Source organism: Chanodichthys erythropterus, chromosome 9 (assembly GCF_024489055.1).
Source record: "Chanodichthys erythropterus isolate Z2021 chromosome 9, ASM2448905v1, whole genome shotgun sequence".
In the NCBI taxonomy this organism is placed as follows: Eukaryota; Metazoa; Chordata; class Actinopteri; order Cypriniformes; family Xenocyprididae; genus Chanodichthys; species Chanodichthys erythropterus.
The window spans coordinates 34,857,842-34,929,930 of record NC_090229.1 but is presented as its reverse complement, the minus strand read 5'-3'; the positions used below and the strand labels follow the sequence as shown (position 1 = coordinate 34,929,930).

The 72,089-nt window shown below is 38.6% G+C and overlaps 2 protein-coding genes across 2 annotated transcripts in view; both read right to left on the bottom strand.

Moving 5' to 3' along the window:
- Positions 1-13,562, bottom strand: part of acsl2 (acyl-CoA synthetase long chain family member 2) — a 39,528-nt gene extending 25,966 nt beyond the window's left edge. Inside the window, exon 1 of the mRNA XM_067394061.1 lies at positions 13,523-13,562. The gene's annotated coding sequence lies outside the window, so the exon portion shown is untranslated. The remainder of the gene's footprint in view (positions 1-13,522) is intronic.
- Positions 13,563-15,515: 1,953 nt separating this feature from the next.
- On the bottom strand, positions 15,516-71,219 carry prkg1l (protein kinase cGMP-dependent 1, like). The gene is made up of 19 exons (XM_067394060.1): positions 71,036-71,219; positions 60,286-60,403; positions 60,027-60,193; positions 54,269-54,382; positions 37,200-37,305; positions 34,512-34,575; positions 34,197-34,274; positions 34,007-34,101; positions 33,607-33,672; positions 33,409-33,477; positions 33,195-33,291; positions 32,886-33,025; positions 31,460-31,549; positions 23,657-23,798; positions 23,353-23,516; positions 17,437-17,559; positions 16,014-16,073; positions 15,749-15,815; positions 15,516-15,614 (listed from the first exon to the last, which is right to left on the bottom strand). Exons 1-19 carry the CDS (start codon positions 71,217-71,219, stop codon positions 15,516-15,518), a joined length of 2,043 nt encoding a protein of 680 aa, XP_067250161.1.
- Positions 71,220-72,089: the final 870 nt, after the last annotated feature.

Genomic DNA, 72,089 nt, shown 5'->3' with positions numbered 1-72,089 from the left:
GCATGTTATTTTATTTAGTACTGTCCTGAGTAAGATATTTTAGTCCACAAGACAAAAAATTGCTGAATTTATGAAAATAACCCCGTTCAAAAGTTTATAAACCCTTGATTCTTAATACTGTGTGTGGTTACCTGATGATCCACGACTGTTTGTTTGTTTTGTGATGGTTGTTCATGAGTCTCTTGTTTGTCCTGAGCAGTTAAACTGAGAAACTCAGGTTCTTCAGAAAAATCCTCCAGGTCCTGCAGATTCATCAGTTTTCAAGCATTTTTGCATATTTGAACCCTTTCCAGCAGTTACTGGATGATTTTGACTTTTCACACTGAGGACAATTGAGGGACTCAAACTCAACTATTAAAAAAGGTTCAAACATTCACTGATGCTCCAGAAGGAAACACGACACATTAAGAGTCAGGGGGTGAAAACTTTTGAACAGGATGAAGATGTCACAAATGTTCTTATTTTGTTTAAATACCATTTTTTTTTTGTTATGTTTGTTTGTTTTTTCTTCATTTAGTACTGTCCTTCGGAAGCAACAGAAGATACCTGCTTCCCTGTTTCCCGGATGAAAAATTATGTGCAATTTACCTTGATCTTCAAAAAAATTCAAAAAGTTTTCACCCCCCGACTCTTAATGCATAGTGTTTCCTCCTGGAGCGTCAGTGAACTGGTTGTGTTTGAGTCCCTCAATCATCCTCAGTGTGATAAAATGGATCTCAAAATCATACAGTCGCTGCTGGAAAGGGTTCAAATATGCAAAAGATGCTGGAAAACTAAAGAATCAGCAGGAGGATTTTTCTGAAGAACAGAGCTCAGTTTAAATGCTCAGAACAAACAAGAGACTCATGAACAACCATCACAAAACAAACACACACAGTATTGAGAACCAAGGGTATGTAAACAAAAAAAAAACAAAAAAAAAAATTTGTCATGTGAATTATAAACAAACATCTTTTATGTAAACTATTTTATTTAGGACAGTGCTAAAAAAAAATGGCATGCATTTTGTATGATCTCTCTTATTTTGTTAAAATTATTCACATTTTCACAGATTCTGCAAGGGGTTCACAAACTTTCGCAGACCACTGTATATATACACATTACAACTTTATAATGACTATTGAGACCAAATGTATACCGATATTACTATTATTTGCAGTAGTTTAATAATATAGACTCAAAATTCATTAAAAACAGACAATGTCTAGACCACAAAAACTCCAATATCTTTGTACTCATTATATAAATCAATATTTTACCCCATAACCATTATTAATAAAGTATTTATATAAAAGTGCCACAGATTATTACCCTAATTATCCTATGCCATCATATTCAAAGAGTAAGTGCTTAATTTGACCTTTAATATTAAATTCATGTGCAGTCACACATGCGTGTAAATCAACTATTTTACAATGATTCAGGAAAATTTATACTATATATAAATATAAATATTTTATATATAATTAATCATGATTAATAATTTGACAGCTCTAATTTAAATATTTAATTTATACAATTTTAATGATGAAAGTACTCTTTAAATGAATTTAAATAAATAATACATTTCAAACAGTATGGAATATACTGAATTCCAATTCATAAATCTCATAAATATAAAAAAAAATATTTCATATCCATAAATATGATGTGATACATATACAATACAGTTTATTTTATACAATACCAGATTTTTTTGTTGTTGTTTGTTTTATTTGATCAAATATACAGTAATAGTGATATTGTGAATTAGTATTATTTTTATTTTTAAATTACTATTAAAATAACTATTTTTAAAATATTTTAAGATGTCATTTTATTATTTAATATATTTTAGTGTCACATGATCCTTAAGAAATGATTCTAATATGCTGATTTGCTGCTCAAGAAACATTTATTATTATCAATGTTGTAAACAGTTGCGCTGCTTCATATTTTTTTGTGGAAACTGTGATTTTTTTTGTTCAGGCAAGTTAAAATAACAGCATGCATTTGCCGTTCCACACCCTGAAGTCCTTTGTTCATCTTCAGAACACAAATTAAGATATTTTTGATGAAATCTGATGACTCTATGGTACTAAAAACATATTTAAAACAGTTCATGTGAGTATGGTGGTTCTACCTTAATATTATAAAGCGACGAGAATACATTTTGTGTGGCAAAAAAACAAAATAAAGATTTTTCAGCAATATCTTGTGATGGCCAATTTCAAAACACTGCTTCGAAGCTTTACGAATCGAATCAGTGATTTGGATCTCCTATCAAACGGCTAAACTGCTGAAATCACGTGACTTTGCCGCTGTTTATGTTTTTAGTAGCTTTATGGATCTTGAGATTTACAAAGGCATTGCTGTCTATAGAGGCCTCACTGAGCCATCGGATTTTATCAAAAATATCTTAAGTTGTGTTCTGAAGATGAACGAAGGACTTACGGGTGTGAAACGACATGAGGGTGAGTAATAAATTACATTATTTTCATTTTTGGGTGTACTTACCCTTTAATGCATCATTGCTGAATAAAACTAGAGATTTAAACAGTAGTGTATATCATGTTAAACATGAGATTCAATGGATTATTAACATGCAAATTTATTTATGTGACCTTACAACCTTACAAGAAAGAAAGAAAGAAAGAAAGAAAGAAAGAAAGAAAGAAAGAAAGAAAGAAAGAAAGAAAGAAAGAAAGAAAGAAAGAAAGAAAGAAAGAAAGAAAGAAAGAAAGAAAGAAAGAAAGAAAGAAAGAAAGAAAGAAAGAAAGCACTTTCTATATTCCAATAGACTTTGAAGACCCTACATGTGGTCACTTTAGAAGTGAGAGTTAAAGCAATGCAACTCCAAACAGCAACATCCCTTTTCATGTGACCATCTCTGCACATGCCTCTCTCTGTCAAAGGTCCACAAAAGCTGGAGATAAATGGATTTTGCAGAGATGACATCTGAAAATAATTACGCGTCACAGATGAGGACAGACCACTCTCTTTCTCTCCTTCCCTCCCTCATCCATAAGGGCCATTGTCAGAGGTAGACAGGCACTATTGTGTGTTTCTGGCACTCACTTGGGAACTTAAACAGAACAAAGAGGGGAGAGAGCGACAGAGGCTATTACTCAAACTGGTGCTAAATGAACTAAAGCGCAATTTCAAAGAAGGCCCTACAGATTTACAACCTGAGGAAAACTCAAGCTTTCAGACATCCACACGGTGATATCAACAACTCACAAAGAGCAGAGATGGGGAGACAAATGTGGTATTTTAAATAAGATGCAATGTTTTGGGTTCATCTAAACATAAAAATTACTTTGACTTGTCCCCCAGTTAGTGTAAAAAAAAACAAAAACCACATGTTCAGTAATGTACTTTCGATGGAAGTCTATGGGGCAAGGCATTCTGGAGTTCAAAAGCATATTAATATGAAAACGAGACTGTGAGAAGTTCAACATGTAATATTCTGCAGTGAACCTGGATGTCAATCATTCATCTGAAAGAATATTGAAAATATATCTTTGCAAAAAATGCTTTGGATCAGGGGCATAGCTAGAACTTTTTTTCAGGAGTGGTCACGTAAAACCCAGAGATTTCATTGGGGTGGCAAAATAATAAATACAATTTAAAAATCCCTGCTTTTAATCTAGAGAATATCACTGTGTGTGGAATACCTACACTCTAAAAAATGCTGGGTTAAAAACAACCCAAGTTGGGTTGAAAATGGACAAACCCAACGATTGGGTTGTTTTAACCCAACTGTTGGGTTAAATGTTTGCCCAACCTGCTGGGTTGTTTTATTTAACCCAACTATTGTTTGAAAAGGACTATATGGCTGACTTAAAATGAATCTAAAATTAAATTAAAATGTTTATTTATTAAACATATTAATAAATGTTAATTTCCAAGATATTTTGGATTCATTTTAAGTAAGCAATACTTTAATGTTTAAACAATAGTTGAGTTAAGTAAAACTACCCAGCAGGTTGGGCAAACATTTAACCCAACTGCTGGGTTAAAACAACCAATCGCTGGGTTTGTCCATTTTCAACCCAACTTGGGTTGTTTTTAACCCAGCATTTTTTAGAGTGTACAGTAAATGAAAATGGGGAAATAAAAAAGAAGAAAAAAAAGTGTTTTAATTTTGATTAGTTTTAATCATGATTTTCGTCAACAACAATAACCTTGGTACACATTACAATTTCAGGAGTGAAATCCTTTATGGTCGGTCTGTTTGCGTACAGAACAAGTATCTTCCAAAACTGTGTTGATTGCACTAATGAATTAATAGAGATCAGCGGTTGATTGTTAAGCCCTGGGTGTACTTTGTTTTTTTACACGCAGCTTTGCAAAGTATACTTCATATGACTCGTACGCGTAGACGGGTGTTCGACGCAAGCACAGTTTTGAGGAATTTCTCGCCACAAGTTACAACCCATGTAAACATATTTGTATTCTTTCATGCTAGAGTTGAACAAATGAGGGTAACCTCTTCGAACAATCTCTTGTCTATATAGGCATCCATCTTCTCTGTAGCTTGCATGCGTTCCGGTCTGTTCTGTTTATGCAGTTTTTCTTTGACTACCTTGTGAATCGACACCCCCAGGGCAAGGTTGCCACCTTGTGGATAAACTAATTACTGCAAGAAAAATTAAATGCGTATACGCATTAAATCTCTGAATGGGCTGGCACCAAAATACCTGGAGACTGTAGTGAACCGATACTCCTCTGTTAGGCCCCTGAGGTCTTTTGACCAGCTTCTTTTACTGGTCCCCAGATCTAAACTAAAACTACGAGGAGATCGGGATTTCTCAGTAGCTGCTCCAAAGTTATGGAACACACTGCCCATTTCTATTAGGTCTGCTCAGACAATTTCTAGCATTAAATCCTGGCTAAAAGCTCATCTACTTACTATGTGTTTTATGTTTTGCATGCTTTATATTAATTGGGCCTTGTATTTTGTATATTTTAATGTACAACACTTTGGACAACTTTGGTTGTATTGAAATGGGCTTTTTAAATAATAAATACAAATACAAATGACCTTGAGACAGTACTGAACACACAGCTTTCAGTCAAATCCATAGGTGGAGGAAGAACCAACTCCAGGGTAAGGCTAAGGCTAGACACTCTTCCCCTTTTAAAAAAATGCAAATAGATTTCCTTGAAATAGTTTCAAGCTATATGTCATCGCACAACCTACACATCCCAGCATAAACACTCCCGATAAATAATTTGTCATTAAAGCATCTACGTTCATAAACCACTGTTAATTTTAACAGAAAAGCAAGCATACTGTATGTGGGATCTGGCATTGCTGAAAGAGCGCTGCCTTTATAATTACTAAAAAGCTGTCACTCATCTTAGTTCATTTCATTCGAAATCTCACAAAGTTCTGTTATGATCAATGAAACTGACTGCACAATGAATCTCTTATTTACAGAATGTCTACACTTTGTTATAATGAGAGGATTTGCGAGCGTGCAGAACTCCGAATCCACTTCATTGCTTACTGAAACACCTCTGATTGGCCACTGTGTTCAAGAAATCAACAGATATGTTTGTGATTGGCTACACTGCTCAATACTGCAAAAACACATTGTAAATAGAAACCTCCCGGATACGCATTGGATTCTTACGGAGAAAACTGACCCTAGACCAGCAGTAATGAGCAGCTTTTCCCTCTAAAAGCAATCAGAAGCAGCAGCAGGCAGACTACTCAAATCCGTGGATGGGAAGGTTAGCCTTGACCATCCTACACACGCTCCGCCTATGGTCGAGTCAAATTATATAAAGTGTCTACCCTGACTAAGGTCCATTAAGACCATTATTAGTGTTGTTGCGGGGTCTTCACATGTAGCAACAGGAAGCAAATGTTTTGTGGTTGTGATGCCAGGATGGGGTTGTTTCCTGTGCGGAACACTTAAACCACATTTTAGTTTAAGGTCGTAAAATGGTACCCATTAAAAAGTGTCATAAAACATTATAGGCTGTAGTTCAGAGGAGAAACCTCAGGCAGTAGGATGTTAGTGTGCTTCTGTGCAAGTAGTTGGTCTTTCATCAAGGTTCATTTTACAGCACAATGTTGTGGAAATGTTGTGACGGGAGAAACGCCTTGAGCACATTTTGCGCTGCTGACATGAATGATACCTCAGATCATGTGTTCTATCACTGAGAGGCGTCATATTACTTTTCTAAGCGTTTTTTTGCCCGGTGGATAAAATAATTGAAAACAATCCAATAAACTTACACTAAAGAAGGAAATCGAGCCATATCTGAATTGGGGTTGGCCTCTTTTAACTAGCAGCCAACCAGAACACCCTGCATAGCATAATTCATAGCTAATTTTTGCCTAAATATTTCTTAAGAGAAAAGATCGAAAAACAATTGTATTTTGTGTACTGGACAATATATTGTGATCTCCATTTGTCAGCATCTTGTTTCACTTCAACAGATCAACAGATAATTTTTAATTCAATCGTATACGCCTGGATTGAGTTCCTCAGTATGTGGTGAAAATCCAGTTTTTAATGTTGTTTATATGTCTACGTGGTGTTTTTAATATGCTTTAACACAAAACGTGCAAATTCATAAGTCAACACTAATGCTGAGTGTTTTCTCTTTAAAACTGCAGTGATCTAAAAACTTGGTTTGAAATCACTGGTGTTTGTGACATCACAAACTACCTTGTCATTAACTATGACAGCTCTGAAGAAGGCAGCTGTAACGGGAACACGGTTTGTGTAACATTAGCAACACATTATTAGCAGTTTGATAATAGAGTCAAGTCAAAGGCTAATCATATCAAGTACCGTTATGTGTCAGACATTGTAGAAGGTGACACGGGAGTGGATTTTCAAACCTCTCCCATCCCACTCCCACAACAAATCCTGTCCCATTCCAGTCCCACAAGAATGACTCCCATTCCCTCCCACTCCCATGTTGTATTTTTTGGCCGGAATCTGTCAGTTACAGTAAAAAATACAGTACAGATCATAGCATGCCAACCTTGGTTGAATTACTAAGCGGTACGGTTCGGTTCAGTACAGTTCGGTACGATTTGGAACGGTACACCCTGATCAGGCTTGCATTTCCACGGCCAACAATACCCTTACTTGATAGGCATGGCGCAGCCGGAAAGTAGTGATCGACGTCATTCTCGCGCGAAGAAGAAAACGACACAGTAAACAACAATGGAGGACATACAGCAGATCTTGTTCTTGCTTGTCAGCTTGAGGCTGTCTGTCGCAAGAAGACAAGCTTTGCTTGCTGCGCACCAACATTCGGCGTTTCAGAATACCAAGTACACAAAGTTCAGACGTCCATGCCGCAGCACCTACCAGCAAGCGTCAATAGTGGAGAAGCGGAGGAGAAAACCTGTGTAATTTAAAAACTACTTTAATGTGTCATGAAATGTAGTTTTAAAAGTTTTTCAGGCGAGAATGTAGTTGTTTAAAGCTCAAATCTGTGGTTTATTTATAAAGATAGTGCCTATTTGAAAAATTGGGGCGCTCAGTGCTAATGTACCCAGCCAAGAGCAAATGTACCTCGGCTAGTCCTCGGATTTTATCAAAAATATCTTAATTTGTGTTCTGAAGATGAACGAAGGTCTTACGGGTGTGGAACGACATGAGGGTGAGTAATTAATGACAGAATTTTCCTTTTTGGGTGAACTAACCCTTAAAACAATGCACAGTGTGGATTGCACACACATTAAATTTCATGCAAATCATCCATGCAAACACACACACACACACTTTACAATCACTGGCACCTTACACTTCATAAATGAAGAAATTGCCGGTTGCCTTGAGCGGGCTGCTTTGAATGTGTGACGCTGAAGGCCACTCGTGTCTGAGTGAGAATGGTATTTGATAACGTGTCTACATGTCTTGCAGCAGGCGTATGGCATTTTCACGCCATCTTTCTCAACTCGCAAAAATGTTTTGATTACTTCAGACTGCCCAGAAATGTCGGTGAGCACAACTGAGGTATCATTTTCCAACAGTAGTCATTGCAGCGTAGCTTTCATGTCTGACTCCATTTTGATTATGATTTTTGTGGCTACAAAGTGCATGAGGAAGCCTTCTTCTTCTCTTATATTATTAGTGGTTGGCATTGGCATACAAACTTGGTGCATTACCGCCACCAACTGTTACAGGTGTGAAGCATGTCCTTCATTTAACCAGCTACACCAACTCCAAACAGGAACAGGAGAGTATAAAGTGACAGGGCAACTAGAATTAAGTTCAAAATTAAAATATATAGTTTATTTATATAAACGGTATATTTGTGTATAAAGTTAGGTATCATAGTGTTATTATGATTCCCGGTCCCGCCTGCTCCCGCTGACATTTTTCCTGTCCCGTACCAATCACGTGATTAATAGTGATTTAGTTTCCCATCCCACTGGATTCCTGTTACCTGCGGGATTCCAGAAAAAAATGTGTGGTGCTTACCTCAGTAAGTTGACCGAGTAGATCTCTGAGCTTGTGCTAGTGAGTGGAGGCGGGTCTACTTAGCATATTCGTAGATATGCATATAATAAATGAAGCAAGGGTGTAGAGTTACATTTAAAGTCCCCCTAAAAACAAAATGTAATTTTTTTTTTAGTTTTTAGTATGAATATGTTAGCCTTAAAGGGTTAGTTCACCCAAAAATGAAAATTCTGTCATTTATTACTCACCCTCATGCCGTTCCACAACCGTAAGACCTTCGTTAATCTTCAGAACACAAATTAAGATATTTTAGTTGAAATCCAATGGCTCAGTGAGGCCTCCATAGGGAGCAATGACATTTTCTCTCTCAAGATTCATTAATGTACTAAAAACATATTTAAATCAGTTCATGTGAGTACAGTGGTTCAATATTAATATTATAAAGTGACGCGAATATTTTTGGAGAGCCAAAAAAAATAAATAAATAACGACTTATATAGTGATGGCCAATTTCAAAACACTGCTTCATGAAGCTTCAGAGCACAATGAATCAGTGTATTGAATCATGAATCAGATCGCGTGCCAAACGGCTGAAATCATGTGACTTTGGTGCTCTGAACAGCTGATTCGACACACTGATTCATAACGCTCTGATGCTTCCTGAAGCAGTGTTTTGAAATCGGCCATCACTATATAATTCGTTATTTTGTTTAAAAAAATATTCTAGTCACTTTATAATATTAATATTGTACCACTGTACTCACATGAACCGATTTAAATATGTTTTAGTACCTTTAGGGATCTTGAGAGAGGAAATATCATTGCTCCCTATGCAGGCCTCATGGAGCCATCGGATTTCATCATAAATATCTTAATTTGTGTTCTGAAGATTAACGAAGGTCTTACGCTTTCCTTTGATGCGAATGAAGTTTGTTTTCGCGTTAGTGTCACGTGAACCGCCACAGCATGAGCACAGTCTGCTCCGGTCCAGAGACACAAGAGCACAGAACGGATCATACACGGCACAGACTATAAAACGTTCGGACACATTTGAATTCTACAAACAATGCTAAATTTGAAAGAAATATGGAGGAGAAACGGTTAGAGATTATGAGGGGGAAAAATGGTTTCAAGAGCTCAACAGCTCTGGCAAAACGCTATTGGCTATTTTGAAAAAAGGGGAGGGGCTTCTACATATATCCCGCCCTGTCTTCCTGTTTCATTTGAAATTACTTCAACACAGTAAATAAAGCTGCATGCTCCAAGGCACTTCAGTTGGCCTTTAATCTATTTTAAGGCATGAAAAAAAATTTCACAGGAAAAAAAGCATTTAATTATTTCATTTTGGTGATCAAAGATGAGTTTTAAGGAATACAATTATGCCTTTAAGCTTGATTTTGTGACCAAACTGCCCCAAGTCTATGTTTACACTGCAAGCCTTAGTGCCCAATTCTGATTTATTGCTCAAATCCCATTTTTTGTAAAGCTGTTCACACTTGTTTTAAAGGTGCCATTGAACAGAAAATTTAATTTACCTCGGCATAGTTCAATAACAAGAGTTCAGTACATGGAAATGACATACAGTGAGTCTCAAACACTATTGTTTCCTCCTTCTTATATAAATCTCATTTGACCTCCGAAGAACAGGCGAATCTCAACATAACACCAACTGTTACATAACAGTCGGGATCATTAATATGTACGCCCCCAATATTTGCATATGCCAGCCCATGCTCAAGGCATTAGACAAGGGCAGCCAGTAATAACATCTGGATCTGTGCACAGCTGAATCATCAGACTAGGTAAGCAAGCAAGGACAATAGTGAAAAATGGCAGATGGAGCGATAATAACTGACATGATCCATGATATCATGATATTTTTAGTGATAGTTGTCTATTAAAAATATTTGACTTTTTTAGTGATATTAGCATGTTGCTAATGTACTGTTAAATGTGGTTAAAGTTACCATCGTTTATTACTGTATTCACGGAGACAAGAGAGCTGTCGCTATTATCATTTTTAAACACTTGCAGTCTGTATAATGCATAAACACAACTTCTCTCCAACAGTGTAGCATTAGCCGTTAGCCACAGAGCAACAGCCTCAAACTCATTCAGAATCAAATGTAAACATCCAAATAAATACTATACTTACATGATCCAATGTATGCATGCAGCATGCATGACGAACATTTTGTAAAGATCCATTTTGAGGGTAATATTAGCTGTGTGAACTTTGTTTATGCTGTTCAAGGCAGTCACGAGCTCCGTGGGCGGGGAGCGCGAGATTTAAAGGGGCCACACACTGAATCGGTGCATTTATAATTATGGCCCAAAATAGGCAGTTAAAAAAATGTATTAATAAAAATCTATGGGGTATTTTGAGCTGAAACTTCACGGACACATTCAGGGGACACCTTAGACTTATATTACATCTTGTGAAAACCCATTCTATGGCACCTTTAAATTTGGCCAATATCAAATTTCAGTGTGAACAGATCATGGTCTTGAACTGACATGCATGTACAAAAGAACATTAAAGTAAGCGATTGTGCATTTATTTATAGTGTGGTCTGCCGTGGAAGCCAGCGAATTTACGCACAGGCCATATAAAAATATAAAGACTTGGATGTGGAAAAAGAGAGCAGAGTTTTTAGACATTTATGATACAAGACTTGTGTTTTGTTGTATATACAGCTGTCTCTGTAATACTTCTGACACATCACTGTCCTTCATTTCGCAACTGTCTTGATAACTTTGTCTATCTTTGAAGTAACCATGAGTGCAGAATCGTGACAAATGTTGCTCTAGAGTGATGTAAAAGTCGCATGAATACCGATATGACTGTTCAGACTGAGGTCGAACTGCAAAACATCTGATCTGTATCGGATTTAGCATCTCAAATCAAAACTGAAAAGATCAGATTCCATGTGATTTGTACCATTCACACTGTCATGACCAAAACAGATCTGAGTCATTTAGGCCACATTTACCTGAAGTCTGAACGTAGCCAAATCACACACATAACATGGCTGAACCTCTTACAATGTCAACAAAACCTCAGGAACAACAGGCACATTGTTAGACTAAAGTCATTCAGCATCCATGACGAACATCAGTTCCCAAGTGTGTAAGGTAAAACCTCACCAGTAAAGAGTAGGAATGTGTGAGTGAAAAGTGATGTTCACTTTTGGAGAATGGATGGACAATGGAGAATGGCAAAAACTGAAAGAGGCCATTGGAAAGAAAACTTTAATGAGATCTCCTTAACCTATTAATTGTTTCTCTTTGACAGCAATGACAGATTTTGCATGCACCTCAAATGCACGATTTTTAATTGTTTCGGTTTACAATAACATCACTGGACTGAAAACTTCTCAATTAGGTCTCGGCAAATGAGCAACCTTTGGACAATAACATGTACTTCTGGCAGTGAATGAAATGAGGGATGTGAAATGGCAGGTTCACAGGAGTATATGATGTCATATGAAGTGGGTTCTGGAAGTGGAATTCCTGAGTATTTGAAAGGGAATATGACGAGGAGGCAGGGAATGAGAGGGCTCAGGAGATCCGAGCGCCTGCCCAATGGTTAATGAATGAAGGAGGGGGTGAATGAGAGAATGGCCCGGGTGTTCTCTGGCTGTGATTCCCAAATGAAGCATGAAGAACACAGAATCACACTGAAAAGATTTGGAGAGGAGAGGGAAGAGGGAACGGGGAGGGTGTTGCATCACAGCGGACAAATTAACTGTCTGGGAGCGGAAGAGAAATGTGGAAAAGCAGTGATGTGTCCTCATGTCTGATGTAATATATAGTGAATTGTAACTGTGTCAACCCGTATATTGGAAGTAGGTTATGTTTTTACACAATATTGCTATGGTGAAAACTCGGAATCATATCCTGAAGGGACGGATCACAACGTGTCTCATCCTACAGGTTGCTTTTGCTTTCATGGCTTTGTGGCTATGAGTCATTTTAAAGCATTTTCCATACCAACACCAGCCGTACTGCAAAACAAACCAATGAATTCTGAATTGTGAGAGTGTGTTACACCAGCACAACCTTATTCAGCATGACTAGACATGCCACACACATGCACAACATCTACAGTGCTTCAACAGTCTTCTACATGGCGGGTAAAACTGGCTCTTGTTCTAAAACAGAGCATTTAAACCACACTATTTAGCTGGCAGCATTTTACAGTTTTTATTTCCTTGACATGCATCAAGCACACCCTTACTTCTGTATAATACTGATCAAATCACACCCAATTGACCCGGCACAACATGAAGACAGAGCACTGAATCAAGACACAAAAACAGAAACTACATAAAGTTTATTCAAAGTAGCCTATCTAACCAAAAATTGCACTATGGTAGGCTACACTGATTGTATCTAATGGTACTTTGAGATATACCACAGTAAATTCATGTACCACAGTATTCACAAGGTACCACTACCATGGTACATATCCAAAAAACAATGGTAACCATGGTACTTTTTGGTTATTTTAGTGGATGTGACATCAGTTGCCCTCACAGAGAGATGTCATAGCAGAATAAACACAAGTGTTGACGTTTGACAACCAAAAAGTTTCAGAATATCTTATTTAAAAGATGGACATCGTATGTAAATGCGTGCTTGTGTTTTCAATGAGGCTTTAAGAACATGAATTGCAAGGAAATAATATCTTAAAGTGTTACTACTTGAAAGTGTTTGAGTATTAAAGTGTTTAAAAGTATTTATAAGTAACTTAGACATTTGTCACAGAGCGCTTGTTTACAAAATACGTGCACGTGTCACGCGATGACGCCGAACTACAAAAGAGATAGGAAGAAATAATTTTATATAAAATCATATTACTAACTCAACAGACGATGTTTGAACATTAAATTCACATTAAAGTGCGGATGTATTGCAAAACAAACCAAATGTTGAGTTATAAACAGGACGAGTGAGTGATGAATGAATGAATGGATGGATTTCCATTGATGAATTTGTCAACTTCTTCCATCTAACAAAACTACGACGTTTTTCTACATTTGTACTAAATCGCTACATTTACACAATGTTTGTGAAAGTTTTAAGAATCTGGCTCTTACCTGTGTGTGGAATCTGGGTCACCCGTCCTCCAAAAGTTTCTCTATTCTCCTCAGACTGTGATAAATCCCTCCCGGACCCCAGAGCCAGAGTTTAGTCCCTCACAAACACGCCCTCGCTCCCCCTCTACAGTCAGCCTGCCTCGGGCCAAACCTCCTCAAACTTCACAATACTTTCTCATCCAATTATGTGCTTTAACATATTTTTTGGCAGTATCTTCCAGGAAGTTTATCAGAAACGGGAAACTGTATCCTTTGTGTGCTATTAAGTTCCCATACTGATATTATACTGAACTTTAATTCATAGATTCATCACACAAACCAAAACGATTTAATTTTTAGGTGCATTTCATTGGTTTAAATTTCATTTTTGCATGTTTTTGCATTGTACTGAAAATTACACTTGGTGCCATGGTCAATTGGTCATAGTTAATGAAATAGTGATCTTTTTCTTTCAAACTGCCATGTTAAAACTGGACCATAGAACCCTATTCAGTTGTACTGGAATAATGTTTGGCTATTGGTCAACTAAAGGAAACCTCAAAGGAACTATAGGAGTTTTCTGTTGGTTGGTCAGTGCAGTGTTGGGGGTAACGCATTACAAGTAACGTGAGTTATGTAATCAGATTACTTTTTTCAAGTAACTAGTAAAGTAACACTTTACTTTTAAATTTACAACAAAATATTCTGAGTTACATTTTCAAATAAGTAACACGAGTTACTTTGTTTTCCCATTTATTGACTGACAGCTCTCCTGTCCTCATGTTGAAATCGAGAGTAAGTGCAGAGGTGTTGTGTGCGAACATGCCGGTTATTGTAGTTCCTGAATAAAAATGAACATTTCACTCATCTCATTTTCAGTCAGTATTCCTCAAAATGAATAAAAACAGTGAAATGCAATCTCAGAATATTGCACAAACTTGCAATTTAGAACAAATATACTTTATGTATTTAATCTTTCTTTATTAACCAATGTCTTTGCTGCTGACCTTTGATGATCCAATTCAACCATACCAATAAGCAAAAATGATTTTAGATAAACATCACAAGCAAGCCCAGCCTACGTGAGAAAAGGTAACACAAAAGTAATGTAACGCATTACTTTCCATAAAAAGTAACTAGTAATGCAATTAGTTACTTTTTTAGGGAGTAATGCAATATTGTAATGCATTACTTTTAAAAGTAACTTTCCCCAACACTGGGTCAGTGTGACGAATCCACAAAATTGAAATGTGCATGAGGAATTGCGTGGATTCCTATTGAAATGACTGTATTTTCATCAGCTAAAATTTGCAGTACAATGGTATTATGTAATCACAGTAGACTAGAAACGTTAACACCTTAAAGGATTAGTCCACTTTTAAATAAAATGTTCCTGATAATTTACTCACCCCCATCTCATCCAAGATGTTCATGTCTTTCTTTCAGAATACAGTTGTATTTTTTTCGAAAATGACCGATCTTTTCGCTAGATAAGACTCTTATTCCTCGTCTGGTATTGTTTAAAGCTCTTTGAAGCTGCACTGAAACTATAATTTGGACCTTCAACCATCTGGAGGCCATTGAAGTCCACTATAAGGAGAAAAATCCTGGAATGTTTTCATCAAAAACCTTAATTTCTTTTCGACTGAAGAAAGAAAGACATGGACATCTTGGATGACATGGGGGTGAGTAAATTATCAGGAAAAGTTTATTTAAAAGTGGACTAATCCTATGTAATGAAATATGAAATATGATCTAAAATTTGGAATCCTCAAAAAAAAATATTTAGTATTCTTTAAAATTGTTTCCGCAATCTTGTACAATTGCATTTCTTAGAGACATATTTGAAGTAATTCCAGTGTTGATTATTAAGTCCTGGAGCTGTGTACTCTCACCTGCATTGGTTTTCATCTCAGAAGAAATTAAGTAAAATAACCAAAAGTAAAGTTAATGCAAAATAAACAGTCCATTTTTTTTTTTCCAGTTTACATCATCCATATCACCATGGCACAAATCAAAAGTCTATATCACAGCCAGAATCATCCAGTGCCACTGCTTCGGTGGAGGTTTCTGCCGGGAGTGATGATCCTCCGTGATCAGAGACAGAGGGAACCTGTAAAAAGGTTACAGTTATTTCAACTGGACAGATGCATCATTTAATAAACCTGTCTGTTATATGTTTTAGTATAAGCTGAATGGAAAGAGGTTCAGTTGGGCCAGTGTACAGTGTTCTCTGATGCTGCTCACGTTTGGTATTAGTGGCGGAGTCAATGTGCCCTTCTGAAGTCCTTCCCAGTCGAATCCTTCAAACCACCTGAGAAACACAACACAAGTTAATCAGTGCAGGAAATAAGCTGGCACTTAAAAACAGAGCAGCATCCTCTTCTTTTCTTTGCTCTTTTCTTTTCCACTCTCATCTAATCTCACAAATTTTCCCCCTTCTCACCCCCACCCCACACCAATCCCTTCTCTTCCTTCTGTACAAATATATTTGATGAAGAGCAGGTCTTACATGTGTTTGCAGATGTCCTTGACCCCGTTCCTCTGGCCCAGTCTCTCTGTGGGGTTGAGTCTGGAAATGGGGTGACAGATGATAACAGACTCAGACATACAAACCCCACAGCGTATGTAGTGCACTGCTACTCTCACTGTGACACATCTATCTATCTATCTATCTATCTATCTATCTATCTATCTATCTATCTATCTATCTATCTATCTATCTATCTATCTATCTATCTATCTATCTATCTATCTATCTATCTATCTATCGATCTATCTATCTATCCATCTATCTATCCATCTATCGATCCATCTATCGATCCATCGATCGATCCATCTGTCTGTCTATCTGTCTGTCTATCTGTCTGTCTGTCTATCTGTCTGTCTATCTGTCTGTCTGTCTGTCTGTCTGTCCGTCCGTCCGTCCGTCCGTCCGTCTATCTATCTATCTATCTATCTATCTATCTATCTATCTATCTATCTATCTATCTATCGTCTATCTATCTATCTATCTATCTATCTATCTATCTATCTATCTATCTATCTATCTATCTATCTATCTATCTATCTATCTATCTATCGGTCTATCTGTCTGTCTGTCTTTCTATCTGTCTGTCTGTCTATCTACATAATGACAGATGTTTCATTTGGTTTACCAATCCTTTCCTCAACTTTTCGTTTTTTCTCTCTATCTATCTATCGTCTGTCAATCAGTCTATCTATCTATCTATCTATCTATCTATCTATCTATCTATCTATCTATCTATCTATCTATCTATCTATCTATCTATCTATCTATCTATCTATCTATCATCTATCTATCTATCTATCGTCTGTCAATCAGTCTATCTATCTATCTATCTATCTATCTATCTATCGTCTGTCAATCAGTCTATCTATCTATCTATCTATCTATCTATCTATCTATCTATCTATCTATCTATCTATCTATCTATCTATCTATCTATCATCTATCTATCTATCTATCGTCTGTCAATCAGTCTATCTATCTATCTATCTATCTATCTATCTATCTATCTATCTATCGTCTGTCAATCAGTCTATCTATCTATCTATCTATCTATCTATCTATCTATCTATCTATCTATCTATCTATCTATCTATCTATCTATCTATCGTCTGTCAATCAGTCTATCTATCTATCTATCTATCTATCTATCTATCTATCTATCTATCTATCTATCTATCTATCTATCTATCTATCTATCTATCTATCTATCTATCTATCTATCGGTCTATCTGTCTGTCTTTCTATCTGTCTGTCTGTCTATCTACATAATGACAGATGTTTCATTTGGTTTACCAATCCTTTCCTCAACTTTTCGTTTTCTCTCTCTCTCTCTCTCTCTCTCTCTCTCTCTCTCTCTCTTTCATACAGGAAATAGAAACCGTGAGGAAACACTCAATTTTACCGGCAGAGGCTCTTGATGAGATGTGCTGCAGTCCTGCTGATGGTTTTGGGGAACTCTAACTCATCTGTTCCCTTCAGAGTTGCTGTATAAACCTTCAGCTGCTCTGAGTCAGAGAACAGAGAGCTGGGAAGGTGGAAACAGAAAGATTTAAAACGTTTAAAAAAATAAAAAAAAACATTTAAAAATTAACTGGAAACACTGTTATAGTATACTAGCAGGCAATATGCAGGGTTTAAAAGCATAAATATGAAGTTAGTTTTATTAAAAGTATTTATTAACATTATTTTGTTTGTTTAGCTGTAAAGTTTACATTTTTCCTTTTGAAAATGGACTACCTTTCTGGGCGGAGGAATGTATGGTTATGTAACCCAGTTTCTGTGAGTAAAGTGTGCTATATCTAGATAGGTACTTCATGTTCCTCTCATGTCGTTTACTGTATTTTTGCACAGATACCAAGCAAGAGTAACCAGAATTGCTTTTAGACGACTATGTTATGAGTTGATGTTACATCAGTCTCATTCTAGCATGTGCAATGATTAAAGAGATAATACACCCAATAATGAAAATTGTCATCATTTGCTATCCCTTATGTCATTCAAAACCCATAAGACTTCTTCATCTTCTTAAAATTTTTTCATATTTTCGAATCGTTTTTGATATGATATGAATTGAGTGATTTAATCCAAGAAGAGACACAATTTCTTTATATGATGAATAGTGTAATTTAGGATTTTATTAATATGCAAGAACAAACCTCATTGCTTTTCCATAATTTATATATTCTATGTATGTGCGCTGATTAATGTTTATATCTGAATACAGGCCTGAATGAAATCTGACAGAATGATGATTTTTTTTGGTCAAAACATTTATTAGAGGTGCTGCCCACTTTCATGCTTATCTTCCATTCCAAATATATTTACTGTTAACACTTTTCCCATGGTTTACGCATGCTAAAGAATGAGTCAAATGCACTGTCTGTGGTCTTTGACAGCATGCTGGTGTTACACAAACTTTGAAAATTATTATGTGTAAAAGATTTATTTTAAAATACTGTAACACAGACGAAAGCTACAAATAGACCCCAGCATGTCGTTTTAGTATCACTTGGACAAAAATGAAGGGGTAACCCAAAAATGTCACTTTTTCACTCTGAGCACTTTTTGGATTGTAGGATTTTCGTCCTTGGAAACAGTGTTTTGAAACTTTTGGAAACTGGTTTATTTTGAAAATAAACCAGAATATTATTCGATGCTGTTGTTCAATAATGACAACTCTAGAAGTAGTTTTTACATGTAAATGAATATGGCAATGTTAATAATGTTAATGTAGTTGGTCTTGGACGACTAGATCTGCTATGCTGTTGTTGAGGCAGAGAAAGTATGTACGGAGCCCCAGACATGACATGCAGGAAAAAAATAGTAGGCTAAATCGTGCACACAATTTATTACAGTTTTTCTCCATTGGTTTGGCTCATTTTTTGAAACAGAAATTACATTCTCAAAACTCTAAGATCATTTGGCAAAACAGTCTTATAGTTCGGCACAACACTATAGCTCACTTGCAAAAGCTCATATCTCTCCCAAAACTGTTCACTCATGTGTCAAAACTAAATTTCCTTCTCATTTAAACACTCAGTGCCCCCAAAATGCTTCGTCCCTTTGGCATTGTTTAAGCACTGCAAGTCAAAAAGTTTAGATGTTTTGTCACTATGGCAGAGGACCATTGAAATATCCCTCATGTCCACCTTTCAGTCTTAGCCCAGTCCTTCATTGACAATGGTTACTGTACTGTTTTTTGTCTAGCTAACAGAATACAATTGTGTATAAAACTGAATAAAAGAAATAGGATTTTAGGGTAAGAGTATAGCCTCCAAGGTTTGACAATCACACACTGCACTCGTCTCATACTGCCAAAGAAATTGTAACCATTATCATTCACACACATAAAGTAACTTCCATACAGCAGAGTAAAAAGAAAATGTATACAGCATAATATACTGTAATATAAACACACAAACAAAAAACAATGAAAATTAGTGCTGTAAATAAAGCTCCTTCGTTAGTCAAGTTCTAGTTGCACCTGACTGTCAATTGCTGTAATAAATTTATCAAATGTTCCAAGGATTCATATATGGTATTCATGGTATTATGTTCTTGACTAATTTTGACAATGGAACAGACTATTGTGCATGTGATGACTTATACAATGAAATGACGCTGAAAAGTTTTGGAGCGAACGACCATTAGACTGAGAATCAACAATCAGTTTAGATCAACAAGATCTATTCTCTTGGCAGGCTACCTGTACTTAATCATTTGCAAAGATGTACTGAGACATTGAGACATGTACTTAGACATTTGCAATTTGATGAAATGAATGAGAAAATCAATTCTGTTGTGAACAATTGCCAAGTGGTTTGGAGGTTTGTCCATGTTGTTTTGAGAATGTAATTTCTGTTTCAAGAAATGAGCCAAACCAATGGAGAAAAACTGTAAATGCTCCCTCGATTTACTATTTCGTTCACTCGATTTATAAATCATGCGCATGTGCAGGGCTCCGTAACTATGGACTTGCTATTGCCAATAGATATTCAATTTTAACAATTTCAGTTCAACAAAAATGTATTTAGGTCGTCACAGACAATTTTTCATAATAATTTAAAAATATATATATTAACTAAAAAAGGTGTAGGCTGAAGGCTTAGCTTTTTATGCCTATCCTTTGTATGTTTATCTAATTAATGTCACTTTTCTCACTGGATTTGATTCATGCAAGATAAGTTACATAAGACATTTCCTAAAATGTGCATACCTAACTAAAGGTACACATTTCAGACATTAATTCAATAAAACATGTAATTTAAAAAAATAATATATTTGTTGGTTCATAATAGTCAACCAATTTTACAATCCTTATCATTCTCTTCTGTAACGTATATATAGGATTTATGTTGGTTTTATATAACCCCATACCTCCACACAGTAAGTAATGTATGGAACTATGAGCAAACAATACAATACATACAATGAGTTTTCATTCAAAATATAGTTTGTGCTATTCAATATTGCAATGGATTTAGAAAAATGTTAATATAAATACATTATTTATGTGTGGTTTGTATTCAGAAGCTGTTCAAAATTACCCCCCGAACAATATAAATTGGTCATCAGCAAAATTTTAACACTTTAGACACTTTACAAATATAATTGATATACAGTACAAACAATTGTGGCTGGTGGATCCAAAATGGTCAATATTCATATTCATGCATTTTATTCATATTTCATGTTAATCATTTATGGCTTGTGATTTATCAATATTACTTTTGATTTCAAATATTCATGTACTCCTTCTCCATATATTAATCCTCATCATATTTTCAATTATATACTCTTTTATGTACTCCTTTATGGTTATTCTTCTTATTCAATTGTTCTTCAAGTGTCTCAATGTGACATGTTGACACGTTTGTGGTTAGATATTGGACGCCTGCCAAGTACTGCAGAAGCAATTTCATTTGAACTTCTCTTAAGGGTGTCAAGACAACACCTTTTGTATCTATTTTTATCCATCTTTGACATTTGACCAGTCACTCTGACCTAGCTGTTACATCAACTATGACATAATGGATAAGTCTGTTTGACCTTTTCTTATTAGACCAAAACATACGTTTGAGCGGGATGTAAGTTTTTCTATGCTTATGGTATAAAACTGACCGGGTCTTTGATAGTTTAGCTTTTTCTTTGCTCTTTTTGCTTCTCGCATCTCTTCTGCGTCTTACTTCTGGCTGCTTCTGCTTCTTCTCTTCTACCTCTCATTTCATTCTGCAAATGTCTTAATTTTGTTCCTTCTTTCTCTATATTCTGATCTTCATCTTCATCAGTTAGATACAATACTCTAGATTTTATTATTAACTATTAATTACTTAATTAATTTGTTTGTCTATATAATTTTTAATTAATACATTTGTTATTCCTTATTCAAATTTGATCTCTGATATGATCATTGCTGGACTGCCTGGATCTCATTGGCTCAAGTTTTTGCATCATAGCCTAGCACCGAACCTTGTGGAACACCACAAGTGACTTTTTTATTAGATCTGATTTAACATTATTTATTTGTAAAAATTGATAGCTATCATCAAGGTAACTTCGTGATAAAGAGAAGGCTTTTCCTCTTATAATATATCTCTCTAATTTCATGATTAATAAGCCATGATCTATAGTGTCAAAAGCTTTTTTTTTTCAATCTAGCAACACCCCCTAAAGTATATTAATTATTATCCATTGCAGTGGAAATCTCTTCTATTAGTTCCATCACTGCCATTAAGGTTGACCTACAAACCCGATTCCAAATTGTGAATAAAAAAGGAATGCAATAATTTACAAATCTCATAAACTTATATTTTATTCACAATAGAATATAGATAACATATCAAATGTTGAAAGAGAAACATTTTGAAATGTCATGTCGAATATTGGCTCATTTTGGATTTCATGAGAGCTACACATTCCAAAAAAGTTGGGACAGGTAGCAATAAAAGGCCGGAAAAGATAAATGTACATATAAGGAACAGCTGGAGGACCAATTTGCAACTTATTAGGTCAATTGGCAACATGGTTGGGTATTAAAAGAGCCTCTCAGAGTGGCAGTGTCTCTCAGAAGTCAAGATGGGCAGAGGATCACCAATTCCCCCAATGCTGCGGCGAAAAATAGTGGAGCAATATCAGAAAGGAGTTTCTCAGAGAAAAATTGCAAAGAGTTTGAAGTTATCATCATCTACAGTGTATAATATCATCCAAAGATTCAGAGAATCTGGAACAATCTCTGTGCGTAAGGGTCAAGGCCGGAAAACCATACTGGATGCCCGTGATCTTCGGGCCCTTAGACGGCACTGCATCACATACAGGAATGATACTGTAATGGAAATCACAACATGGGCTCAGGAATACTTCCAGAACACAATCCACCATGCCAATGGCCGTTGCCGGCTAAAACTCTATTTACTGTGGCAAAGTGAAAAACTGTTCTGTGGTCAGACGAATCAAAATTTGAAGTTCTTTTTGGAAAACTGGGTCACCATGTCATCCGGACTAAAGAGGACAAGGACAACAAGTTGTTATCAGCGCTCAGTTCAGAAGCCTGCATCTCTGATGGTATGGGGTTGCATGAGTGTGTGTGGCATGGGCAGTTTACACATCTGGAAAGGCACCATCAATGCTGAAAGGTATATCCAAGTTCTAGAACAACATATGCTCCCATCCAGACATTGTCTCTTTCATGGAAGACCTTGCATTTTCCAACATGACAAATGACAAATGCCAGACATTGACAAATGATACATTTTCACAGTTTAAACATTTAATATTTCATCTATGTTGTATTCTGAATAAAATGTTGAAATTTGAAACTTCCACATCATTGCATTCTGTTTTTATTCACAATTTGTACAGTGTCCCAACTTTTTTGGAATCGGGTTTGTATTTGCTCTAAACTAAAGCCATACTGATGTTCACTCAATAAATTGTGTTAAAAATGATCAAGCCTGAGCAAAAGTAATTTCTCTTAAAGTTTTGAAAACTGGGAAAGCACAGAAATTGGGCTGTAATTGGGAAAAAATATGTCTATCTCCATTTTAAAAAGTAGGAATAACTTTCGCTGTTTTCAGATTACTTGGAAATTTGCCTGTTACTCTGGAACTCTGATAGCGCACTGCAGGACTAGCCTACAGTGAACACGGAAGCAGACTATTTAAATGTTGAGCAAGCGATCTCATTGGCTTATATTTCATAGGGTTTTTTTTTTTCATTTCAAGCTATTTCATTGGCTTTTATAAAAGCCTACAATAATCAAATGCACTGTAACACAATGAATGAGTCAATGTAGTAATTAAAAAAAAAAAAAAAAACTCACCTGCTATTGAGCAGTTCATACAGCAACATCCCTACAGCCCAGAGATCTGCAGACAGGCTGTGACCTTGATGTAGAATGACCTCTGGAGGCTGATAACCCACAGACCCACAGAATGACCAAGCCCTGTGCAAAGAGCCCAGCTTCTTAGCACAACCAAACCCTGTCTGATGCAGTAAACAGAGAGAAGCACAAGTGTTAATGCCCTATAGTTAAAATTACCAAATATGAATCATCATAATCAGGTGGTTGCAGGTTGCCATCTGGATTAACTTTAAACATAGTTGAATTAGTATGTATTCAGCACCAGTTTAGCATATCCGCGTTGGTCCAGTAGCACATTTTCAGGTTTCAGGTCTCTGTGAACAATGCCTTTGCCATGTAGTTCACTAAGAGCTTCTAGCACACACGCTGCGTAGAAGCGAACAGCATCTTCTTCAAGTGACCCCCTGAAACATAATATCACATATTAGTCAGTCACTGTCAGTTAATCAATTCATGAGATGCATTCACTATAGCACTGGGAAGTTCATTTTAGTGAATCAATATGTTATACAATGAACAGATTCAAGAAACTGGTTTAAAGACTCTTTACATGTTTTATTATTATATAATTTTACCCACAAAATACTGCTGAAAACTATGTATTCAATTAAGTTATACTCTCTTAAAAATAAAGGTTCAAAAAGAGTTTTTTTATAGCAATGCGATAGAAGAACAATTTTTGGTTTCCAAAAAAAAGTTCTTTTTTTTTCTTAGTTTGAAGTATATTTTAATAATCTAAAGAACCTTTTTAATCATTATAAAGAACCTTTTGTGGAATGGAAAGCTTCCATGGATATTAAAGGTTCTTCATGAACCATAGATGCAAATAAAAACGTCTCGGGTTACAGATGTAACCCTGGTTCCCTGAGTAGGGAACGAGACGCTGCGTGACAACGCATTGGGAACCTTCTGCGTGATGTCGTCACTGAAGCACTCATGTATCTAACCAATCGCGTAGCGAGACGTCAGAGACGGGTGACGTCACGGACCAGGAAACTATAAAGCACACCTGGATGCAGAGCACGGTAGCTTCTGGATAAGTCTGAAGCAAGCACTCACAAGTGTGCAGGGGTACGGCAAGAGACGCAGCGTCTGCCCCTACTCAGGGAACCAGGGTTACATCTGTAACCCGAGACGTTCCCTTTCGTGGGAACTATCGACGCTGCGTGACAACGCATTGGGAACGCAATCCCAACTGAGCCGTAGCTCAAACACTTGTCAATGATATCGGCTCCACCCTAGGGTCCTCCGGGTTGTCAAGATAACTAAGTTATAATACTTAATAAATGTGTGCTGTTATGACCATCCAGCTGCATCACATATATCACCCATGGAAACTCCTGACATCAAAGCTTTTGATGCCGCCATACCCCTAGTTGAATGGGCGCGAACATTCAAAGGAGAAGGCTGTCCGGCCGCTTCATAGGCAAGTGAGATGGCCTCGACCACCCACTTGCTCATTCTCTGCTTCGATGCTGGGCCGCCTTTTTTTAGGGGACCAATAACAGACAAACAATTGATCTGACTTACGCCACAGGGCAGCTCTGTGGACATAAGCATCCAAAGCCCTTACTGGGCACAGCAGATTAAATTTTTCCTGATCCGCAGATTCAAATGGAGGAGGATAGAAGGCCTGAAGCACAATGGGGCCTGGGACATTGGTAGGGACCTTGGGACATAACCCGGTCTAGGATACGGGAATGCTTTCACCATTCCCGGAGCAAATTCAAGAAAAGGAGCAACAGAAAGTGCTTGTAAGTCTCCTATCCGCTTCAGAGAAGTGATAGCCAATAAAAGAATCGTTTTAAGAGTGAGGAACCTCTCAGGAACCTCCTCTAGTGGTTCAAAGGGAGCCTCAGCTAACCCCTGTAAGACCACGGCCAAGTCCCAGGCCGGAACCCTTGTGCGCACTGGAGGCCTCAACCTCAATGTGCCACGGAGGAAGCATGTGACGAGGGGGTCTCGACCTACCGAGATATTCCTCAAGAGGAGCATGTTATGCTGAAATTGCTGCAATGTAAACCTTCAAGGTTGAGTGAGATAGGCCCTCCGAGAATTTTTCCTGGAGGAATTTTAGCACACAGCTAATAGAAGAAAGGACAGGGTCTGTATTATTGTTTCTACACCAGGTAGAAAACAAATTCCATTTGTAGGCATGCAACTTCCTCGTGGCGGCAGCATGGGTCCCTGGGACAGGAATCAAGGCTTTTTCCACATGACCCGAGCACGAAGGCATCGCTGCGTGACTTCGATCATGCGAAAAGGGTTTCCCCTCAGGAAAACCCCTTGGTCCTGTGCCACCACTGTAAGGGTCTCATGTGCAGAAGGCCAATAGTAATCACGTTGGACGCAGCTGCCATCAGACCCAACAGTCTCTGAAACTGTTTTAAAGTGAGAGTGGTTCGAAGGGAGCCTCAGCTAACCCTTGTAATACCACAGCCAGGTCCCAGGCTGGCCTCAACCTCAGTGTGCCACAGAGGAAGCGAGTAACGAGGGGGTCTCGACCCACCGAGAAGCCACCCTCAAGAGAAGCATGAAAGGCTGAGATAGCCGCAACGTAAACCTTCAAGGTTGAAGGCGATAGGCCCTCCGATAATTTTTCTTGGAGAAATCTTAGCACAAAGCTGATAGGAGGGTGGACAGAGTCCATATTATTCTGTCTGCACCAAGCAGAAAATAAATTCCGTTTATAGGAATAAAGCTTCCTCGTGGCGGGAGCTCTGGAGTTAAGGATGGTCTCCACAACCTCAGTTGGAAGACCAGCATCTATGAGCTTGGCCCCCTCAGAGGCTAGGCCCATAGCTTCCACAGTTCTGGGCGGGGATGTATTATCGAGCCGCCCGCTTGCGACAGGAGGTCCTGTCTAAGGGAAAGCTCCATTGGGGAGCCGTCTAGTAAGGACACTAGGTCCGAGAACCATATTCTGGTTGGCCAGAAGGGGCTACCAGTATTAGGCTGACCCCTTCCCGGTGTACTTTCTCCAGAACTCCCGGGAGCAAGGTGATCGGGGGAAATGCATACAGACGTAGCTTCGGCCACGTCTGTACCATGGTATCCAGACCCAGAGGTGCTGGATGTGTTCGGGAGTACCAGAGTGGTCACTGGGTTGACTCTCCCAAAGCAAATAGGTCGACTTCCGCTCGACCGAAATTTTTCCATAGGAGATCCACCACTTCTGGGTGGAGTCTCCACCCCCGGGCCTCGGCCCCTGCCTCGACAGGGCGTCTGCTCCCTTTATGCCCCAGGATGAAAGCTGGCTTCAGAGAGAGCAGCTTCCCTAGGGACCATCGGAGGATCCGACGGGCCAAGTAGTAAAGTTGGCAAGACCGCAGACCCCCCTGATGGTTTATATATAAGACCACTGCCGTGTTGTCCGTGCGGACCAACACGTGATGGCCTCTCTGGTCTGGGAGAAAGTGTTTTAATGCTAGAAACACCCCCATCATCTCCAACCGATTTATGTGCCGGCCTGGTATGCAGAAAGGCTTTCACCATACCAGGTGCAAACTGCTGACAGCGCTTGTAAATCACCAATTCTCTTCAAAGAAGAGACGGCCAGGAGAAAGATAGTTTTAAGTGTCAAGAACTTGTCTGACACCTTCCAGGACCTCCCATAGACCCTGAGCTGAGCGACCACTCATCATCACACCCCAGCCCGTGAGGGAGGCATCTGTCGTAAGCATTACATGACGACCAGAAATCCCCAGCATGGGTACCTGGGACAGGAACCAGGGTTCTTTCCACATGGCCAGAGCACGAAGGCATTGCCGCGCGACTTTTGATCATGCGAAAAGGATTTCCCCTCGGAGAAAATCCCCTGGTCCTGAGTCACCACTGTAAGAGTCATATGTGCAGAAGGCCAAAAAGGTATGACGTTGGACGCAGCTGCCATAAGACCCAACAGTTTCTGGAACTGTTTTACAGTGAGTGACTGGCCTAACTTCACCCCTTTCACGGCTGCGAGAATGGAACTCACCTAGATAAGTGGTAGTCTGAGCCGGAACTAGCACACTCTTTTTTTTTTTTTTTTTTTTTGGCATTGAGCCTCAGCCCGAGCCTTTTCATGTGGTACAGAGCAGCATCTCGATGCTGAACTGCTAGTTGCTCTGATTGAGCTAGAATCACTTTCTATGTAATTCAGTACGCGGATGCCCTGGAGTCTCAGTGGAGCCAGCACTGCATCCACGCACTTCGTGAATGTGCGTGGTGATAATAACAGGCCGAAAGGAAGAACCCTGTATTGGTAAGCTTTGCCCCGAAAGCAACCTGAGGAACTTCCTATGGGAAGGATGGATGGACACCTGAAAGTATGCCTCTCTCAGGTCTATCGCCACAAACCAGTCCTTGGACCTGATCTGTGGGATAATCTGTTTAAGTGTAAGCATCTTGAATTTGAGCTTTCGTATTGAGTGATTTAACACATGTAAATCTATGATAGGACACATCCTTCTTTGGAACAATGAAGTAGCGGCTGTAGAAGCCTGACAGCTTGCTGGGAGGAGGAACCCTTCTATAGCTCCATTTCGCAAGAGTGTCATAACCTCTTGTTCCATAACCAGAGACTGCTTGGGGGTCACCACTATGGGAAAGACCCCATTGAATCTGGGCGGGCGAGACCCTGTAACCCTCTGATGAGCAGCATCCATTTTGATATATTCGGTAGAAGTTTCCATTCTACCATAAAATCTACTAAGGGAACCAGTCTCTCGAGACTGACCTCTGGTGTTTTTGAGCACTCGATTCAACGTTCTGGAGCGGCGCACCGGCAGAAAACAGACGAATCAAGTCATAACCGGCTCTCCTCGGAGAGTCGGTGGAGACCGTTGTGCCCTGACGCACACTGGGTGGCAGGGTTAGCATAACGGCCCCCTGAGGGCGCCAAAGGGGGACGGGTGTCAGATATTCTAACACAGGACCCCCTCCGGAGGGGGCTGCCCTCATGGATCCTGGCCCACAGATGTCAGGACCTCTTTGAAGCCTTCTTGGTGGTAATAACAGTCCGCAGATCTGTCCTACTTCACAAGGACTTCAGCTGTGTCACCTGTCCCGGTCCCCAAGCTTTCTGCGGGGGAGCAAGGGTGGTGACACCCTTTTTTTCCTTTAAATTCCTCAGAATTTAATGCATTCAATATTTCATTTAATCATTAAATTAAATGCAGCCCAAAACAGTCAAAAATGACAGGCTGAATATATTAGAATACAAAGTATTCGTAATAGTTTGCAAGGTATTATAGGGAAAGAGAGAAAGGGAAACTCCCGTCTGCTCAGTTCCCTCCAGATATATATATATTATGTATAAACATTATATACAATATATACTACGTGCACGCAATCTATGCGCAGCCTTGGCAAACGCAAGATCCGAGCGAGCCGTATATTTTTTTGTTGCACACTTAATCTACGCGCTGCCTCGGCAAACGCGAGATTCGAGCTATATATTCCTTATTGCAGGCTTAATCCACGCGCTGCCTCGGCAAACGCGAGATCTAAGCCTCGTGTTAGACTTTTATTCCCTCGAGAATAAAGCCAACAGGAGTGGAGATAAAAACTCCCGCTAGTTCATTTCTTTTACACTCCGGGACATTTTTATGAATGAACCGTCAGCTGCTTTGTTTTTGAACTGACGTGCATGCTCCACTCCCTAACACGATGTGTGTGAGGTGGCGAGTCCTCAGATCGATATCACAATATCCACCTCCTCAGAGCTGGCATGTGAAATACCGGTGCCTCAACCCGGGGAAGAAACCGCAGAGCGTGCTTCCACCTGGGAGACGGCACTGAACCTGGCAGGTAAGGGCAGAGAAAGGGCAACGCCCGTCTCTAACCCCTCTGTCAGATCCATTTGTGAACCCCACGAATGGCTTCTTTTCCGCGATCCGCGGGGAACACTGGAACACAGTATTCTGAGAGCGAGTTTCTTTTTTTTTTTTTTTTATAGTGCACACAGACGGCTCCCTCGAGAGCTGCCCAGGCTTACTCAACTCCCATTCAACTGCTGTTTCTCGCCATAATACGTGTCTTTTTATATATATATATATATATGGATTGGCGTGAGATACTCTTGTCCTCAGACAAAGATATCGTGACTTGTTTATATGAAATAAGACAAACAACACCAAATAAGACACACGATAACATAGAGTGCTTGCTGAAGACACAGAAGCTACCGTGCTCTGCATCCAGGTGTGCTTTATAGTTTCCTGGTCCGTGACGTCACCCGTCTCTGACGTCTCGCTACGCGATTGGTTAGATACATGAGTGCTTCAGTGACGACATCACGCAGAAGGTTCCCAATGCGTTGTCACGCAGCGTCGATAGTTCCCACGAAAGGGAACCTTTATTTTTAAGAGTATACAGGTGCTGGTCATATAATTAGAATATCATGAAAAAGTTCATTTTTTTATTGTAAATTATTTTTAAAAAATGAAACTTTAATTTATACTAGATTCCCTACATGTAAAGTAAAACATTTTTTATTTATTTTTTTATTTTTTTAATTTGTTGATTAGAGCATACAGCTCATGAAAGTCCAAAATCCAGTATCTCAAAATATTAGAATATTTACATTTGAGTTTTGTTAAATGACCATCCCTACAGTATAAAATTATCTCTTGTTCTTTGAAACCACACTAATGGGGAAGACTGCTGACATGGCAATGGTCCAGTAGACAATCATTGACACCCTCCACAAAGAACGTAAGTCACAGATGGTCATTACTGAATGTGGTGGTTGTTTACAGAGTGATGTATCAAAGCATATTAAATGCAAAGTTGACTAGAAGGAAGAAATTGGTTAGGCAAAGGTGCACAAGCAACAGGGATGAACACAAGCTTGAGAATACTGTCAAGTAAAGCTGATTCAAACTCTTGGGAGAGCTTCACAATGAGTCAAATGAAGCCGGAGTCAGCGCATCAAGAGTCACCACACTCAGACATCTTCAGGAAAAGGACTACCAAGCCACTTCCGAAACAGAAACAATGTCAGAAGCATCTTACCTGGGCTAATGAGATAAAGAACTGGACAGTGAACAATGGTCGAAAGTCCTCTTTTCAGATAAAAGTAAATTTTGCATTTCATGTTGAAATCATGGTCCCAGAGTCTGAAGGAAGACTGGAGAGGCTTGAAGTCTAGTGGGAAGTTTCTGAAGTTAGTAATGATTTGGGGGGTCTTGACGTCTGCTGGTGTTGGTCCATTGTGTTTTATCAAGTGTAAAGTCAATGCAGCCATCTTCCAGGAGATTTTGGAGCACTTTATGCTTCCATCTGCTGACAAGCTTTATGGAGATGCTGATTTCCTTTTCCAGCAGGACTTTAGCACCTGCCCACAGTGCAAAAACCACTTCCAAGTGGTTTGCTGACCATGATATTACTGTGTTTTATTGGCCAGCCAACATGCCAGACCTGAATCTATGGGATATTTTCAAGAGAAAGATGAGAAACAGTCGATCCAACAATATACAGATGATCTGAAGGCTCAATAGTACCTCAGCAGTGCCACAGGCTGATCACTTCCATGCCACACTTTACTGATGCTGTAATTTGTGCTAGGAGCAAGTCATTTGCTGTAATATGTGCTACCAACCAAGTATTGAGTGTACAAATGAACATACTTTAAAGAACTTGAACTTTTTTGTTTTGGAAATCCATTTTTTGATTGATCTTAGGAAATATTCCAATATTTTGAGATGTTGGATTTTGTACTTTCATGAGCTGTATGCTCTTATCATCAAAATAAAAATAAAAAAAATAATAAAAAAAGTTTTGAAATGTTTTACTTTACATGTAGGGAATCTAGAATATATGAAAGTTTCATTTTTAAAAATAATTTACAATAAAAAACTTTTCCATGATATTCTAATTATATGACCAGCACCTGTAGATTCCATCAAATGTCAAATTTATTCAAAGTCCTTCTTTACAATTAAAACACTTTGTGACCAAATTATTAAAAAGAATCAGTTCAAAAGAATTGAATTGGACATCACTGTTTCTATGTTAGGGTTGGCTCCAGCATCAAAATTTGAGAAGCAGTTTGGAGAATGAATGGATGGATCACTGTATGTACCTCTCTCTCAGTAAAATCCACAAATCTGCACCTTCACAAGCCTCCATCAGCATATACAGGAACCGAGCATCTTTAAAAGTACAATGCAACCTGAGAAAAAAAAAAAATATTTTTTTTGAATCTTACATAAACAGCCAAGAACATTAAATTTAAATTTCATCTGCAATTAACTGACATGCTGATATGCAGGGGAAATATTGATTTTTTAAGAAATCTATACTTTTATTCATCAAGGATACATTAAATTGATCAGAAGTGACAGTAAAGACAGTGTTAAAAAATCTATGAAAATGAACAGTATTTATATAATTTTTTACCTCTAATACACCACTATGTCCAACCGCCTTGAGTATCCGGTGTGTGAGGTCTGAAAACATGCTCTGATGCCGGAAGTGATCTCTCGCATGTATACGCCAATGAGTGTGTCCGGCATCAGAGTGCATTCAGACCTCACACACCGGATGTTCAAGGCAGTTGGACATAGTGGTGTATTAGAGGTAAAAAATTATATAAATACTGTTTGGTTTCTCGCACAAACCGGTCGTTTTGTGTCTTTGGACATCAATGTGTCGTCACGGGGTTTAATTTGGATTTGTCTGTGCATGTTTTTTTTTACTCTTATAGATGGAGTTCCTATTGACATGTATACGACTGACAGACCACAACAGTTGGAGTTAAAAATCATCATTTGTGTTCTACTGAAGAAACAAAGCCACCTGTATCCTTAGAAATGCTTTGAACAACTCAGAACTTCAGTAGAGAAAGGCATATAGTTCATTATAACATCGTAATATACATCATACACCCGTTATATTGCTAAATCTACCAGATTTTTCATATCAACAGAAAAATATACCAGGAAAACCTGGTTTCTTTTGAAACTCCCTTGCGCGGTCAGTTAATGATATGCTAAAGCCCGCCGGCACGTTGACATGATTGGTTACAAGGTAGTTTGTGACGTCACAGACACTAGTGATTTCAAACCGTTTCTTGAGACAGTCTTTAGATCACTGCAGTTTTAAAGAGAAAAGACTCAGCAATGGTGCTGACTCATGAATTTGCACATGGTTTGTCTTAAAAAACACCACATAGACATATAAACAACATTAAACTAATTTTCACCACAGGGGGGCTTTAAATGAATCTAATAAGGACTACAACTGCACAAAAAAAAAGTTTCAATTAGGTGATAATTATATTAGAAAACAATTCAATTAGATTAGAAAAAGGGTTTATTGCCTGAGGTCACCGGAGAACCGTTTCACACATCATTCCACAACGATCCTTTAATTCCTTTAATAAACCTTTTATGAAACATCAAGAACTTTCTCTAACGGTGAATAAGATGATTCTCTGCTGAACTCAAGGTGCTCCAAAGAAATTATTGAAGAATTAGAATATTGAAGACCCTAGTGTATGTTCTGACCTTACTATAAATGGACTTTGGAGATCCATCAGGATGTGTTTCTCTGCGAGCATCCTCTCTCTTTGGCCTGGGCTCTGTATTGCCTGCTTTCGTATGGTCTTTAAAGCAAACTTACAGTTGGGGTCACTCTTCAAATGGACCTTGTGACAAAGAAAGGTTTGACTGATTTATAATTATTCCATGGAAGTGTTTTTTATGTAAAAATGTAAACAAAAATCTTAATCATCATCAAGTTTTAAAAACCAAAACAAGCATAAACTGCAGAGCTAGTTTATGATACACATTGTACAATAGTCATTGAATACTCACGAGCTGAGTGTGGCTGTACTGTCCTTCTCCCAGATTACACAGCACCTGAAAACTGCTAAGAGACATTTCACCAAACACAGTCCCATCTTCCTCTGCCCTGTTTATTATATAGAGATCAAAATTACTTTATTAACCATCACACTGGTGATGTTTCCTCTATTTCAGTGGATAATGTAAAATACACAGACTTTTAAGTCATATCGACAGGACTTACCTCGATCTGGTCTTGCTGCTAGGATTTTTTCTGGCATCTTCCAAGCCTCCAGTTACTTTTTTGAAAAACCTAGATATAGATGGTGGAATATAGCCAAGGTCAACTTTACAGCGTATGTTTGAATTAGTTATGTTTTTTCGCCCACTATGCTGTTTCCATAGCGTGAATGACGGTTTATGCCTCACGGCTCACTCTTACTCTTTGTCTATGACCAGACATGTCACATCGCCTGCGGCAAGAACACTCATCGACCTCATGTCCTCTCTAAAGAGCAAAGGAACAGGTATGAGATGTTAATGTAACATGATACCTTCTGACTTGAATTTTAATGTTTCAGCTAAGCCACAAAACATTCAGCATGCACATGTTTGCTTTTCTCTTATTTGGACCTTTAGGGTGAGTTAAAAAAATGGTACGAAACCTACAATAGATTACATAAGTGCTCTACTTTTTTTGTTAATATACTATAGGTGGTATAGGCCTACATAAACATTTGACAACAAACATATCATAATCATACTTCTTGTGTTAAATCAAAATGGGTAATAAGTTGCAATGTTAAGCATGGTGCCCCCTGCTGGTGAGGATTGAATCTTACCCTTGTAAAGCTCTGTCTCCAAAACTATCCCCTCTGGAGAGGACACACACCATCATACTCTCCTCATTAGCTGATTGTTTCTCTAATACTTTCACCTAAGAACAAAAGCATGCATATTGTCATATGCAATCACATTACATTCATCTCCATATTTGACAGACAGACAGACAGACAGGTAGGTAGGTCTTACCTGGCCTTGACTCAAAATGAAGAGTTTGTCTCCTGGACTTCCATTTCTCATTATATAATTACCATCAGTGTAGTGAGACTAAGAAGAATATGCAAAAATAAAAATGAAAATAAATAAATGAATACATAAATTGCATATACTGAAAATATAGTTTTTATATAAGTTTTGTTTGACTGGTACAAAAACTAAAAAGTGGATTTGATCAAGGTACACTATCTAATAGACAAAGCTTTGAACTTCAAGTTCAAGGTTTAGTCATCAGATGCTAATCAGGTACAGCAGTGAAATACGATCGTGAGGTTCTGTCATACACACCTCCTCCAGCGCATCAGACACTTTAATGAGAACATCCTCCGGTAACACACTGAGTAGTGGGACACTAAAAAACACAAATGAGTGTCAGGAAATCTCATAGACAGAGAAGTCAGCAGATTCTGTACATTATGTTTATTATTGGTTATTATGAGAGCTTGTTTCCACCAAAGTACAAAAAATACAAAAAGGTAACTGCGACTTTTTAATCTTACTACTGTGAAGTTTTATATCTCGTGATTGAAAGAAGTCTGAATTGCAAGATATAAACTCACAATTGCAAGGAAAAATCAAAATTGTGCCTCTTTTGTCTTAGAATTGCGTGATATAAACTCGTAATTGCGAGAAGAAAAGGCAGAATTGTGGAGGAAACAAGCTTGCGAAGTTTTATATATATATATATATATATACAGTACAGTCCAAAAGTTTGGAACCACTAAGATTTTTAATGTTTTTAAAAGAAGTTTCGTCTGCTCACCAAGGCTACATTTATTTAATTAAAAATACAGTAAAAAACAGTAATATTGTGAAATATTATTACAATTTAAAATAACTGTGTACTATTTAAATATATTTGACAAAGTAATTTATTCCTGTGATGCAAAGCTGAATTTTCAGCATCATTACTCCAGTCTTCAGTGTCACATGATCCTTCAGAAATCATTCTAATATGATGATTTGCTGTTCAATAAACATTTATGATTATTTTCAATGTTGAAAACAGTTGTGTACTTTTTTTTTCAGGATTCCTTGATGAATAGAAAGTTCAAAAGAACAGCATTTATCTGAAATACAAAGCTTCTGTAGCATTATACACTACCGTTCAAAAGTTTGGGGTCAGTAAGAATTTTGATTTTGATTTTTTTTTTTTAAAGAAATTAAAGAAATGAATACTTTTATTCAGCAAGGATGCATTAAATCAATCAAAAGTGGCAGTAAAGACATTTATAATGTTACAAAAGATTAGATTTCAGATAAACACTGTTCTTTTGAACTTTCCATTCATCAAATAATCCTGAAAAAAAATATTGTACACAAATATTTTGTACAATTGTACACATTAAATGTTTCTTGAGCAGCAGATCAGCATATTAGAATGATTTCTGAAGGATCATGTGACACTGAAGACTGGAGTAATGATGCTGAAAATTCAGCTTTGCATCACAGGAATAAATTACTTTGTGAAATATATTAAAATAGAAAACAGTTATTTTAAATTGTAATAATATTTCACAATATTACTGTTTTTACTGTATTTTTTATTAATTAAATGTAGCCATGGTGAGCAGACGAAACTTCTTTTAAAAACATTAAAAATCTTAGTGGTTCCAAATTTTTGGACTGTACTGTATATATATTACAAACACTGCTCAAAAAAATTAAAGGAACATTTTTTAACCAGAGAATAGCATCAAGTCAGCTAAACTCGTGGGATATTGATCTGGTCAGTTAAGTATCAGAGGGGGTTTTTAATTAGTTTCAGCTGCTTTGGTGTTAATGAAATTAACAACAGGTGCACTAGATGGGCAACAATGAGATGACCCCCAAAACAGGAATGGTTTTACAGGTGGAGGCCAATGATATTTTTTCCCTACTCATCTTTTCTGACTGTTTTTCACTAGTTTTGCATAGAGTCAGTGTCACTACTGGTAGCATGAGGCGATACCTGAACCCTACAGAGGTTGCACAGGCAGTCCAACTCCTCCGGGATGGCACATCAATACGTGCCATTGCTAAAAGGTTTGCTGTGTCTCCCAGCACAGTCTCAAGAGCATGGAGGAGATTCCAGTAGACCGGCAGTTACTCTAGGAGAACTGGACAGGGCTGTAGAAGGTCCTTAACCCATCAGCAGGACCGGTATCTGCTCCTTTCTGCAAGGAGGAACAGGATGGGCACTGCCAGAGTCCTACAAAATGACCTCCAGCAGGCCACTGGTGTGAATGTCTCTGACCAAACAATCAGAGACAGACTTCATGAAGGTGGCCTGAGGTGAGAGTATGCAGGCAGTTCCTGGAGGATGAAGGAATTAATACCATTGAATAGCCCCCACGCTCGCCTGACCTGAATCCAATTTTTTTCCACTTTGATTTTCGAGGTGTCTTTGAATACAGTCCTATGTAGGTTAATCATTTTCATTTCCATCAAACAATGTGGCATCCTTTCGTTCCTAACACGTTACCCAGTCCATATCAGTAGATATCCAGCATGATATTTATTCCCATTGAGATCTGATGTGTTTTCAAAGTGTTCCTTTAATTTTTTTTGAGCAGTATATATATATTATAGCATATATATTATGTGTCTAAATTTACTGTAATCGAGTAAAATAATGTGGTGCTTTGGGGTTATAAATGATAACAATTGGATCTTGATCAAATATTTGGTTCTCCCCATGGCAATGGCGGTTATGACCCAATATATTTAAAAAAATTACACTCATGTTTCAACCCATGTTTGGGTCAAATATGGTCAAACCCAAATGTTGGTTTACATTTTTTATTAAATTTTAAACCAAATGGTTGGGTTTGTCCATATTTGAACATTTTTTAGAGTGTAAAATTCAACAAGCTATTTAAAAATGAGGCATAAATAAGCATACATATAAATAAAAACAAATATTTCCTCATTTACTTATAAAAGTCTACTGAAGAAGACAAAAGTGTAACATCTTGTACTCATCGTGGCACTAACCTACGCAGGAAGTGCAGAGACTGAGTGATAGTGATGAGGCTGCTTCTCTGCATGACCCTCTGAAACACTTGACCCTCCATCACCCACAGCCTGCTGTTCACAAGAGCTGCAGAGACAACACAGAGGAAACGTGGATTCAAACTGAATTTCAAGCATTCAGTGAACTGACGGGTCTTTGTTTTGGTGAAAAAAAAATATGTGATTTTTTTTTTTTTTTTTTTCATAGCTGTGATGGAGGGCGATCAAAGGAGAGAGTGAGACAGTTTGTCTTTGGTGGATAGACATGTAAAGACAGAAAGATAAATTGTTAGGGATGGTATGAACTGTATTAGAAAAACAAGTTTGAGATCCCTACAGAAAGACCAGACCAGCATGGATTGGTGCTGATCTAGCCATTCTGCTCGCCAAACAATTTTTTTTCTCATTAATATGTTTAAGGTAATATGGGTTAAATTACATTTCTGTTGGTAATATATGGAGCTGCTGGGCAAATAATGAAAATCACTTGGTTGTTGTCCAAAACCCCCGTGATGGAAGTGTCATTTAACCTTAAAAAAAATAAATAAATGAATAAATTCCAAAATATACCTTGTTGATGGATAAAATTAAAAGATTACAGTTTTTATTAATTTTATTTTTTATTTTTTAAATATTATACAGAATAAGGGTTAATAAGCTAGCTTTAGCTATATCACCACTGTAATGGCCTTATGGTCTCTAGATATCAGTATCAGCCACTGGAAAAACATATCTGATCTGTCAAAACACTATAAAATATAACAAGTCTAGCAGTAACAAGTTTACAAGTGAGAATGTTATAAATAAAGTGCAAGTGAATTCTTAATGAACCTTATAATAAATAAATAAATAAATAAATAATAAAAATATACTCTGTGACCTGCTTCTACCAAGTTCCATTAAAAAAAAGTAACAGCTGAAAATAGAGTTCACCCCCCCTCCCCCAATTCATCCTCTATCACTTCCTGTTCCTGAGACCCTCTTGAATTAGTAATGACACAGATTAATTGACTTTGCTGTCATTAGGAAGAGAAATACTGCAATCTGTCTCATCTGCTCTCCCCTTGTACCTCTGTCTACCTCTCTTTTATCCCTGTCTTTTCCTCTGCGGAATCTCTGTGGAATTGCTGAGAATCTGAGAATAAACCCCAAAAATCAGCACTGAACTGCATGAACGGCACTGAACAACTCCTGTGTTTTGTGTGTTCTGTGTTCTAGGACTTTTATTTTGAAGAGTATGTTTCTGTTCCTTTTGTTCTGCTGTTACTCTTACTGTTTAGTTCCTTTTCGTTTTCATAGCTGCCTTGTTTGTTTCCATAGTGATCAATTTCCCACACCTGTTCCTTGTCAGCCTCTTGTTATCCTGTGTATATATATATATATATATATATATATATATATTTATACATATATTTATACAACAGTTCTGTCTGGTTCTCGAATCTGATTGGCTGATAGCCATGCAATATTTCAGTGATAACAGCACTCCTACTGCCTTTTCACCGTTTGTATCACTCCGCTTGAAGTGACCGTCATGGCGGCCGATCAAATCAACCGTAATTTTTACAAATACTTCTTGTACCACGAACTGTAGTTTTAATAGTTTTTTAGGCGAGAATGTAGTTGTTTAGACCTGAAATATGTGACTCATATTTAATAACAGCGCCTATTTTACAATTTGTTTTGACGTTTTTGGAGATGCGATCTCGAGTGCGTCAGCGGCCGTTCAGTGCTTCTGTAACCGCCGAGAACAGCTTCATCTCGGCCAGTGCCTCTGGGATTTGCCGCTGGCTCTTATAGTGGTTAAACACGAGACATAATTAAATTTGAGTACATAGAACGGGCAATCTTTGGTCTTATTAATCTATTATTTGTTCCAGAGCAAGTCGAATTGTGCTATATTAAATTTGATAATAATAAACGTTAACGTTACGTTACATCCTTATATAGCATATTGGCTACAACTAGACGGGACATATCAGACTCTTCTCCGCTCTTTAAATACGTAAAACATTAAACTTTATAAACATATGGTTTTTTGAGTAAAGAAAACGCTTTACAATTTTTTTTTTTGAAACATCAGATCTTTATTTACCTTTGCATTGCACAGAGATGTCCAAACTGCGTGCGCACTTCATTCAGGAGGTGAGGCGGATTGATGAGATTTGATTGACAGTTTGAGGATCCAGTGGAGTTAGGAGGTTTTGTCACAAGTTCTATAAAACCTTTTCATTCCTTAAATATTTGTAAAACCCACATACAAGCGTAAATGGTGACCTATTTTTATTTTTATTTTTTTTAATAACTAGTGCTTTATGTTTGTCTGAACTGTACAATTGTGCTTATTTGTTGTTCAATAAATATTATTTCTGTTACGTTTGCTGGTGTAGAGATGAGGCAGATACGGATTTCCACAATACATTCAATACTTTAATATAAACGAAGGCAGAGAACACCATACAAACACTAACACAAACAGAGAACGGACCAGGAGTGAAGGGAGTGAGTGCAATATATGGGGAGTGCTGACAATAGAGTCCAGGTGCAGGTGATGAGTGACGATGAGGAGCTGACGAGGGAAGTGAGTGCAGCTGTGGAGAACAGAAGGATCTTGGGAAATAGAGTCCAGGGAAACACGGGATCTGTAACAGTACCTCCCCCTCCCGGTAGGCGCGTCCTCGCGAAGCCTTCGAGGCGTTGAGCCCAGGCGGCGGTGAGGGACCGGCGGGTGATGGCCGAACTGTAGGCTCCGCCGACCGAAGCGCAGCCGGGGCTCCAGAAGGCCGCAGTGGAAGCAGGAGGACAGCCAACAAAACGAACACCGGGGGGAGTGAGGAGGCCAACTGGAACTGAGGGACGGAGTGACGGAGCGGAGACGGAGGAGTGTAGTCCAGAGGGGAGGGCAGGCCGACGAGTGAACAAGGTGTGAGTGGAGGCAGGATGGATACTGGTGAAGCTGGTGGACTGATGGACAACGGTGGAGCAGAGGGAGGTTGGAGCCGGGGTGAAGGTAATCGCCCAGAGGTCCGAGGTGGAGATCTGGGCGAGGGGGCTTGAGGTGAAGGTTCAGTGAAGAAACACATGGGAGGCGGGAGAGGGAGGCAGGGAGGGAACACAGTCCTTACAAAGTTCATAACAAAGGGCTCGGTGGTGGCAGGAGCGGCAGGCTCGGCGGCGGCGGCTGGAGCGGCAGGCTCGGCGGCGGCGGCTGGAGCTGAGGGCTCGTAGGCGGCGGCTGGAGCTGAGGGCTCGTAGGCGGTGGCTGGAGCTGAGGGCTCGTAGGCGGCGGCTGGAGCTGAGGGCTCGTTAAAAAAGTCAATAAGCCAGTCCAGATCTGGCGGCTCGCACAGGGTTGGAGCGGGCTCTGGAGATACAGGAGCGGGCTCTGGAGATACAGGAGCGGGCTCTGGAGATACAGGAGCGGGCTCTGGAGATACAGGAGCGGGCTCTGGAGATACAGGAGCGGGCTCTGGAGACACAGGAGCGGGCTCTGGAGACACAGGAGCGGGCTCTGGAGAGACTGGAGCGGGCTCTGGAGATACTGGAGCGGGCTCTGGAGATACTGGAGCGGGCTCTGGAGACACTGGAGCGGGCTCTGGAGATACTGGAGCGGGCTTTGGAGATACTGGAGCGGGCTCTGGAGATACTGGAGCGGGCTCTGGAGACACTGGAGCGGGCTCTGGAGATACTGAAGCGGGCTTTGGAGACACTGGAGCGGGCTCTGGAGCAGGTCTTTTCCTCCTCTTCCGCTTTCCGGACCCAGCAGGAGTGTCTGGGTCCAACGTGGGGCAGGAAGGACGTTCACTGGAGGGGTAAGCGGAGGAATACGGAGGCTGACTAACTGGCCCAGCCGACCGTGTTTCTGGACGGACTGGAGACCAACACTCATCCACATAGAATTTGGAATTATTCAAAAACAAAATAAAATTGATAGTTTCACTTAAGGAGAGACGATAATCAGGTTCATGGAGACGGAGAGTGTTGTCATCCAGACCGTCCAAAAACAGGGCGATTAAATTAGCATCGGGCCAGTCAGTCAGATAAGCCAGCTCAACGAACTCCTCCACATACCTCTCCAGTGAACGACCAACCTGAAGAAGCCCGATGAGGCGATCGCCAGCAGAAAGGTGAGTGAGAGGCGTTGGAGGAGCGGTAGCCAGGGAGCCGGGGAGTGTCTCCATATTTCTTGACTGTGGAAATCCGGTCGGTTTAGGTCCGTTCTTCTGTTACGTTTGCTGGTGTAGAGATGAGGCAGATACGGATTTCCACAATACATTCAATACTTTAATATAAACGAAGGCAGAGAACACCATACAAACACTAACACAAACAGAGAACGGACCAGGAGTGAAGGGAGTGAGTGCAATATATGGGGAGTGCTGACAATAGAGTCCAGGTGCAGGTGATGAGTGACGATGAGGAGCTGACGAGGGAAGTGAGTGCAGGTGTGGAGAACAGAAGGATCTTGGGAAATAGAGTCCAGGGAAACACGGGATCTGTAACAATTTTATATAAATGTCCATTAAGTAATATGGATTGAGTGAACATTACATTAATACGCCATTAGATGGCGGCAACACTTTACAGGAGAATGAGTCAGTGAAGCACAAGAGACTTTTAAATTGAAAGGAACTTTTGCAAAAGGAAGTTGTTTTAGCGCTGTGGTGTTATGGAAAATTCCCAAAGCTGTAAAAAAAGATCGCTTTCCTCAGCGGACATTCAAACGGACTTGTATAAAGGATGTAATATTATGGACATCGACTTGAAGAATGAATGTAATGCAATATACCAGACACAGGTAATAGCCTACTCTCTCTCTCTCTCTCTCTCTCTCTCTCTCTCTCTCTCTCTCTAACACTGTAGAAAATTCAATGTGTTTCAATGAAGCGACTCAACGTTCCTTCGTTACTAGTTCTAAAGTGACATTTTAGAGTTAGCAACGGAGGCTTGGTTCAACTGACAACTTGAGTTTTGAAACGTTCCTTCATTACTAGTTCTGAAGTGACGTTTTAGAATTAGTAACGGAGGCTTGGTCCAACTGTCAAATTGAGATTTGAATCCGTGGCGGAAGGAAGTAGTGCTGCACAAAAGAGGGTTTTAAAGACACTCCGTTGTTGTTCTTATTTATTTACACACTCGTGCCATCGAACTGTTGTATAAACGCAATATCACACTCGTAGCCACGGCTACTCGTGTGATATTGCTCATATATATATATATATATATATATATATATATATATATATATCAGTGGCGTGCGGTCCATATAAGCTGCGAATGCTCTGCATACCCAAGCCATTCGTGGACTCAGCAACTAATATTAACATGGTAAATTACTATTAAATCCCTTATTTGATGCGTACCATAAAGCCTACATGATTGGTAATGCATATATAACTGTCCGTAATTTATTTATTTGCCAAACTACGGTAATTTTCTTTAAATCTGCCGGTTACAGAGACTTCCGGGTAAGCTGATCTGCAGCAGCTTTTGCGCCTTTGCACTTTTGTTATCGAACGTCATCATTGTCGCGCGTTCTCATTGGTTTGCTGGTCTATGCGAGTTTATATGGGCAGGATAAGCTTTGAGTGGACCGCTCGCCCAGGAGGAAAAAATAGCTGCTAACAGATCTCGATAACCGAAAATCACTTGTATTTGATACAAAACTAACTAGACTAACTCCCCCAAATGGGGGAAAACAATCATAACTAAAACTATTTTCACAGTATTTCATTTTCTTTATGAAAACTTATAAATAGTTTAAGGATGTTAATCGATATCATTTTTGTGTTTGCATAATTTAAACTTTTTTTTTTTTAAAGAATAGCCTACTGATATTTTTATATTTTTATTATAGACTACTTATATTTATTATTTAATTATTAATTTAAAGGGTACTTCTGGCATACATTTAAATTGACGCCATGGTGTTTTTTATTTGTCGTGTCTGATTTAGATCTGTGTCCTAAACTGATACGTTGAAGTATGTCATTTCTGTTTATTTATTTGTTCCTGACATCTTATTCCAAACATTTTTATTCAAATCAACCTTATGAGGGGCAGGACGAGGCCGAGAGCCATTATAAGCGAGTTACTCATGGAGGAGCTTGGAAGGATAAAAGGAGGAGTGATGACAGTGAAGGACGAGAAGCGACCAGGCCTGGACTTTATATTGTGTTTTGTCTGTTTGTGTGGCAGTCGTCCGTAAGGGGCTGCTGCTTTACTTTCATTTTGTGTTTGTTAATTTTATGATAATTAAAGTGTTTGAATGTTCGCCGGTTCCCACCTCCTTCTTCCCTTATCAGCAAACTGCATTACATTGGTGCTGAAACCTGGGAATGAGGGAGGGACATGCCATCGGAGGTCCCTATGGACAATGCAGATATAGATAAGCCTTGCATGCCGGGTAACAAATGCACTTGCAACATTGTAACCTACCCAACGCCCCCTGGAAGCCATGAAAAGCAGTACTTATAATGGGTTGCTTCAGCCCGACTTTCTTGACCTTTTCTTTTTTGGATAGAAAAGATACATTTGATGCAGACCAAGGCATTGAGGGAGGAGCCAAAGGAAGCGAGAGCGCAATGGCGACCACACCCTACCCAAGGGTAGGTTAGTGTGTGGAAATACAACACATGGAATCACCAACTGGGAGGTACCTCACGTCGAAAGTCCCTGCAGTCGGTCCAACCTAAAAAGGGTGGAACACAAGCTTCACAGTGACTGGCGGCAGGGGCAGAGCCCTGCCTAGGGGAAGAAGCCGTATCATGGACAGTTATGCATATGGTATTACCAGAGGGAATCACTACATATGGCGCACCAAGCTCCAGTACACTGACTAACCTGACAGGGCCATGCATTCACGACTACTGGGCCTGGTGCTGAATTCGCCTGCTGAAGGTGCAAAAAGGTCATGATAACTCCAGGGTTCACCCATCTGGGGAACTCACGTGGATAAAAAAGTGCACGTTATCGCCTGTGTGCAAGCGGAGTACCTGGCCAGATGTCCCGCAGCTTACCCACTACCTAACAACACACAGGATGAGACTGGCTCAACCCGGAGATTGTAGAATCCTGCAAAGGTATTATGTGTCCTTAGGAGTATTAGTATTAGGAAATCGATATTAAACCCTGCAATCATGCCCCTGCGGAGCCCATGTTGGCTTTTTGTGGGCACAGTGGGCAAGGGATAGCCCACATCAAACCTAAACTGGCCCAGTGCGGGCTTGCCCAGGCGAGGCCCACAGCTTTGGGCTTACTGCGGGCTCTCTGTGAGCAGTCCCCACTAGAGAACTGCCCACATTAAGCCCATGATGGCTGTGTAGGCCAGCCTGTTCGAGCCCAGAGCAACTTTGTACCTTTGGGCCCATGCAGGTTTTGTGTAGGCAGCCCACTTTCGTTTCCCATTCTCTGTTTAGCTGTATTTTTATACAGTATTTTCTGTTTTCTTAAATTACATACAAATGTATGTAAAATTACAAAAATAATCTGTAATTAATACAATAACAAAACAGTTAGATGAAAAAATGGTCAAATGACTGGCAGTAAAGTAAAATATCCTTATTTAAATAAGCTGAAAACACTGTCACATGACCAGCATCAACAGAACATTAAACACTAACAGATCTGTCTAGATCTCTGCATCTTTACTTATTACAATCCAGTTTGACTATTTCTTTCATAAAAAACTTTTAGATGTTGATGTTTTATTGAAAATAGTAAATTTTGAGCATTTGCTTTAGTTGGGCTCACATTTGTTTTAGCTAAAATTGTAAGAGAAATTCTGGTTTGATGAAGTTGATTATTTATTGATGATTCAATCATCATGTAGTGGTCAGAATCAAATAGATTTACATTTTACAGAGTATGATTTAGGGAATATTTGAGTGGCAGACGCCCTTGCCAGTCATTGACCATTTCTTTTTTAACGATTATTAAACATTATTTTCATTAATGGTAAATGTGTGGCACCCTGTGCTGCCAGATATATTGTTGTAAATTAATAGTGTGAGCCCTGTGTGGGCCCAGTGAGGAATTCCTGGGGGCTAAGTGAGGGCTGCCAGTGCAGGGCCAGCGCTAAGGGGCCAACATTTTGCCAATGAGCAAATTCTCAGGGGCCCTTACGCTAGCCCTAAGTGGGCCCGTAAAGGGCCAGTGCAGGCTTGTTTGAAGGGGAAGGCCCTTCCTCAGGGGAACGCACCAAGGAGGGGCTGTCATCAAGAGCATGAGCTCCAAGAGCCAAGTCTGGTTTGACCAGTATGGCGCAACTAGTAAGACTTGTTCCTTGTCCTCCTTGACCTTGCACAATGTCTGTGCAAGCAGGCTCACTGGGGAAAATGCATAATTGCGCAGACCCCAGGGTCAGCTGTGTACCAGTATGTCTGTACCAAGGGGGACCTTGGTCAGAGCTTCCCCGAATCAACTCCTGATCCACTGGACCACCTGGGGGTGGAATCTCCATTCCCCCAGGACCATCAACCGACATGACAGCATATCTACTTCAGTTGTTGCTGATTCCAGAAGAGGAGATGGCAGGCAAGTTGCAACATGCAACGTCATCGTACACCGACCTAATTGTTTATGTATGCCACTGTCGCTGTGTTGTCTGTGTGGACCAGCACGTGCTTGCCTGGACCAACGGCCGAAACCACCATAGGGCCAGCAGAACTGCCAGCAACTCAAGGCAATTGATATGCCAGTGCAGCTGGAGTCCTGTCCAGGAGCCAGAAGCTGCATGCCCATTGCATACAGTGCCCCCCACCCCTCTTGGACTTACATGTTGTGACCACAGCGTGCCTGGACACTACGGGAACCCCTGCCCATAGAAAAGCAAGGTCCATCCAAGGGCTGAATGCATGGCAACAAATCGGCATGTTTGCCATGCAATATGTCCCACAGCGCCATGCCCATCTTGTGACTCAAGCCAGAAGCCAGTGCTGAAGCAGTCATCAACCCAATTAGCATGACAGCTACTGAGGACACCATATGCCCCAGGAGCCTCTGAAACAGTTGTAGAAAGTGGAACCACTGTCTTCCCCCTGAACGTCTTCAGGCAGTTCAGCACTGACTTGGCATGCTTGTTTGTGAGACGTACTGTTATAGTGACCAAGTCCAACTTCATCCCGAGAAAAAAGATGCTCTGCACTGGGGAGAGCTTGCTCTTTTCCCAGGTGACCTGAAGCCCTAGCTGGCTGAAGACCTACCAGTTCCCTGTATGCACACAATAAACCTTGAGAGTGAGCTAGAATCAGTCAGTTGTCAAAACAATTGAGAATGTGAATGCCCACCTCCCTTAGGGGCAAGGGCGGCCTCTGCAACTTTTGTAAAGATAAGATGAGTCAGGGACACCCCGAAGGGGAGGACCTTGTATTGATATGCCTTACCCTCAGAGGCAAACCGAAGAAGGTCTGTGTTGAGGCAAAATCGAGAAATGAAAGCAAACACAATGACAGAATGTGCTTCTGCATCAACATCCTGAATGGGAGCCTGTACAGGGCCCGATTCAGGACTCACAGATCTAGGATTGGTTGCATCCCACTGCCTTTTTTCTGTATGATGAAAAATGGCCGTAAAACCCGTTCTTCATCTCGTCTACAATTCAGGCTCTATTCTATCCTTCGCTAAGAGGACAGCAATTCCTGCACGCTGGACAGGGGCGTCTTTGCCTGCCACCACGTTAAAGAGGATAGCGATGAACCTGGACAGGCACCTGGTGAACTGAACCGCATAGCCGAGTCTGATTGTCTTGATGACCCACAGTGATGGTTTGGGAAGCTCTAACCAGGTCCCCAAATTCAGTGCAAAGGGTATCAAGGCTATAACCATTTTTGATGTACCTACGGTTGGCGATGCGGAGAAATGACCGCCATGTTGGGAGGCTTGTGTCACGGAAAAGAAGACTGGATACAAATGCAAGTTAATATCTCTTTAATAGAGCTTCACGCCAGGTAAGTAGATCACAAAACACACAGCAGCAACACAGACAGCAGGAGAGGGGTAACACAGGGACTTCGATGGGCGATGAAGTGTCTGTGATGAATGATGGTCCTGAATGGTGAGTCCGTGTGTCCGTGTGAGTATCCGTGAATGAAATCCAGAACGAGTAATCCAACGAGACAGACAGGTAACAGGGAACAGCGACGAGAATCCAATCCAGGAACAAGAAACACGAGAAACAATGGGACAACACCAGGACTTCAACAAACGATCTGACAAACATGAGACGAAAGACAAGGCGTTATATAGGCAGGTGTAATGATCCACAGCTGCCGCTGATCAGCAATCAGCGGCGACGCCCACACAGAACAATCAAGTGACACATCCCAAAACCTACACACAGACAACAGTATGAGACAGCGGATTAGTGTACCGTGACAGCTTGGGGTAGCTCTTTTAGCATTTAACTGTGCACACAGGAGGGAGAGAGACTGCTGTACTGCGCCATAACACCAGCCACACACTCGCAGAGGAACAACTGGAATTGACTTCATGTATACAGGACACTCGCTCTGCTCGGAAAAACGAATAGTGGCTTACAAGCCACTATTTATACCCGCGTAGCATGGGAGTGGCATGCAAATTCCACTCGCCAATTCGCACCAGCTTTTTCTGAAAAGGGCTTTACAGAGTGATGCCATGGAAGAACCATTTTGATTCCCTAAAGAACCTTTCACTGAAGTGTTTTAGTGTAAAGAACATTCTTATAATCTAAAGAACCCTTTTCTTTTATGAAAAACCTTTTGTCCAATGGAACGGTTCCATGGATGTTAAAGGTTCTTCATGAAACTATCGATGCCAATAAAGACCTTTATTTTTAAAAGTGGCAGGTGATTGAGGCTCCCAAGTCCTACCCTGTAGTCGTCATTTGACACAACGTCAAGTGACTGACAGATAGGGAACTGTGTTTATCTTTTACTTAAACCTTTAGAGGACATCAGGTTAGACAGCAGAGATCAGAAAAGAAACAGAGAGAAGAAAAAGGAGGAGAAATGTTTAAAAGAAAGCAATTTCAAGCTGTCACCAAACACAATACCTGAACAAAGCTGAGGAAAAGAGTCTTGAAATAAATTGAGTGAGAGGGTAGAAAAAGCCTGGAAATTCAGAAAGAGAGAATGAGAGTGGGAAAAAAAAGAGAAATGCAGAATTGGAAAAGGATATCGACTGAAAGATGAAAACAGCACACAACGTTCTCTGTCAACGAAAAGAAAGATCTGGTAAAATTATCTGACTTGATTGGATCCTCCATTTATTTTCAATCCATCCATCATTTTAGCCCATTCTATTTCATTCAGACTTTATTCCTTTTTTTTTTCTTCTTTTTTTATGTCTTGCTACATTAAAATTAATAGGTCAAGCTGATGCCCCTGTGGCTCAGAATGGGCTCAAGAGAGTATGTGAAATAAGAGAGAGAAGAGGTGTTGAGAGAGTCATAAATCAAAGCATGCTATGGGGGATACACCTCAAAGAATGAACATTAATTCGTCTACCTGACAAAGATATCTTCCTCAGGGTTGGAGAGAGACACATAGAAATTACATATTTTCTTTACAGAAACCCATAAATTTAACATGCAATCAATGTGTTTATATGTTAAAAAAAAATAAATCTCACAATGTGACATCTTGTAATTACTACACTTTTTCTCTTAATTTAGACTTTATACTAACATTTACAATGTAACTTGCATTTCCATGTTTCTTATAATTGCGACTTTGTTTTTCTTTATCATGACTTTAAAGGTGCTAAAGAGGATCTTTTCGCATGCGTAAGAACAACCCTCCCTCCTTTCGTGGGAACACCTCCCAAAACTTATGGGATTTATGTATCGTGTTAGTGGATTCATTATGTCGGACTCACCGCAGGTAACTCATAATCTGCAGTTGGTACTCCTGTCTCCAGACAAAAACATTGCATGCGGCGCCTGTGGAGTGTGGAAAGTTACTGGAGCGCGCAGCCACGTTCCTCTCTCATAAGGAACGTCATGGCAGTGATTGACAAGCCAGAGGGCCAATCCGCGCACGCTTCTCACAAGGAACGTCACGGCAGTGATTGACAAGCCAGATCGTGTAAACGATTGGCTGATGTTTTAAAGGCCCTACCTCGTGCACAGATGATGTATATTACAGTTTTTTCCAATTGCTAACACACTAAAATGACATGCACAGCACAATTATTTAAACTGACACACAGAGAGCAAAACTTCTTCTCAAGTCTCCAAAAGTCTAAACACCTTTTCTGTTTTACACACATTTTGCATTTCAAAATAGCACTTTTTAAATTCACTAAATACAGTTCTCTGCATAAGACACAACAATCTGACATAAAGTCACATGTTTGCCATTTCAAAACACTGCCATTCAAAATGACACTACATGAGCTAATTGGCCAATTACATGTGCCACCTGGCCAAACACCTCAGTGGTTAATTGTTAACACTTCAATCAGGATGTAAGCACTATGAAAAGACCACAGGTGAGCATTGCAGAGAGAGGAAGAGGAAGAGGAAGAGGAAGAGGGAGGTTGAGAATAAGAGGGGGAGGAAGAGTGAGAGTTAGGGGAAGAGCAGGTAGAGGAGTTCATGGCCAAAGAAGACCAACACTTTCAAATGAAATCAGAGCAACCTTAGTAGATCATGTCATCAACCATGGGTTGACAATGCGTGAGGCTGGACAGAGAGTGCAGCCAAACTTGAGCCGTTTTACTGTCGCCTCTGTCATCTGGACCTTTAGACTGGAGAACAGGTATGTAACCAAAATTTCATGTAGTACACATGTAGTATACCCCATGTCATAGTGTATCAGTTGGGTGACACCTGTTTACTTAGTGTATGACATCAGCCATTCATGAACTGTACAAGTTTCCTGTACAATGTACTCTACTGTGGGGGAAAATATTTAGGCTGCATTGTCCAAGCCCTATATATATTTTTATTATTTTTTCTAAAGGACTGAGAGACGACACCATGGTGGAGGAAGGGACCAAATGTTCACCGGGGTACAGGAAGCTGCCATTGTAAACTTGGTTTTGGAAAATAATGAAAACAGATTACGAGAAATTCAAAGCCACATCATCCAAGACAACACCTTATTCAACAACATTCAACGAGTTAGTCTGTCCACATTGGCTCGCATTCTCAAGCGAAACCAAATCAGAATGAAACAACTTTATAAGGTGCCGTTTGAGAGAAACTCTCAAAGAAACAAAGAGTTCAGACGAGCATATGTGGATGTAAGTACTATATTGACTGCAGTACACTACACACAACATTGTTTCCTAGTGTACTGGATAACACCATATTGAGTGATTTTTGTTCTTTGTTTTCAGGGAGTACTGGAAATGGATGCTCATGCAATCCCACATGAGTTCATCTTTATAGATGAGGCTGGGTTCAACCTAGCAAAGACCAGAAGAAGAGGGAGAAACCTCATTGGCCACAGAGCCATTATAGATGTTCCTGGCCAACGTGGTGGGAACATCACAATGTGCGTTGCCATCTCCAATATGCATGGTGTCCTCCACCGTCATGCCAAACTTGGACCATACAACACAGCCCATATTCTCACATTTCTGGACAGACTTCACAACATTCTCATACCACCAGAGCGTATGAATGATGCAGACCATCAAAGAAACCGGTACGTTGTAGTATGGGACAACGTGAGCTTTCATCGTGCAGCCCCAGTCCAAAACTGGTTTGCTGACCACCCAACATTTCTCGTGCAATACCTCCCACCATACTCACCATTTCTGAACCCCATAGAAGAACTCTTTTCGGCATGGCGGTGGAAGGTATACGACCGGCAGCCCTTTGTGCGCATGCCTCTTGTGCAGGCCATGGAAGAGGCATGTGATGAGATTGATGTGGGTGCAATTCAGGGATGGATAAGGCACTCAAGGCGCTTCTTCCCTCGATGTCTGGCAAGGGAAGATATTGCCTGTGATGTTGACGAGGCGTTGTGGCCAGACCCGGCTGTGCGGCAAGATGCTGCCTAATTATTTTTCTTGCTTTTTTTTTTTTTTTTTTTTTTTTACTGTAATATATATTTTTTTAAGAAATTCTTTTTAAGTTTACTTTTTTTGTAAGAATATTTTTGTTCAGTCCCATGTAAATATATCTGCTGTGCTTATGTTGTACTGACTTGTTTACTGTAGTGAAGGAAAAAAAATAAAAATGTTGCAACAGCATGTGTGTATCTGCAAATATTTCTGTGCATGTGAACAATCTGATACATATTTTAGTATTATGGCAAAGCATACTAAAGATGGGGGTGCTTTTCATTATGCCCAACAGTGTGTAGGTGGTTAGGCAAAAATCTGGTAATATGAATGAAGTGTGTGCCATTTCATGCAAAAGTTTGATTTTGATAATGCTCTGTGTAGTTTCGGTTGCAGTGCTTCATTTTGCAGGATATATGAGGTATTTTGCAGTTTGGGTGTGTGGTTTTGTGAATTGTGTTAAGTGTTTTGATAAAACCAGACTAGTTTGAAAAATTGTGTGTTAGCAATTGGAAAAAACTGTAATATTATTCCTTTCAGTGAACCTAATAAATAGTCTTTTATCAGTTAGTAATATTGCAAAAATGTATAAAAAAAAACATCCTCTTTAGCACCTTTACAGTTTTTTACAGACGCTAGGACACATTTCTCAATACTTAGGTCACTTTTGCAAAACTCTTCACACAGTTCTCCTAACCAACTTTCATCTTGGCAAAGCAGTTCATTTCACATTCAAAATGTACTACAACTACCAAAACACTTTATTCAGGTCTCAAATCAACTTATTCTTTCAGAACACTAGCAAAGGTTGACAGCCGACAAACACACTTTGTCACCCACAAAACAATGACCTAAAAAACACTAACAACATGTAGCATTATACAATGTTTTCTTGTGTAAAACAAGTACACATTACTGTTTATAATTCACTGCAATATATGTTACTGGAATGAATCAGACATGATGCAGAATTTGTCAATATTTTATGTCTTTTATTTATTTTTATAATTTTTTATAATTCCAAAATACAAGAATTTGTATACACACCATCCACTGATACAGATACAATTCAATTGTTTTTATAGCATTTAATTTTAAGATTTAAAAAATATTTAATTAAAATATTACTGTATGAATGTAGCAAATTGCTGTCTTATTCAGTTTTGCATTATGTTATTGTTTTGAACAAAAGTTTAACAGTTTTGAAAACAGTATGTAAGCATGTGCAAACTGGCCTGTACATACAAAGAGTTTTGGCAGTTGTTGTGTCTGAGTGAGAAAAGAATTAATGAAATTTGAGAGATGTAGTCACTGAATGCTATTTGTGCCAAAACAATGATAATTGATCCTCAGTTTAGCCCACATAGACTTCTGTTGTGCTCACTGTGTGAAAAGTTTTGCAAAAGTGACCTAAGTATTGAGAAATGTGTCCTAGCGTCTGTAAAAAACTGTAAATCTAGAAATGTGACTTCATATCTCACAATGTTCCTTTATTTCTCATAATACAGAATAACAACTACATTTCGCAACTGCAATCTTATATCTCACAATTACGACTTTGTCTTCCAATTTCATTTTATATTTCTCAATTGCGACTTTGTTTAGCAATTTAACTTTATATCCCGCAATGTGACTTTACATCTCACGATGTGTCTTTATTTCTCATAATTAACTCTCACAATTGCAATTTTGTCTCACAATTTTTCAGTGTAACTAGAAATAATGCAATTGGGACTTTATATTTAACAATTAAGGCACAGTGTGACTTTATTTTTCAAAATTTTAACTTTATCTCAAAATTGTGTTTTTACATTGTCTCACAGTGTGATTTCATTTGACTTATGCAATTGCAACTATATTTCTAGTAACTGCAACTTTGTGCGTCGCAATGTGACTTTATTTCTTACAATTACTTTTTTTAAATTTTCTATCCTGGAGTGGAAACAGGATTCATAGGATACAGCTCCATTTTGTATAAAATTAAGAGGTAATATTTCACAAAATTATCTTTGCCTTTAAAAGGAAATAAATCAACAAATAAGTAGCATTTTTGCTGTACAGTACAATCTGATAAATCTGACATCTGATAACAAAAGATGTCTCTAAAACCTCAAAAGACATCTAGTGTTATAAGACTAGAAGGAGCAACATAAAAGAAAAAAACTAAACTAACAAGTAAAGAGTTTTAAAAATCACATCCATTTGGGTTTTCGTAGATATGTCCAATCAATATGCAGTATGTTTTGTGGAATCTAGTGTGGTGTGTTGTAGGATGAGAATTTATATGTGGATTTTCACGATTCCTTTGATGTCATATTCCACTGATCTCTCATTACAGCTTCAGATGGCTGATGGTGGGAATACTCTGATTACCCAGACACACTCAGAGCATCCCAAGTGGGATTAAACTGGAGGAAAAAAAATGACACATGTAGTACTACACTCATTTTGTGAACATCTTAGGTGTAATTCTGACAATTCTGATCTCAAATGAGATCTTTACTATCTCAACTGCTTCTCAGACAACAATATGAATAAATGGGGTCTTTTTTAAGTATTCTGCTTCTCAGATCTTTCTCCTAAAAAATAAGACCAAGACCCCAGTAATCTCATATACTGTATGTTTAATTTAAAGTCGACATGCAAACGAAGTTTCAATTGCCTGTTTTTTCCTGTTGTAATGTATATTTGAGTGAAACGGCTTCTTGAACAAGAAAAAATGTAGGGTGGGACTTGATTTTGTCCATGGGGAATGGATTGGATGGTTGACGATTGTGGTTTGCTATTGGTGGATCTCAAGTGAGTGACAGGTTGTCCTGCCCTCCCACCAGTAAACACATTATCAGAGAAGAGATGGCATTGCAAGAGGGAGGAGTTATTTTGATTAAAGATTACTACAATAATAATGTGCACGACACGTTTCAGAGAGTTTTAAAGCGTGTGTGTGTGTGTGTGTGTGTGTGTGTGTGTGTGTGTGTGTGTGTGTGTGTGTGTGTGTGTGTGTGTGTGTGTGTGTGTGTGTGTGTGTGATTGAATGCACACATGAATGACGATACCTGTGACAGTAGTGGAGCAGGTGTGGTTATGAATGAGGGCCAGTTCTTCAAACATCATCCCCGGCTCAATGATGTGCAGCCTCTGGCCAGCCCTGCTTACCTCCAGTTTTCCCTCTGTTAACAAACACACACACACATCATCAACACCCTTCAAGGCTGCCGGGAGTGACAGGTGTTGAGCCGCAGCATGCCTGTCACATAGACAGATGATCTGAATCTGACCCGTCACAGATTAGACACGGAGATGCTCAGAGCCCAAACAATCCGGCACATCAGGACAAATACTGCCCTCCTTCTTAACAAATCACGGCTGGGGATTAGCACAGCTCACGGACAGGTATTGATGAGCACTTTAATGGATGGTAATAGATCTCCCTCCTGCTTTCCATCCTTTTTTTTTTACTTGCAACCTGGGTATTTAGACACGCACTGACATTTTAAAACTCATTCCACCTCACATAACCAGCAGGAATGCTTTCTCTTGCTCTATCTTCCCAGAAGCAGGTCAGTCTCACACTTCTCTTGCTACCTGCCTGGTCCTGCAAACACTATGAGAGGTGCATACTAATTATGGTGCCTCAGTCAGAGAAAGGAACAGAATGAATGAAGGTCTGAAGTCCACTTGAAATGTTAGTCAAGGTGTCTTGCACCAATAACAAAATTTATGACCATTTTGCACCTTCTCTTTGACCTTTAGAATTAAACAGGATGTTTTTGATTAGAATTCTATGTGACTATTTGCTGCTTGTTCTTGATTTCAGTCGGAATAAAACCTTTTTCTTAAATGCCCTGTGAATGAGGTTACAACAGATTAGTATAATTAGAATGTAGCTTGGCTTCGTCTGGCATGTACAAACCCGATTCCAAAAAAGTTGGGACGCTGTACAAATTGTGAATAAAAACAGAGTGCAATGATGTGGAAGTTTCAAATTTCAATATTTTATTCAGAATACAACATAGATGACATATCAAATGTTTAAACTGAGAAAATGTATAATTTTAAGGGAAAAATAAGTTGATTTTAAATTTCATGGCATCAACACATCTCAAAAAAGTTGGGACCAGGCCATGTTTACCACTGTGTGGCATCTCCTCTTCTTTTTTATAACAGTCTGCAAACGTCTGGGAACTGAGGAGACAAGTTGCTCAAGTTTAGGAATAGGAATGTTGTCCCATTCTTGTCTAATACAGGCTTCTAGTTGCTCAACTGTCTTAGGTCTTCTTTGTCGCATCTTCCTCTTTATGATGCACCAAATGTTTTCTATGGGTGAAAGATCTGGACTGCAGGCTGGCCATTTCAGTACCCGGATCCTTCTTCTAGGCAGCCATGATGTTGTAATTGAGGCAGTATGTGGTCTGGCATTGTCATGTTGGAAAATGCAAGGTCTTCCCTGAAAGAGACGACGTCTGGATGGGAGCATATGTTGTTCTAGAACTCGGATATACCTTTCAGCATTGATGGTGCCTTTCCAGATGTGTATATACCACCATACCATCAGAGATGCAGGCTTCTGAACTGAGCGCTGATAACAACTTGTTGTCCTTGTCCTCTTTAGTCCGGATGACATGGCATCCCAGTTTTCCAAAAAGAACTTCAAATTTTGATTTGTCTGACCAAAGAACAGTTTTCCAATTTGCCACAGTCCATTTCAAATGAGCCTTGGCCCAGAGAAAACGCCTGCACTTCTGGATCATGTTTAGATATGGCTTCTTTTTTGACCTATAGAGTTTTAGCCGGCAACGGCGAATGGCACGGTGGATTGTGTTCACCGACAATGTTTTCTGGAAGTATTCCTGAGCCCATGTTGTAATTTTCATTACAGTAGCATTCCTGTATGTGATGCATTGCCGTCTAAGGGCCCGAAGATCACAGGCATCCAGTATGGCTTTCCGGCTTTGACCCTTACGCACAGAGATTGTTCCAGATTCTCTGAATCTTTGGATGATATTATGCACTGTAGATGATGATAACTTCAAACTCTTTGCAATTTTTCTCTGAGAAACTCCTTTCTGATATTGCTCCACTATTTTTCACCGCAGCATTGGGGGAATTGGTGATCCTCTGCCCATCTTGACTTCTGAGAGACACTGCCACTCTGAAAGGCTCTTTTTATACCCAATCATGTTGCCATTTGACCTAATAAGTTGCAAATTGGTCCTCCAGTTGTTCCTTATATGTACATTTAACTGTTCCGGCCTCTTATTGCTACCTGTTCCAACTTTTTTGGAATGTGTAGCTCACATGAAATCCAAAATGAGCCAATATTATGATATTTCAAAATATGATATTTCAAAGTGTCTCACTTTCAACATTTGATATGTTATCTATATTCTACTGTGAATAAAATATAAGTTCATGAGATTTGTAAATTATTGCATTACTTTTTTATACACAATTTGTACAGTGTCCCAACTTTTTTGGAATCTGGTTTGTATAAAATCAGATTTAAATGTATTTTATACCTTCGATTATCTTCTGAACACAAATTAAGATATTTTTTAGGAATGACTCATCCATAGACAGTGATTTAACCACCACTTTCAAGGTCCAGAAATGTACTAAAGACATTGTTAAAACAGTCGACATGACTGCAGTGGTTCAACCTTAATGTTATGAAGCACAGAGAATACTTTTTGTGTGCAAAACCAAAACAAGCAACAACTTTATTCAACAATATCTTCTCTTCTGTGTCATTCTCCTATGCTGTTTATGTTCAGCGCTTCCAGGTTCTCAATATTGACCGACTCCTCTGTCAGCATCACACATGTGTCGTGCTGCTCACATGAACAGCCTCTGCCGATACTGTTCTGCATAGAACCTGGAAGCACTGAATGTAAACAGCATATGAGAATCTAATTGTCAACTAACTCTCATTAGACTATTAGTAAAGTCCCTTTATTTTCATTTTACTCCATAGCCATCTTTGAAACGCCTCTCAGGCATGCAAGTTCAACTCCTATCTCTTTAAATGGGGAAACATCAAATTCTCCAAAGCTTTTGCAGACAGTCTGTTATTGCTGGACAAGGAAACATTTAACTTTAGCCAATTAAAAATTTAATAGTCCGGTTGTGGCCACAGTTATATGTAAAGTGTCACTGTGATTTTGCCAAGTAAGACATGTTCCTGGATCAACATATGTTGCTTATCCTGGAACAATATTCCTGAAAATTTAGTCTTAAAGCCCAAAGTATACTTCGGCCATCCGCATTCGTGCACCATCTGCATGATATAATTTTCATCATCCAGAGGGCTCACAGATGTCCGCTCACCCCCGTCCACGTGCAGCCCAAAATTCGAGAATGAGCAGAATATGTAGCGCCTCCCATTCAATAAATCGCAATAATCTTTGTGCTTTGTTACTTTTGATATGAAGCAAAGTCTCAGATTTCAAATGACGTCCATCTTATCATGAGATTCCAAAAATAAGTACTGTTTTGGCACTGTTTAATGTGACGTGACAGATCGCTGTAGCGCCTCAGTTAAAGAGAAGCGGCAGCATGAGCGCATGTGAACATCCTCTCCTCCGCTTTAATATCAGTTACAGCGCGAAATAAACATGCATGAACATCTGAAGGTATGTTAAAAGATACAGTACAACTTACCGAAACCCGTGTCACCAATCAGTGTTTCAACCTCGGAAAGACGTCAATGTCACGTAACGTGACATTTACCTCAGAAAAAACATATTCAGTGACCATAAACTCAGTCAGCTAGAAAAGTGAACTCTAGAAAGAAACATTCTGATAAATATATGCACCGTTACATATTCATTATAATGTTCTTCAATATTTAATGCATGTTTGAATAAATCACTTATGACAGCCACGATTTAAATGTTTGTATTTAAAAAAAAAGAAAACAAAATGGAGTAGAAATATGATTATGTAATTCTAAACTTTATTTATAATAAAAACATCATTGAGTGTAATTTAAGTGTTTGTATATAAATAAGTTAATTTAACCTTCAATATTATTATAATAGTACCAACTGACTCCCATGTGTAGTTTACAGCATTAGTTGAGAGATTTTTTTCCTCTAGACAATTTGCCATGAACTGTAACTGAAATACTACATGTAAAATAATCGATATCGAATCGAAAACATAATCAAATCGAATCGAAAGCATGTGAATAGTAATCTAATCGAATTGTGAAAATTGTGTCAATACTCAGCCCTAGTGCGCATGTAACAGCATATGTGCAAGCAGGACAGAACAGTCCACTAGGTAGGTGGCAGTACGTACAGTTCTGAGCACAGTGTGCAGTCGTCAAAGAAAAGTGTGGAAAGAGCAATTCAAAAACAAGACGAGTAAACATAGAAGCATATCCTTCTCCATCGTTTTTGATTCTTGTTCACTTGGTGTATCTTCTGAACTATGTTGCAATGGTGGATGCACTATTTTTGTTCTCCGATCCTGCCCAGCGAATGTCCCGTTGATGACACGATGTCTGGTAAGAGTATAGAAAAAAATGTATTGCGCAGGTGTCGAACTTGGTCACAACGAGCCTTAAGGCCTGTTCATAACAAACACGATAACTATAAAGATAACGATAAATATAGTTCTAAAAATCGTACTAAATATAAAAGAAAAGCACTGTCCACACCACAGCTATAATGATGATAACAATATAGAGAAACAATATAGTTGGGATCACTTTCAAAATGATTTTTTCCCAGCTGTTGAACGATAAAACACTGACAGCCAATCAGAATCCATTCTAATTTAAGGTCTTGCGCATTTAAAATGGTAGACGACATTGCGGAGAAGTTAATCGCCGAGGTCCAGAAAAAGCCACCACTGTTTGACAAGTCAAACACCTTTTTCAAATTATGAAAAGACATACACGCGTTAACCTTCGCCCAGGCTGTCGGATTCCGTTTTTGGGCCGATGGGGGGTTCCTTACAGAACTATACTCTCAATCCGGCGTAGTAATCAAGGAACTTTGCTGCCGTACCATGAGTGCAGCAGGCGCAATGATATTACCCACGATGTAACTACAGAAGGGTCAAGTTTTAAATAGGAAAAATATTGAAACTCTTTGCTCACATTTGTGCGAGATGCTATTGGTCTAATCAGATTCAATGATCTATGCTAAGCTATGCTAAAAGTGGTACCGTCAGACCCGAAGATCGGAAGAATGGATTCAAAAACGGTAAAACTCAACTGTTTAACTCTAGGGGAGTTGGAAAATGAGCCTATTTTCAAAAAAAGTGGAGTGTTCCTTTAACCCTCTCCGTACCCCTAAATCTAACCCTACCCATAAGTTATCACTAAAATCAGACTTAAATGAAATATGAATAAAACTGATGTAGAAGCAGCTATCCCTGATGGTAAGCCTAAATCTGACTGTAAATCAAATCTGATTGGTTGACTGGAATGCTTTTCCAGGATTAACAAAGATGTACTTGGTGAAATCACGTTCATCATATGTAAAGTCGCTTTGGTAAGAGAGCTGAAGAGAGCTGAAAGAAAAAGACAAACAGTACCATAACATAAGCACATCTCACTGAAATTCAGTGAAAGTATTAAAAAATAAATTATTCAGAATATGCCTGGAGGCATGACTGGACCTTGGCTAATAATGAGTGACTTTTGAGCACTGGGTTATAAGATAACCATGTAAGCACTGGGATCTGTGGATGTTCAGACATGCTCACAAATCAGCATGCAGTACGAGTCCAAAGAAAACTTGTACCATTCTGAGAGGGATTATGAGGTGAGAACAACACTTTCATTCTTGTGCTCTTCCTCACCTTCAACTATGTATGCCTGGGTTCCATTATCTCCTTCCTGGACAACACACACACCCTGTTTGAGCGTGATGGGATGCGCAGAATCCACCAAACACAGCATCTGATCCCTGTCTAGATATTTCAGGCACTCATTTTCTTCTAGAGCCGATTCTATCAGCCTCTTTGACCTGAAAGAAATAAGGATAGATAAAGAGTTACATTGGGGAAATGTAGCAGTAGGAGACATGAGAACGAGTTGAAATTTTAGGAGTGTTCTTACTCTTGACTCTTGCTATAGCTGATTGGCAGGTTTTGTAAGACTAGTTTCGGCTCCAAGGTTACTGGCTCTGTTACCAGAGCTTTTCTCCTCACTCTCAGGGAAGAAGCACGTTGTTGACCTAAATGCAAATGAAAAGAGAGTAAAGATGAATAATAAGATGTTTTTATAAGATAAAAAAAGACTGGGCTATTACCTCTGAACTCTGGGCAGTTTGTTGATGTTTAATGCTAAAGGTTTGCTTTTTCATAGACTATTATGGCTGCACTAATGTATTCTTGACTTTGTCTGTTGAGATTCACTGGGTTTAGAATCTTACTTAATTTTAAACTCAACTAACAGAAACCTCAAATGCCAGTAAAATTAAAAAAAAAAAAAAAAAAAATTACAGTGTTTTCAAAGTGTTTGCTCTCTCAGAAGAGACAGATGGCCATATAACAACAAGTTAGCCGCAGTGATGTTTATAATTGTTACTAGGAGAAACAGAACTAGCAAAGTCTACTAAGGACCAACCACTACGTTGCTATGTAGCCAATCAAAAAACAGTCACTGGCAGTGTGGAGGGGTTTCAACAGGAGCGACAATGTTGAGCTGCTAGAGGGGCTGTTTACACAACACCGTTTTCAACTTAAAATGCAAACTTGTTATGCGTTTTGGCCGTTCACTTTCACAACATCAGCGTTTTGGGTGCCTGAAAACGTAAACTTTTGAAAACGGGTTTCAAAGTACAAGTTTTTGAAAACTGTATCCGTGTAAACAACAAAAGCACAAATCTGTGAAAATGATGACATCATGCACATGCATATTACATGTACAGTTTATAGTGTTTCATCGCCATCTAATGGCCTGACAGCAGAATATAGCATTTTTAGTTGTTTTCATGGATCCATGTAAATAGGGATAGTTTTGACATAGTTAGGGATGGTGTCATCTGTACACGGAAAGCTGAAAAGGAAAACTTCTCAGTTTTAAGCATATCGTTGTCATGTAAACATACCTTTAAAGGTGCAATATGTAAGAATTTTGCAGTAAAATATCCAAAAAGCACTAGGCCAGTGTTACATATTTTGTTCACTTGAGTACTTACAATATCCCAAATGTTTCCAACTATTTGTAAATCGTGAGAAAATTGCAATTTTAACCAAGGCTCCGGGACGTGTGAGGAGTCGCCTGTCAATGGCGTCATACCCGCGTTACCCTCGGTTTCCGGTTTTATCTTCCGATCTATCTTACTGCAGTGTGTAACAGTGTCCCACAGCAGCCGCCGAGCGAACGCACAGAGTAACGTTATAACATCATTTTCAACACTCTCAAATGTATCTAATATGATAAACAGAGTTGTGTTACCTCAAACTCATGACCGGAATAGCAGAAGCAGCGCTGGCGACTGTGTCATAATAAAAGCCCCGCGGCTCGTGAGACGTGTGCCGCACAATCGCTCCAGCGGCCTCGTTCAGCTCCACAACACTCGCTCCTGCTCTGCTTCATACTACAGTAACGTTAATAATCGCATCCATGAACGTGCACTGTTAGAAATTACCAGCATTTCACAATAATTAACAGTATTATTTTACAGTAACTTGTTGTAATTAAGTTTCCCTGTAATATCCCAATGAATACCTGTAAAAACTACAGTTTCCTTGGATTTTACAGCATTTAACTCTTATTTTACAGTAAAATCTTGCAATCTAAAACCTGCTGTTATATCACAACAAGGTCTGTAGTATCACAGCAACACAGTGAAAAAAATTAAGGATTTCACAGCATTAAACAGTATTATTACAGTGAAATATTGTATTGAAATATGCCCTGGGAAGTCACATGACATAACCGAACTGTTTGGTTTTGAACTGAAGGCGCCGTCGTGTCCCTCTTCTATTCCGGGCTGAATGAGAAGGTGAGTTTGCATCACTTACACCCATGTTATTTTAATATAATTATAATATTTACTTTCAAATAAACGTTTATCGCATGACACAGTTCACATTTTGTTAGCAAGTGCCCAGAATTGTTGAAAGTTCTCTCACAGCATTTGCTAATAGTAATGACGAGAGTTTCGCTATAATTTTTCATGTTACTATCACCGTTTATAAAACCAATGATGGGACAAACATTACAATCTATGCGTGCACATTTCTGTAATTAGTCAAGGTTATCATAGATTAGCAGGGCTAACCGTTAGCTTTTTAACTTTAATAACTTAGTGATTCAAACGGTCCATTAATTTTTTATTTATTTATTTTTTTTTTTTCAGCGGATATCCTAGTTAACGTTACAACAGTTAACATTTTGTTAGCAAGTGCCCGGAATTGTTGAAAGTTCTCTCACAGCTTTTGCTAATAGTAATGTTAGTAATGAGGAGAGTTTCGCTATAATTTTGCATGTCACTATCACCGTTTAAACAAATCTGGTGTTTGTAAAGTTTATAAAACCAATGATGGGACAAACATTACTATTTATGTGTGCACATTTCTGTAATTAGTCAAGGTTATCATAGATTAGCAGGGCTAACCGTTAGCTGTTTAACTTTAATAACGGTCCATGAAAAAATATTTTTCCAGCGGATATCCTAATTACAACATGACTGAGCTAACTGGAGTAAGTCGTGTTCGACAACGGGAGGGTTTTAACACTGGGGTTCCCACTTGTCCTGATATGAATGAATAATAATTGTAAAAGATTAAAATGCACTTTACATTGAGAGAGCAATCTCAAAGTGCTACAAAAAACAAAACAAAAAAAAAACAATATATACCACTATAATTTTTGACATATGGCTAAAATTAAATTACGATCAATGATCATAATCTGCATTCAAACTGAAATTCTTATTGTTGGTTGCCTTTGTGTAATTTCTCCTTTTTCTTTCCAGGTCATCAGAGGGTGAGGCTAACTATCCTGTTCAGTGTCAGGCTAAGAGTGAGGAGAAAAAGATTAGGTAGGTGACTAGTTAACATGCACCACAATGTTCAACTGTAAATTTGTTGGCTGTGACCATGTGTCTGAGAATGTGTGTAACTATGTTCAGCACACAAAACAGATGAGGACAGACCATCCTGGATTACTGTGCAACCCCAACCCCAAGATCTGTGATGTTCTGGCCTGCTATGATCCAGACTCTGACAAGGCTGTCTGCATCCTGCTGCTCCTAATGTTGTACTTCAAAGAGCCAAAAGAGAGCTTGATGCTTGAAGTTGATGTAAGATTTTTTATTCAAATATTTAAAATGCAAAATGATTACATTATCAACATTTACCTTGCATGATTTACTACCTCTGACCAATGAACAATATTTATCCTTCATCCTAAATCCATGCTATTGTGTATTAACTATGTTACAGCCATGTGCCACTGCTGTGGACGTCAATACTGCAGAACTCCCCGGCAACCCCTGCTTGATCATTCAAGGTAATGTTACTTTGATCTAGTATCAACATTTCTAACTCATTATTTTGTTTTCATTCTAGAAATCTACATGACCACAATAAATAATATTAATTATAATAAGAATTACATTTGTATAGCCCTTTGTCTCTTAAGCAGATCGCAAAGTGCTCATAACACATAATGTTGTATCTGTTCATTTCAGGTGACATGATGAAGCCATCTGGATGGCTTATATCCATCGAGGGACATGTCGTGATGGGCCCACACCCTTTCTTTTTACACGGAGTAGTTGCTTTCTTCAGCAGCTATTACGTATTCAACCTTGAGTATCCTGCCGCTGGATCTTCGATGCTGGAGTTCATTCAAAGGTATTTTATAAAGATCACATTTAATCTTGTAATTCACATTATAGTACAGGCTTCCAACTCAATGATTGTCTTGAGGTTGAAAATGCTGACAAACGAGGTACCTGAGGCTAGCCTGGTGAGACCATCCTGATCTCACGAACTCATTCAATTACGCTCTGCAGATCAGTCTGGGTTTTTACACGTTATGCTGACAAATACCTGCCGGTCCAATCACAGCTATTTATTTTGTTTTGGGGCAGGCTATGTGATGATGATTTCGAAACGTGTATTGCGAAACGCGAATGTATTGAATGAAGTAGATTAAATTTTCTTTAAAAGCAGAACAATATGCTCTTAGGCCCTTAAAGGTGCTAAAGAGGATCTTTTCGTCGACTGAGAAACTTTGGTTACTGTTACTGTTACTGAGTTTTTGAAATGAGCGCATGCGTAAGAACAACCCCCCTCCTTTGAAGGAACGCCTCCCAAAACTCGTAAACACTCGTATTGGAACACGAGTGTTTACCATCGGCATTCGCTGTGTCGTGTTAGTGGATTCATTATGTCGGACTCACCGCAGGTAACTCATAATCTGCAGTTGTTACTCCTGTCTCCGGACAAAAACATCGCATGCGGCGCCTGTGGAGTGTGGAAAGTTACTGGAGCACGCAGCTGCACTCGTCTCTCACAAGGAACGTCATGGCAGTGATTGACAAGCCAGAGGGCCAATCGTTTAAGCGATGATCGCCTAAACGATTGGCTGATGTTTTTAAGGCCCTACTTCGTGCACAGATTATGTATATTAATATCATTCCTTTCAGTGCACCTAATAAATAGTTTTTTATCAGTTAGTAAAGACAGTTTCAAGTAATATTGCAAAAATGTATAAAACGTAACATCCTCTTTAGCACCTTTAATTGAAAAGGATGTGTTTGTCATACTTTCAACAGGATTTGGTTTCAATTTACCAACTGGCCAATTGCGTGAAGATGCATTTCAGTGGCGGCGCACGTTGATATGGCCTCTTATAGTAGACAATCAACCGCTTTGCCTCTGGCAAAACCTAACCTGAAGCACCTTGGCTAAAAATGGCAAAAAACAATTATGGTGAGAGTAAGATCTAACAAGTTTGGATTATAAATCTATTAGGGTTTGATGTAGGGAAAAAGCACAGCAAAAAGCACACCTTGATAAATGCTGTCTGCAATACATACTGCAAGTCTATTTAAAACTGAAACTATCTTTGCTTATTAACAGGTGCTTCCTGGGCATCAATCCTGAAAGAGGCTCAAAGACCAAGAAGCGGACAACAATGAACCCTCAAGTGAGCACCCTTTTGAGGAAACTTTTTGACTTTGAGTGGGCATCATAGTTTTTTTTTTTTACAGCGGTAGTTGTCAGGCTCAGTTTTGAGTAGCCTTGTTCTTTTTGTAATTTTTCAAGACAACTTTGCACTACAAGATTTTTACACAATGCTGTTGCGTGTGGACTCATTATAATGTTTGAGACTGAGAGGAGCGCCTGACCCCTTTACGACATTCCTTCATCACTCTCTCCCTTGCTCTCTTATCTTGCCATGAAGGCATCATTCCCATCCTGTCCATTACTGTTATTGTGACACAGCTAGTTGAATAGTTGAATTTTGAACAGGTAGTTGAATTGCAAGTTTGCACAATTTCTCTGCATTTTCTGCATTTTAAGATGGCTTTTATGACTAGAAAGTTTAATTTCTTGAACTCTTGAAGTTCTTGGCATCTGCTGTACATTGAAAAATATTTATTTGTTAATAAATATGCCATTGGGCTAACGTTGACTTTACCTCAGAGTTGTTTGTTGGGGGGAGGGGGTTAATTGTACAATGATTGTAAATTCACAGTAAATTATTGTCAACTTGTACATTACTTTCACAGTACACACTGTAAAAGTACAGGGCCTTGTTGTAATGATGTACAGCAAAAGATTGTAATTCCCCAGTAATGTACTGTAATATCACAGTAATTGCTTTATCATTGAAGCTGTGAAGTTACAGTATACAGTTGTGCTTTTACAACAATGCATTGTAATATCACAGATATAAAATTACAGTAAATTGCTGTGAGTATATTTCACAGTATATTGCTGTAATCCTTACTGTGAAAGTCATGCAAAATTTATCCAATTATTTACTGTAAATTTACAACGAAAAATTTTGCAGTGTGATTTCTTCCCGAGTGCTATCCCTATTGTTTTCCACCAGTTGTGAGGTGAAGACCACATATCCCAAGAATCTGCGCTCAAACTTGCCGTCATCAAGTTACGCCTTTGTTTTGACCTCTAGTAGACAGAAAGTCTTACATAGTGCACCTTTAATCTATACGAAAAACATTAAGTGATCCAGCGACCACCAATGCAAATGAAAACACAGGCCTTTATGCATTTTTATTGATCTGATAGCAAGTGGACGTTGCTAAAAACAAATGTAAACAGGGCCTAAAACATGTTTAGCTGGTCCACTTTTGACCTTTCCAGAGCTATTTGAAAACACATTCAACCGGATTGCTTTTGTAGTGTATTTAACAAAAGGCCACCTACGCTACGCCTACTGACCGAATACATTATCATTGTGGAACGTGTTGAAAGACAGCACACCGAAAACATTAAGCAATTCAGCCTTTGCTGCATTGTAGTAAAACACATGGATTACAATTGAAATTGCAGCTGCTTTCTTTATCCTTTTCATCCACTTCCTTTCTGATCACACATAACATGGATTCGATCAGTCAGTAGTATTTGTACTCAACCCTTGCTCCCAAGAAAGTGATGTAGAGTGTGACAAGATAAGAAGGGGATGTCTTGTGGAAATTCAAACAGACGTGGTCACAGAAAACGCATTTGAAATGCATTTTAATATCAGGTGGAAACACAATGTGTCTTGGCTGGCCACTTGTGATCGAAGCATTGAAAACACATCTTAACACCTCACAACAGGGACACAGAAGCTCACACCATCCATCCCCAGAAGAGCCATTTTCACACTGACAGTGATTTTCAGTGATCATTTTTAAAGAGAGCTGACGATATCCGGCAACAGAGACTGTTTCAGCAGAGACTGTTGCGACAAATTTGTGCAGATCTCAAATCTATGCAAATGAGCAGCAAAGTGATGCTACGATTTTATCCATCTGTTGTTGAATGGATTGTGAAAAGTGAGCATTGCATACTGGATTGGAGATTGGAAGCAGATTGGAGGCAGATGTGAATGTGATTTCAGATTGTGAATGTGATGTCAACTTACTGAGGTAAACACTGCACAATGGTATCGCTTTACAACGTCAGACACATAATGGTAATTAATATATATAAACTAGCGTTTTGCTTGACTACGTTATCAAACAGCTACTAATGTGCTGCTAATGTTACACAAACCATGTTCACATTCATGAGACAGACAGCTGCCTTCTAGCAATCAGTAACTTTACAAACGCTTTGAACATATGCTCGATATGCTTGATATGCTCTAGATATGTGCTCTAAATCACTCACAAATCTTATGATAGTTCAATATTCTGCATTCAGTTTTCACATTATTAGTTGCTTTCGTGCCTTTTACACAACATTGCACCATTTCATGCTTTTCATCTTCAGAAAGATCTTTCTTCCTCCCCATATTGCATGAGAACTGTGACTTGCTTAATAATGTGGAACAACCTCTAAGTAGGGTTTCCTATAAGACATGGATAAAAAAAACAAACTTAGAAAAGAAAATCTGAATGTTTATTGTACTGAAATCCTACTGATATGTCACTTGCATAATAATTTGGAACACAGTGTAAATATATGAATAACGTTGTGCTAATTGGCAGCCTTTATAACAGTTTAGAATCTATAAAATATGCTTACGCCTTATTCTACAGTAATTGTGAAATTGTATAAAATCCATGATGACTCAATGCACAAGTGTTTGTAGTACATACACCAATCATAAAATTGTCATAAGGAAAATATAGGGAAAAAATATAATAGAATACAAATTAGTGGTTATTGTTTAGCAGTGTATTTGATTTAATTAAAAGCAAGAGATAGGAAAAAAACAAAACCTGTCAATTAGACAAAGGTCAGAAAAAAACTGGTATTACACTTGAAATTTCTGTCCCCCTCACATCTGAGCCCTACGGAAGAGGATTAGGGCCAAGCAATAATAAAAAAATAAAACCATCTCGAGATTAAAGTTGTTAAATTTCGAGAAAAAAGTCTAAATAAAATGTTGAGAATAAACTCATTAAATTACGAAAAAAACTTGTTAAATTAAGAAAAAAAAGTTGTTAAATTATGAGAACAAATTCGTCAAATTATGAGAAAAAAGTTGTTAAATTTCGAGAAAAAAGTCAAGATAAAATGTTGAGAATAAACTCATTAAATTATGAGGAAAAAAGTTGTTAAATTACGAGAACAAATTCGTTAAATTCCGAATTTGTTCTCATAATTTAACAACTTTTTTCTCGTAATTTAACGACTTTTTTGTCATAATTTAATGAGTTTGTTCTCATAATTTAACGACTTTTTTCTCGTAATTTAATGAGTTTATTCTCAACATTTTATCTCAACTTTTTTCTCATAATTTAATGAGTTTGTTTTCATAATTTAACTACTTTTTTCTCGTAATTTAACAACTTTTTTCTCATAATTTAATGAATTTGTTCTCATATTTTAACGACTTTTTCTCAAAATTTAACAACTTTTTTCTCGTAATTTAACGAGTTTATTCTCAACATTTTATCAAGACTTTTTTCTTGAAATTTAACAAGTTTTTTCTCGTAATTTAATGAGTTTATTCTCAACATTTTATTTTGACTTTTTTCTCAAAATTTAACAACTTTAATCTCGAGATGGTTTTATTTTTTTATTACTGATTGGCCCTAATCCTCTTCCGTATGAGCCCCTGTCGCTAAGCCACTGTAAATGTGACCACAACCTGAAGGCAGCAACTGTCAGTAGCTCTTTTTTCTTCCAAAGTTGTGAATTTAACTTGTGTGCAAAATTAGAATTTTGCATAAAACATTTGCGTGTAAAGCACCATTTCCATGTTTAAAAGAACAAAATTGTAATTTCTTGTAAAACTGTCTATACAAATAATATGGAAGTTGCTGCAATCAGGGAAGCCACGGTGGCTCTTTTTTTTTTTTTGTACATCATAAATGACTTGCGCCTCACGCAGACGGAACCGAATAAACGCTGTCATGTTATCTTGCGTTCAGAGGCGGATACCTGGTGTTTGGGAGTGCAATCATGTGAGACAGTTCTGGAGGTAATTATACCCAGTCACTTTGATGACAGACTTAGGCTCAGGCATTTCAGAATGACAAAACCAACATTTGAGATGCTGTGCAATGAAACTGGTTGCCATGACTGCTTCACAAATGAGGGACAGTTCAACGATGGATTTGCACAAAAGATTAACATGACGGCACATGCTAGTCAATGAGTTGAATCAACTCCACAGCAACTACATAAATTTATCCACTAACCATTCAGAAACGTCCAGTTTAATTCTAAAAGTTGTAACTTCTTCCTGATTCTCTCCATCAGTGCAATGTACGGCTGAACACCGTTACTGATATTCCTCATTTTGGCTACGTGAGATTCTCCAGCTTTGTTGTTGTTGAGCAACCGAAGCATGAGCTGTTAAAGCTCCTCCCTCTTCTGGAAAGTGGGCCGGGTGCAGCAGCTCATTTGCATTTAAAGGGACACACACAAAAACGGTGTGTTTTTGCTCTCACCCATATAGGGGCAAATTTGACAAGCTATAATAAATGATCTGTGGGGTATTTTGAGCTGAAACTTCACAGACACATTCTGGAGACACCAGAGACTTATATTACATCTTGTAAAAGGAGCATTATCGGTCTCCTTTAAATTCAAAGAGACATTCACAGTCACATCCACTGTTGAGGCAAAGTCACGCACCGAGTAATGTCATTCGGTAAATGTCTTTCTATTGTAGTTTATGCACGTTTTCTGATCAGGTAAAAAATATCATCCTCAATTTAGCGCATACGCATTAATATTTTTATTTTATTATATTTTTTATGCAATATCCCAAAATTTGCATAAAAATAGATGGACGTAAAGACAGATAGTGTGAACACCATTACTATAGTTGTCCAATAGCGAGTAGCGACGCCTATCCAGTGATTTAACCCTCTGGTGTTGTTCAGTCATTTTAGATCGAAATAAAAATGTGTTGACTTAAAAATGTTTTGATAAATAAAGATGCTTTGTTCTCTGCTTTATCAGAATAGTATGAAACTTGTAAACTATGAAATTGACACGTCAATTAAAAAAAAATCTAAACCTTGACAAAAAGTAGTCTTTGAGAATGTCTAAATGTATATCCAAATCCACAACCTAATAAAAGTAAGTTTTTATGTCTAAAAACAACTATAGAATTTACAAGCCTATATAAAGCTCTATAGGAATCTAGGGGTTACACCATTACAGATGGCACCAGATGACACTAGTCTGCCTTCAAAAATGAATAATAATAATAATAAAGTTTTTTATCATAATTAATTTTTATCATTATTATTGAATAAATATTCATTAGTGAGATAATTTTATCTCAAAATAAGAAATAAAAAAAATATTATTGAACAAAAATATATTACATTGATTTTACTGAAAATAAAAAAAGTTTCAAGTGTTTGATCACTTTTGACTTTATAATATTTTGAATGTATAATATATATTTTTTTTCTAGTCAAAATTTATTTCTGACATATAAGACATTTCAAAAATAAAACGCCTTTTTTACATGATTCAAAAATATTTTTATTATTTTTATATATATATATATATATATATATATATATATATATATATATATATATATATATATATATATATATATATATATATTATTTTTTTTTTTCCAAAGAAAAAGATTATAGTCACAATTTATTTATAGCTTAATACTTTCCAAACATTAAACGTACCCGCAAAAATAAATACATTAATAAATGAGTAAATAAATAAATAAAACGTACCAGCATTGGCTGCTGAGATGCCTGGAGCGGAGAGGCGCAGGCGGTCGAGCTCCCCCTGCAGGCGGCGTATCAGATCATCTTTAGCGTCCAGTTCAAGCTCCAGCTCGTCGATGAGAGCATCTCTTTGCCGTAACTCCTCAATCTTCAACTGAAGTGCGAACTGAAGATCTCTGAGAGTCCCCATGAGCCCTGTATAAGGGGACATAGAGAGGGACCGTGGAGTGAAATAACTGAACAACTCAAAGAAATGAATGGCAGACAAAACTGAAGTTGCTCTGCAATTGTTTAAGTCTCTAAAGCTCAACGACTGTAATATTAATTTGCAAGCAGCGCTGCATAATGAGCCAGATGAAGCTACAACAAAACCAGTTTTATTTTTAATTTGTTTAAATATATTGCAGAAGAAGACATTTACCTGAATAATACGATAGAGGAACATGGGAATTACAAACACGGCGAAGGCGATTCTCCCTCTGGAGTGTAGAGCTGGCCAGCTTTTGGAAAAGGCTGCTGAAGATATCCAGAGTGTGAATGTTTGAATCATGTCTTCACAGCACGCGCGCTGATCTGAGTGTGTGCTTGCGTGCGTGTGTGTGTGTGTGTGAAAGAGTGAGAGAGAGAGTGAGAGAGAGCTCATTCTAAAGTATCGCCTACATTTTACACTGTTTATAAGCTAGACGATTTGCAAAATACACCGTTTTCATTGCATTCCACCTCGCATTAAAGATGATCTTATCAATGACTATGATGAAAACATGTAGCATGATGTAGCTATATAAAACGTAAGACGGATATAAATTGCAAAATGGCTCGATTGTTTTCGGCTAAAATAAGTTTAGTTATTATTTAATTTAACTTAATGAGGTTGTTCGCAAATGTTGGGCAATTTTTATGCTTCTTAAAGGTACAGTAAACATTTTCTCTTAAAGGGTTAGTTCACCCCAAAATGAAAATAATGTCATTTATTACTCACCCTCATGTCATTCTACACCCCGTAAGACCTTCGTTCATCTTAAGAACACAAATTAAGATATTTTTGATGAAATCCGATGGC

What these genes read in the sequence shown, in the direction of transcription:
- prkg1l (XM_067394060.1), bottom strand. Translation starts at nt 71,219, where the DNA reads ATGGGGACTCTCAGAGATCTTCAGTTCGCACTTCAGTTGAAGATTGAG. An exon ending in CCAGGCATACATAGTTGAAG is followed by an intron (nt 54,383 to 60,026) that starts GTGAGGAAGAGC and finishes GTTTGTTAACAG; the next exon opens with AGGGAAAACTGGAGGTAAGC. An exon ending in TGTCTGGTCATAGACAAAGA is followed by an intron (nt 33,478 to 33,606) that starts GTAAGAGTGAGC and finishes ATCTATATCTAG; the next exon opens with GTTTTTCAAAAAAGTAACTG.